Source organism: Amblyomma mixtum, chromosome 9 (assembly GCF_055824585.1).
Source record: "Amblyomma mixtum isolate Tamu chromosome 9, ASM5582458v1, whole genome shotgun sequence".
NCBI classification, from domain to species: Eukaryota; Metazoa; Arthropoda; class Arachnida; order Ixodida; family Ixodidae; genus Amblyomma; species Amblyomma mixtum.
Window position 1 is genome coordinate 26993053 of NC_143020.1, and position 57812 is coordinate 27050864.

General features: G+C 44.7%; 1 protein-coding gene across 3 annotated transcripts; it reads right to left on the reverse strand.

Annotated features, from left to right (window-relative positions):
* Positions 1-10972: 10972 nt before the first annotated feature.
* LOC149328575 (venom metalloproteinase BumaMPs1-like) lies at positions 10973-35730 on the reverse strand. 3 transcript variants are annotated; one of them, XM_089560852.1, is made up of 15 exons: positions 35604-35730; positions 31373-31545; positions 26849-26941; positions 25492-25521; positions 25276-25402; positions 24331-24378; positions 24110-24228; positions 23921-23992; positions 23659-23801; positions 21435-21484; positions 20841-20949; positions 19385-19555; positions 16401-16551; positions 15783-15929; positions 10973-11046 (listed from the first exon to the last, which is right to left on the reverse strand). In XM_089560852.1, the coding sequence occupies exons 1-15, from the start codon at positions 35665-35667 to the stop codon at positions 10981-10983; spliced, it is 1563 nt and encodes a 520-aa protein (XP_089416978.1). In that variant the 5' UTR covers positions 35668-35730; the 3' UTR covers positions 10973-10980. The 3 variants fall into 3 exon arrangements, with proteins under 3 accessions (XP_089416978.1, XP_089416979.1, XP_089416980.1); XM_089560853.1 differs by lacking the exon at positions 25492-25521; XM_089560854.1 differs by lacking the exon at positions 16401-16551.
* Between the last annotated feature and the right edge of the window lie 22082 nt (positions 35731-57812).

The following is a 57812-nucleotide window of genomic DNA, read 5'->3' on the forward strand; positions in this document are numbered from 1 at the left end:
GTGCAATCACGCTTTCTTCATTGGTAGTGAAAAAGTGTTGTTTGTCTACAGAAAAGCCCACCAACCTCCTCTACCAGCATGCGCCTACCACTGCTGAAAATTTCAATTTGGTGACGCGTCAAAATTATTCGAAGACAGTTGCCTGCTCCGTTTACTTTTCTCCGCGCCTGTACGAAATTTTAGTCCAAGGTTTCACTGCCCAGCGACGCTGCTCAGCAAGCACGCGGAACTCAAGGAGTGGTTCAGTGCCGCGCCGCGTTATCTTTATATTCTGAATGCTGATGGCGCCACATGTTTAACTTCTCAACATACTCACTCGCACACACATACAATTTTACGAATTTGTGTGCGATTTTTTCGAAGCGCATAATGCCTAAACACACATTAGGGTGACGAGAAAAAGACAGGTGAAATCTTCAACTAGATTTCGCATATTTATAAGCGCCTAGGTCTCTTCACGGTATGGTGCTGATGCCCGTGGGGCAAAGCGGCCTACATTATGCGAAGGCGTTTTGCATGCTTTCTTGTTTATTTGTTCGTTTTCTTGTTTGGGTTTGTCAGGCGGCGAATGTCGCTATTTTTAGCACTTAATGGCGCTTTGAACGTCCTGTTTGTGTTTCGTCATTTCTCAATCTACGAAGGCTTCTGAAAACAGTTTTACAAGGTTAATTGCATTATCAGTTCGCCTAACGGTAATGAAGCTTCTGCGGTAGAATTGTTTTCGGCAAAGTTCTGCTAGAGCACAAACTTCTTTGCGGCGTGCTGTATTCGGCCATCAGAAACTGTCAGAACATTGCTTGGAGCGCTGCCAGGAGCGCCACGCCCCCCCCCCCCCTTACGTTGTTGTGAAAACAAACAACTAGTCCACTACTGCTCTATATTTTGATCTCCAAAGCAGATGAGTATAAATTTTTAAAGGAGCCCTTTTCTCGCCAGTCTGAAAAGTATAGTGCTGCAAATATTAGCGGATTCTTAGTTTAAAGATATTGTCGAGCGTAATAACTATATTTTGGACAAGTGACACCCATTTTGTAAACCCCCAATTTTTTTTCATCCGCACTTCGCATAAGGACGCCAAAGAACAATGCCTCTCATCATCAGTTTTATTATGATTCATACTGCTCACATTGCATTTTTCCACTGTGTGGTTCTTTGTTTCAGTTTATTGCAGCCAAGCTGTATATCCTGGCATATCTGTCTTATTTACATGTATAAAAACTATGCCACATAAAATAATCATTCATTTATTTATTGATGAGGACTTATGAATTGAAGTAAGCAGGATTTGTGAATCAGATGTCCGGTAGCCCTTCAGCCCCGACGCCCTCCTCATCCCAGGCCATCCGCCTCTTGAGCGGCAAAGTTAGAGCTGCGTATCAGTGCCTCACACTACTCCGAGATGTGGATGCAACAGCGTAAGGTTGATATTCGCGGGGATGCCCACAGAATGCAGTTTAGGTTTGCGGGTTCCTTCCAAAGCTTATTCGAAATGGAGTAGTGTCGGGATAGATGCGGACGAGTGGAGTGGGCGGAGGGTATGTGTCGCGTGTCCCGCCTTGCGTCCGCCGGGTACCTGCGGCGGGCGGGTGGGTAGGCTTGTGTTATTTCGTTTTAGTTGGTAAGCGTATCCCTGAGGGTCCCCTCCACATCCCCTCCTGCCTCTGCCCTTATCGTGGTTTGGTTTATTTAGGTTTAACGTCCCAAAGCGACTCAGGCTATGAGGGACGCCGCTGTGAAGGCTCCGAAAATTTCGACCACCTGGAGTTTCAACGTTCACTGACATCGCACAGTACACGGGCGTCTAGAATTTCGCATCCATCTAAATTCGGCAGCCGCGGCCGTGATCGAACCCGCGTCTTTCGGGCCAGCAGCCGAGCGCCGTAACCACTGAGCCACCGCGCCGGTATCTGCCCTAATCTATCAGATCTAATGAGGCATAGGGTGCACAGAGGCGGAGGTAGAGAGAGGGTGCGCTAAAACTGATTTCACCTAAGTGTTAGAGGGATTTAGCACACCGGAACTTTTGAAGCGAAGACGTTTAATGGTGTACCGCATAGCGGGTGTGAATTCGCAGTAGCCCACACGGTGCGTGGTATTAAGGAGGAAGCCTTTAATGCCTCATCGTTGTAAGCAGCAGTTGTCGACAGAGGTGTCACGCTTTTCAATTGGTCGAAATGGTCGTGACGTCAGAGTGCGCGAATTTCAAACTGGCCAATTGTACTTTGGCTAGTAACCATGCACCCCATTAAAGGGAAGGTATAGTGATGCTCTAAGGAAGTGGGACTGAGGTCAGTTAATTGCTTAATTGACCAAGTAGCCTAGTTAACCTTTCTAGTCAGACCAGAGAAATAAATAAACCCGAGTAGAAAATTGGTCGAGTTGGGGAATCGAACCAGGGCCTCCGGAGTGCGAGACGAGCACGCTACCACTCCGCCATGCCAGCTAGATGGTTTGGAATAAACAAAGGCTCGTCTAGTAAATACGGTGTCTTCGTTCACTCCCATCTTCCTCCCTTCCCGTTACGGCGAGGTTCAGGTGTCCACCGGATATGCGCGAGACATACATTTCCTTTCCTGAAAAACCAACTTACGGACGAGCAATGTGTAGAGCCGAACGGACGGTGGCGTTCTGTGGACTCTCTGGCAGCGTTGAAAGACGCTGTCGCGTTCTACTCTTAGAGGCGAAGCTTAACACCGTAACCACACATCAGTGACACAAGCAGCAACACCGCGCTTAAGGCTAACGACTCAACGCACCTTAGGTCAACAAAGCGCCCCCCCCCCCCCCCTGAATTTTTTGCCTCGCGATTCCCAATGAGCGTGCACAGGAGGCATCCCGTCACTGGATATACGCGTATACGATGGTACGTATGTGCTATGCTAAATTTCTCTCTCATCAACCGTGAGAAAGAGTCGCTTCACGCACAGAGTTGTAACTGAACTGAGCCCTGCCGAACCGTACGAATAATCAGGGCCCAAAACGTTGGAAGCACGATGTGAGAACGGTGAGCTGCGAGAAGGTTTGGCTTGCCCAGAAAGCAGCGGTGCCAGGATATTCCTTTGAAGCGCTTGCTTGAAGGCTCAGGTCCAAGAAGGCAGTACCTATAACTCGGTTACAGATATTACTCTCCAAATTATAGAGGTACCAGTGCTCCAGATACGCGTATGTGGTACACTGTTGCTCAAGAACTGGATATCTAACTCTCAAAATGTTCCACACCTTTACTGGTTTCAATTGTTGCGTTGCGCAATACGTACCGCTTAACGATAATGGATTAGAAAGAATAAGAACAAACAGGCCCATGCCGATGGAGGTGTCCGAACCAAAGACCACTAAATTTTGCGTCCGATACTCTACGAACTAAGATACGGCGGCGGTTGTCCTATCTGTGTTCGCTCTTATTTGTGTTGAGTGTAACCTAACGTCGGGTGAATGGATTAAAGACAGAAGCGTCCTCTTTCAAGTGGCATGGTGGCAGTTGCCGCCATTATCAACTTTTTTTTCTTTATTTGTGTTTAACTGTGCAGTATATTATTATTAAAATTCGCTATTTTCTTTCAATGCGGTTTTCTACACTTCTAACCATATGCCACCTGTTTGCTTGTCAGCCACTAATCTTCCAGCCACGTTTTGCTTACTTGCACCGCAGATTTATTTACACGACCATATTTATCTCTTAACCCTAGGGCTTCGGGAAGAATGACTGTGCCTGCGTCGACTTCCGGATGGGTACCATCACATTTGAGTATCACGTGCTCAAATATTGCAACAAATTTACCAGACACAGGACACGTGTCGTCATCTCCGTCAAATTTCTTTTTGTAGCTGCGCGTTCTAAGGCACCCTGATCTAGCTTCAAAGAGTAGGGCACTGCCTCTTGAGTTATCATAGAACAATTCCTTCCTGACCTGCCACTTCCAGTATCGATATAGTTCTACACTATGCTTCTTTTTTTTATTATTTATTACAGTACCCACAGCGCCGTGAGGCATTACAGTGGGGGGGAAGACGACTCAAACACAGTCGAAAAAGCAGGAAATGCAGATAAAAAGAAGATAGGCAAGCAACTGAATTTACAATCAAACAAGCAGACAGGTAACACTTTCACAATCATTGAAGAAACAATGGCTCAATTACAATGCATATTTCGCAGTGAGGAAAAAAAAACATCAGTGGAGGTAATGGTAGCAATATCATGGGGGAGTTTATTCCATTCTCGAATTGTTTGGGGGAAGAAGGACATCTTAAAGAAGTTCGTTTTACACCTGATCTCTTTAATTTTAAAGGCATGATCAAGACGCGGTGAGACATAATCGGGATGTCGCAAATAATGCTCCCTGTTAATACCAGTCTTATTGTGAAAGACACTGTGGAGAAATTTTAGTCTAAGAAGTTTCCTTCGCTGCTGGAGTGATTCCCATCCAAGGTCATTCTTTGCAGCGGAGACGCTAAAATTTCTGGAGTAGTTGGCATTAACAAATCGCACGGCCAAGTTCTGGATCCTTTCAATCTTGTGAATATCTACCAGCAGCCAAGGGTCCCAGACACAACAAGCATATTCAAGTACTGGTCTAATGTTAGTTTTATACAGGAGCTCTTTGGCTTTAGGCGGTAAATTCTTCGCATTTCTGCGAAGAAAACCCAGCACTTTGGAAGCCTTGCTAGTAATGTAATCTATATGGTCACGCCAGGATAAATTTGCAGTAAAGAAAATACCAAGATATTTATGTTTGAACACTTTTGACAATGTTTCCGCGTTAATACTGTATGAAAAGTCATGACATTTTTTTTCCTAGTAAAACACATGTACACAGATTTTTTCACGTTAATATCCATGCGCCAAGTATTGCACCAGTTAGTAATCAAGGACAAATCATTCTGTAGGGCACTGCAATCGTTGGAAGTATGGATGACCCTGTATAGAACGCAGTCGTCTGCAAACAGACGCATTTTTGAAGAAATACCACAACATATGTCATTCATATAGATTAAAAAGAGGAGTGGTCCCAGAACCGACCCCTGAGGTACACCAGACGATACGTCTGCCTGATCAGACTGCGCTCCATTTAACACTACTATCTGACGTCTCAAATGTAAATATTCTTTAATCCAGGCAATAACTGAACAATTTATGTTGTACCACGATAGTTTCTCAAGCAGTAAAGAATGGGGGACTAAGTCGAAGGCTTTTCTGAAATCCAAATATAAACAGTCAATAGTGAATCCGTCGTCCAAGGCACCAGCCAGATCATATGTAAATTCGCTCAATTGCGTGACACAAGAAAATCCACTACGGAAACCATGTTTTTGGGGGGATAGTAACGAAAAAGCGTTCAAATGATTTATTATGCTAGTAAAGAAGATATGTTCAAGCACCTTACAGCTAATACTCGTCAGCGAGATTGGACGGTAATTTGAAACGATACTGCGGGGCCCCGACTTGTGCACGGGCACGACGTGAGCAAATTTCCAGTCATCTGGCAAAGCAGTTTCTTGAAGCGATTTCGTGAAAATAACAAACAAGTATTTTGATACCGGGCCTGCGCACGAAGAAAGTAATGCAGCCGGTAAGCCGTCTGGCCCCGTGGCTTTTGAAGCATTCAATTTTTCTAACAATGTTTGAATTCCTCGCAAATCAAAATCAATGTCTTCCATGTGTTCTGCGCCCACATCGGTTGTCTGCGCGTTATAGTCATGGCTGCTAAGGCGTCCAGCAAACACAGAGCTAAAGTATTCGTTGAAACGTTTTGCTTTTATATGGTCGATATGGATCAAATTGCCGTTATCTTCGAGCGGCGGAACTGATACTGCATCTTTGGCGTTCAATTTGATAAGTTGCCAAAGTTGCTTTGGGCGCCTCTGCATCCTTGAAGGAAAAGACTCAAAGAACTTATCTGTTTCTATTTTCAAGACACGTTTCATGTCCTTAGTTATTTGCTTCAGTTTTTGGCCCAAGCTGAACGAAGGCGATTTCTTATACGCAGCATAAGTAGTCGCCCTTTTTCTGGCGATCCTGCGCACCTCCCGATTACACCAAGGCTTTGATCTACTGCGTCGAGGCGTCATTATCCATGATGGCACATATTGATCGCGCAACTCCAGAAGTTTATTTTTGAATATGTTCCACAACGTTTGCACATTTTCGGTTTCCGCTAAAGTTTCGAAGACGTCGTAATACGCATCTAAGGAAAGTGCTATATCATTTGTACGGGCTTTCTGATAGCTGTAAATGCGTCGCCGAGGACAATTAGCAACTTTTGCGTAGTGCAGATTTGTCTCACAGCAAACAACATCATGGTCACTAATACCAGGGAGTATAACTGGAAGTCTTGCAGCCGTGGGAACGTTCGTGAATATCAGATCTAAAATATTAGCTCCACGCGTAGGCTGATGGACCAACTGAGTCAGAGCATAAGAGCAGCAAATTTCAATGATTGCGTTAGTTGACGCGCTCTGTACTCTCGAAGTAGGCCCTTGATCCCCCCAGACAACTTCTGGGAGATTGAAGTCACCTCCTATTACCATGTAGTCCGTTTGCACAGCCTCAATTGCATCATTCAGCTCATGCAAAGCATTTCCCGGATCACTCGGCGGGCGGTAAAATGAACACAAAGGAACAGTTTTGCCATTTTCAAGTCTAAGAATAGCCCAGATGGCCTCACTTCGGCCAACTTCTATTTCAAGTACCCTAGAGCTAATCGCTTCATCAATTAGTATGAATACACCTCCTCCACGACAGTTTCGGTCCTTCCGGTAGCAAACATGATTTCCGGGGAAAATTTCTGTATCGCTAACAGTTTCATCAAGCCAGGATTCGGATCCGAGCACCACAGAGGGCCGAGTCATGTCAAGGAGGGCAGCGAATTCATTTGTTTAATTCTTAATGCTCCTACAGTTCACAATCAAGACCGAAAGAAGAGACCGATTTGCCGACTTTTGTCAATGAACAGGAACTACCTGGTCAAGCGATTCATCAAATATATACTTGACACCGTTTAGGTACATGGTATCGTACTTTAAATGCATTTTGTCACTTTCTTTTTTAACCTCCTTGCTATATTCTAACAACCGCTTCCTTTTCATTCTAACGGTCGCAGAAAAATCTTCCGATATGCTTATCTTGGATCCTTTAAGCTCCTTCGCGTTTGACAAAACCGCTTGCTTATCTTTGTACGAACTGAAGTTAGCGATAATCGGTCGAGGTCGATCTTCTGAAAACTTCCCTAAGCGATGTGCCCTTTCAATTGCAATGTTGTCGCATTTCAGCGTGGAAGAGCATAGGTCTTTCACTTTCTTTTCTACTGTGTGGTGTGATTCTCGTTCGTCTTTATCTTCAATACCAAAGAACAACAAGTTGCATCGCCTACCGCGGTTTTCAATGTCATCCAGTTTACGTTCCAGAGTGCGCAGCCTTGTATCCCGAGCTTCACAACTTTTTTTACACTGTAACACGGTGTACTGCATTTCATCTATCTTAGCTATTACCGATTCTAGTTTTGTTATGCGGGTATTTAGGCTGGCCATTGCAGACTTATTTTCAGCCTGGTATTGTTCAATGTCAGACAGTTTGTTTTTTATCTCCTGCTGACCACTTAGCAGCTGTTGCCGGACTGTGTCATCGCCAGGGCCCGGGTTTAGCTCAACGTCTCCGCACAGAAGCAACAGAAGGAAATAAAATGCAAAACGGCGATATAGCATGAAGTGGTGCCGTTTTCGGCGCAAGCAACTATGGCGGAACGAATGCGAAATGAGACTCGAAAAAAGCACAGGGGGTGGAACCGGCAGAGCATATACAGAATGCCTACTATGAAAATCGATGCCACTAACCTGCAGCAAGAAGAGCGCGTGCGTGAATGGTACAGCCATGTCCGTACCGGTTCCACGCCCCAACTGCTGAGTGATGTTCCGCGCCTTTTGTAGTCTGTAGCCGACTGGATTATCGGTCCAGGGTTCGTTGGGCAGAAGCAGGCAGCTGCCAAATTCAGCGTTGAAGCACATTTCCTCATCCCTTTCGTTGCGGTCAAAGTTGGTGGTTGTCCATGGCGGGCAGGTGAGCGACGATTCCCCGTCCGGTGACCGGTGTGCAGATAAGCCAGTAAGTTGATTTCCCAGGAAAGGTTGGCTTGCAGTCACTGAATTACTCTAATTTTTAACTTGCGCGTTTTGAAGCTGTCATTAAATGCCTTTTCTTTCTCCGTCCTCGTGTCCGGCATGCTTACTGGTTAGTTTTCTAGTTCTTTTCCGCCACTGGGAGTCAACACTCTTTCTGTATAAGTATTTAAATATCTTAGCTGCCCACATGTTATTGTACCATTTCGTCAGGCGTTCTTCATATAGTATTTTACTCTTAGCTTCCCGTGCTTCGAACGATGCCCAGCCCATATTCCCCCATATTGCCTCGTTTGGGGTTTTTCCGTGGCCACCTAGTGCTATTCTTCCAATAGCTCTCTAATTTATTTCTAATCTCGACTGAACTTCTGCCCTTAAGCAAAGAACCGTATTCCCGAAAGCAAGCCCCGGCACCATTATTCCTTTCCAATTACCTCTCAGTACTTCATATTTGTTGTGCCCCCATAATGCCCTCTGTTTTATTGTCGCGGTATCTAGTCGCCGTTTCGCCCTAAAAGACTGTTCGCGCTTTTCTGCGTATCTTTGCCCCTCGTTTGCCCGTATCCCGTTATATGTGTCTTCGGCTACGTTGAGTATCTTGGGTATCTTTGGTACTCGACCGTCACGGCCAAGATCGAACCCTCGTTTTTCAGGTCATCAGCCGAGGGTCGTAACCACTGCTCCATCACAGAGGCTGTCAAATCGTTTGTGTAAATTCAATTCTTCCTCCTGTCTTCAAAAATAGAATGAGGTGCTTTATTTCTCCATTAGTTCCCATATTATGGGAAGATGACTGCAGCCTAATAGTTAACATCTTACCGGTCACTAAGACACTTTCGCTCAATAATTTTTATAACATTAAAATGGAGCGGTAGTCAAACACGTGCTATTTGGCGCTATGCAATTTACATTGTTCTCGATGTATGCGGAGGCACCAAAGCATGAAATTTATTAAGGTGGCATTAAGGTTCACAACACTGGATACCTTCGACTAAGCGATAAAAAAATACCATTTCTCCATAGTTTACTTTTTATGGAATTGGGACGGCATACAGTTTTTTTAACTTGCAACCTAGAAAGTAATGAAAACTTCCGTAAGACTAGTCAATTAGGCCAAAACACGAAGCTGAGAAATTCGCACTTGCAGTGCGCGCGCCACCCTTTCGGAGGTCATTGTAGACACCCCAGAAAACGGCAGAACGCAGATATTTAAAAAAGATTTCACAATACTGAGCAGTACCCAGATGCAGACAAGAACGCCATCTTTCGAACAAAAGCAAGATGCCGACTTAGGAGACGCAGTCGCAGGAAGCGACGGTGGCGACGTTCTGGCGCATTTTGCAACGAAATTGCCATTTCCGCACTTCGTGAAATATATCGATTTTTTAGTAGTTGGAGGTCTCTTTTAACCTTAAAACTCTGAAGGCAAGCAGTTTAGAGTGCATTGCACCCGAATAAGTTCTTCTTGCAAAATCAATTTTTTTTTTCATTTTTTGAACATTTCAATACCCGCGTCTCCCATAAACATTTGTTCACACACCAAAAACCGGAATTAAGAGTTTCATATTCACCTAGCCTACAGAATGCACCTCTAGGAAAACTCATGGCACACAAAATTTTCCCACCCTTCTGGGTGCCGTAACACGCATAAGGTGCGTTGTTTTGATTTGCATGGTACACTATTGAAAGTTTCCATATGACGAGTTTCACACTTCCCTACGTTTCCATAACAAGTTTTATGGAGCCCGTACGGCTCACATGAAGTAGGCATAGACTATATGGAAGCACGTATGCAAACTTACGGACTCAGTGTGACATCATATACACAGTAAAAAAATCGCATAGAAATTACGTGGAAATAATATGCATGGTGAATACAAGGGGGGTACTGCGCACAAAAAGACAAGGACAAGAAGATAACACAACAAGCGCAGACTCGCGACGGTCGCAGGTCGCGAGTCTGCGCTTGTTGTGTTATCTTCTTGTCCTTGTCTTTTTGTGCGCAGTACCCCCCTTGTATTCACCATGATTGACCGACTAGCCCAACAACGTACGCTCTTAAATAATATGCACTTCGTACAGGCAAGATATGGATTTCCATATATTGCACGTATCATTGTGGTGTCCGTTCATTCGCGCTGAAGGCCGCAGGAACGGGGCGTTATCGTTTTTGTTCGTGACACGAGAAGCGACCGGACTAATCTCGATTGATCACAGCCATGAAGGACTGCATCTACGTATTTCCACATTACTGTAGTTGATTTTGACCTGTTCTCTCGAAGTTTTCTTGTCGGCTTCAAATTGAGAGCTGCAGCGAGCCGTGGGCATTCTTAATTCGACGACTGGTGAGCACGTTTGTTGCTTACGCCGCTGCCATGCTGTTTATTTCTTTTGAGGGCGCAAGTCAGCCCAAATAAAGAGCTTCGTTTCCAAGTCCTGTTGCTGTCTTCCTGACCGCTGGACTGCCGTCACTACAGCGTGAGAATACGTTTATATCTTTTGTACTGCAACCTTCTATAATTCCTTACTAGCGCCTCATGTCGAATGTTCTCATCGGTTATTTTTTCAATCACTTTCGTTTTACACAAAATAAGTCATCCTTTATTTCCTCATAAGTTCTTGTGTACACAGTGCTTTTGTACAGATTATGTAAGCTTATTTATTGACGTTCCCTTTTTGCTGCCGCAGAGGATTACTCGGAGTGTAAAGTCTCTCCACAGTTCCTGTAATACCTGTACTATTGAAATCATCTGAGTTGCCGCCGTGCTGCTATGTTCACGAAGGTATTTTCGCTGTAAACTGAACTGAACAAAATGGCATCAATAAAATTTGAAACAAGCAAAGGGGAGCATTTTCTGGCGTGCTTTATTTTTATCGACCAACTGATCGGGCTGGGTACCATGGCCGCTTGGGAACGCAGTCTCCATTTATGCAGACCTATGTGAAACAAAGTGCAAAATCTTAACAAGGCAGCTCAATAAAATTTCAGTAGGAAAGCAGAAAATAGACGCTAGCAAAACACGTTTCACATGTACCTATTATTCTGACACGAAATTTTCCCTGCTGCATAAGGAGCGTGCAAAAATGAGTTTAAAATATAAACTGCAATAAATGTCTTTTTCAGAAGGATTCCTACTGCTCCTTCTTACAGCGTTTCACAGCAGAGAGCAGAGCAGTATAGATGGGGGCAGGTACAAGTTAAGACAGTTTTTGTCAGAACCCAGCACTCGACATGAAGAAGTCAACATTCAGTAGTCAACACAAGCTAACATGCATAATGCATGGCTTGGAGTTTGGTCGACACAATTCATTATTGTGTTCGGATGTTTCTTCACAATTTCTTTTCGTTCCCTATTTTTTTTAAGCTCCCAGTGTCTCCTTTTTGTTTCTCTATTGAAAACGAAAGCTAAAAAAGCTTGTCGGCGAGCAAAACATTTGCCAGAGTTTTCGGTTACGCTCTAGTTATTACCATCAGCTTCTTGACAACGAACACTGCAGCAAAAAGGCCTCTCCCAAAACTACCCAATAACCTGATCCTGTGCCTTCGGCGCCCATCAGATTCCCGCCAGCTTCCTAATCACATCCGCCTGCCAAACTTTTTCCTAACCCCTGCTTCGCTTGCCTACAGTTGGTATCCAGTCCCTTTGATGGATACCCTTAACGAACATCAATTACCTTCCCTTCGCGTTAGATGCCCTGCCCATGCAAATTTCTACTTGATTTCGACTAGGATGTCATTAACCCGCATTTCTTCCTTCACCCACTGTGCCCTATCCCTGTCTCTTAACAGTACACCTATGTTTATTCTTTGCACAGCTTTCTGCGTTCTCCTCAATCTAATCTGAACGATTTTTGTTAGCCTCCACGGTTCTGCCCCATAGGTGAGTACCGGTAAGATACAGCTGAGGAATACAGCTGAGCTGAGGATCTTGAGGAATACTAGTAAACTGCTGTTCATAATCTTAGAATACTTGCCAAATTCGCTGCAACCCATACTTATTAATCTAGCTATTTTACTCCCCTGGGGAGAATCTACGGTGACTACCTGCCTTAGCCGATACGTTCTCTCACCACTTTCAGCGCCTGGCTGCGTATCGTAAACTGCTATTCCATTATGCATGATGTTTTATATGAAAGCTCTTATTTCGTCACCAAACCTGCAAAACCTTATTTATCACTGAATCCTGACCTTAAATTGACCTTGTGAGTAAACAAATAACCTTTGCTGGTTTCTGCATGAGAGCGTATTCCTATTGCAGCATGCGGCCACTGCTCGTTTTAAACTGCAACACGCACTCGCGATGTCCATTGCGCTCCGTCGTCTACATTAACTAATACTGCTAGCGAGCTAATATCGCCACCTGACGTGCTCTCGGCCCAGTAAAGCAAAACCATGAGCCAACCAGGCTAAACACATGTTTTCGCGCGTCTACTCGGTTTAACTACGTTGAGAACCTACCACTTTTTTAGAGCTACCGTTCTGCTTTTCCAGTCTAAATCATTGATCAAGCTTTTCAATTCCTCTCCAGAGAGTTACAAACAAAGATAACGTAATCATTGAATCGCAGATTTCTGAGTTGCTACCCATTAACTCTTAACCCCAAGTGTTTCGAATTAAGATCTCTAGTTACCTCCTGCAAATATGCGGTGAGTAGCAATAGAAAAAATCACGTTTTCCTCTCTGAAACTCTTTATTAGTAGAAGACGGCAAGTACTAAGCTTTCAATAGCGGGGCGGGTGGACGCGATGGGTCCGGTACAGAGTGGCATCCGCATATTAATCAAAAACGTTTGTGGCAGGCCCTCGTATAATCTTTGATAAGTAATTATAACACTGTCGTATAACAAAAGGTGTAAACACGATCTATGTTCATATAAAGCTGCCATACTGAATGCCACGTTTTCTTGCCCGTATTTAAATCTTTGTTCGCGTATCTACTTCCTTTTCTACCAGTATAAAGAAGCTCAATGCAGCCTCCCGAAAGCCTTTCCCAGCTGCGAATTCCTAAATCTTAGCCATTCATCCTACTTCAGGAAAAGTATAATTGAATTGGAACATCATTTTATTCTTGATTCATACATTGTAACCATTCATTCGTCGTTTAGTTTACTTCTTAGGAATGAGTTTGCAATGGATAAATGTCATCTGCTCTTCATTTTGTCTTTATACAGTAGAAAATATATAACCGATTTCAAATCATTTCATCGTCCTGATCCGTTTTTGCTTCGCTATCAGATGGTACTAAGCGGCATGCTAAATTAAAAAAAAATGTGGTTATTCAAATAGAGAAACCAAATCACGAAAGCGTTTGTTCTCTCTTCCCTGATATCCGCCCAGCGCATGGGCTCAATCTCGAATGCTTTATTCCACCAAAAGCATCAAATTCATCGGCACCAATGCGTCATTGACGTTGTACAACCGTCCAGTAGGTTCTTCTTATTCACTGCACCCCAATTTGTGTCACTGCATAGAGAGTCAGCGTTTCTCTCAAAGAAACATTAGTGTAGTGAATGCAGGTGCTTTCTCTGCTCCCACGCCAATTATGTCACCTATATTTTAATGAAAGTGATTTGTAACAACAAAATTTTGGTTACCGGTGCTGTAAACACTCGAATTAGAAATCTGCGAAAATGGTACCAACACTTTCACTGCAATATTCTTATTAGAAACGGTAATAGCAGCAAGATTGTGGAAGAAAAATTCAGCAATCATTAAGCAAAACCCTGAAAATGCTACATGAGTGGCAGCTGCATTTTGTATGCGTCTTGTATTTTGTCTGAATCTTCTTACTGTTGTGCCCGTAGCTTTTTAATCACATGTTTGAAGGCGTAATTTTCTGTGAACAGAGGCAATCAGCGCATTCCCTGAGAAGGAAGTATAATTTTATCTCATATTTCGAAAGGCTATAATAATCGGTTTGTACAGCTGCCACAGTCCTCCATAAAGCCAGCAATAAATTTCCAATAAGGAAACGTATCAGGCCGAAAGTCAAGATCTCGCCAACGTTATTCACCGCCGGTTTACAGGAGGTATTCCGGGGCTTGAAATGAGAACAGTTGGGGATAAGAGTTAATGAAGAATACCTCAGAAATTTTCGATTCGCTGACGACATTGCCTTGCTAAGTCACTGAGGATAAGAACTGCGAAACATGATCAATGAGTTAGACAGGAAGAGCAGAACGGTGGGGTTAACAATTCACATGCAGAAAACCAAATAATGTTCAGCAGTCTAGAGAGCTAACAGCAGTTCGCAGTTGGTAACGAGCTGCTGGAAGCAGTAAGAGAATATGTCGACTAGGGCAGGTAGTGACCGCTGATCAGGATCGTGAGAGGGAAATAACTTGAAGAATAAGAATTCGGCGCAGCGCATATGGCAGGTTCTCTCAGTTCATGAATGGCAGTTTGCCAATATCCCTCAAGATAAAACTCTATAACAGCAGTATGTTACCGGTACTCACCTATGGGGCAGAAACGTGGAAACTAACAAAGAGGGTTCAGCTTAAGTTAAGGACAACGCAGCGAGCTATGGAAAGAAAAATGATGGGTGTAACGTTAAGAGATCGAAAGTGGGCGGAGTGGGTGAGGGAACAAACGCGGGTTAATGATATCCTAGTCAAAATCAAGAGGAAGAAATGGGCTTGGGCTTGGTATGTAATGCGAAGGAAAGATAACCGGTGGTCCTTAAGGGTAACGGAGTGGATTCCAAGAGAAGGTAAATGTAGCAGGTGGCGGGAGAATGTTAGGTGGGCGGATGAGGTTAAGAAGTTTGCGGTGGTACAGTGGCCGCAACTTACGAAGAAGAAGGTTAATTGGAGAGACATTAGAGAGGCCTTTGCCCTGCAGTGGGCGTAGTCAGGCTGATGATGATGATGAATCGGTTTAGTGGCCCCATTATGAGCTTCTAGCTTCATAAGCATGGGCCGATACGCATCTACACATATTTCTCTCTTATTCAGTTTAGTAGAAGCGATAAATGGCGAGAAGTTACTAATCACGGAAAAAAACTTTTTTCTTCCGAAATATCTCACTAAAAGTTTCCCAACCGCACTGATATTCTGCGCCAGTTAATGTAGCACGCAATATTAAGGCAACAAAGCACTGCTGGTCAAGTCAACAGAATGCAAGAATGTATTCTTCTGTTTTAGCGCGTTTTTCCGTCTAATATTCTAGACTTGCAAAAAAAATATCGCACGATTTGGCTCCCTGGTGTTTTCAAAACATGGCCAGAAATATTGCCAAGCTTGATAGTAAAGAGTTTCTTTGACACATTTTGCGGGAGCAGTCAGTCTCATGCCTTATTCTCTTTCCTGGTTTCTTTGCATTTGTTTAGTTCAAAGCAGTACTGCCTCCAGTAGCTTGCCGATTTAACACGTGAAGCCTACTTTATTAACTCAGAGGCCTTTGCAAATGTTCCCGTGCCAACAAAGTGTTGGCACGGTCTGGCTAGACAATCTATCGGCCGCCATTAGCGACAATCTCGCAAGCCAAAGGGAATATTATCACTTGTAATTCCGAGAAAACTATAGTGCGATGAATTTGTACGCGTGCGCGATGATTCTGCTGATTCTCAGTGCGTTTTCTTGATACAGCCTGCAAAAAAGAAACTTATGCGACACTTCTTGGGCTCACACAGACTAGTTACGGTAGCCGCTTTATAAATCACTCGGGCTTACCCAACGTTTGTACTTCCCGCTGGCCACCCGGCCAGGATAGCTGCATTTGCTGCCGTCAATGAGTAGCATAGGCCAGAAGTGATCGGCCGCGTTATATTGATCTCCGGGCACGAAACACCAGGCTTTGCAGTTTCGAATTCCTTTTTCCTGTGGGCACCCATATAAAAAGAAATTTTTGATGAGCTTATAACTGACCACTCCTCGGAGTTCTTTTTCACGGCTGAAATAATTCCTTCTTGATAATCTAATCGTTTAACCTTCTTGATCATCCTATTCCCAGTCTCTTATATTCTTCTATATTTGGTCATCGTCAGCAATACAGTACACGGAAAAAAAGAAGGAACTAGTTATGCGCCACTTGTGTCTTTTAGGGACATTATATAGGTTGTTGACTCAATGGTAGAATGAAATAATCACCTTTGGCATCACATTACCATTCCTCTGGTTCTTAAGAGAGGTGTTATAGCTGCCCTAAAGAAATTTAGCTTGGAAAGAGTTTTAAATAGGCCTTATATAAATTCTTAGAAAAAAACGCATTTCATGCTCAAAACTTGTTTGCAGCCAAACGCGCTTTCATAAAACAGGTTAACCTCACGCCTCTAGACCTTTGATACGCACCTTCATAAAATGCGTCCTTTTTAGGGTTGGATAGGTCATTCTGCACTGCTTGTTTTTAGAGAGAAATTCACCAGGAATCTTTGACGTATTGTAGCGACTCTTAATCGTTTTCTTTGAGTTCATCTCACGCAAACACGTTATTCGTGCGGACCTGCAACAAAGCACAAAGCGTAGAACACAATTTCATTTTTTAGGTCACGTGTGTTCCCGCCAGCTCACAAAAGCAAACGAACAGCACCTAAATACTTAAATTTTCTACCACATCATACCCCGCCATCGTTCAGAGGCAGCTGATCTGAAACCAGAAAAATAATGTAGATTCCACGCAGGAAAAGAAGTAGCAAAGAGTACACGTTATCTGATTTCATGAGGGTTAAATGTTGGGCTAGTTGGTGTTCAGACTTCACAGGCATATTTTAGCACCCCGTCGTCCGTCTTTTGTGCTAAAATATGCCTGTGAAGTTATTTGATTTAGCGGAGGATCTTCTCTACTCAACGAGAAACTGGCTTAGACAATTTCGGTGCATTTTCTTGCGTGAGAATTAACAGCGACAATAGAAAAGACACCCGCTCATTCTACGGTGCCGGAGTTCAACTATAAGCCTACTTTGTATGGCGCTATTTTTCAGTGACTTCCAGACCTATTGCATAAAAGGCTTGCATCCAGTGACAATGTTTCTTATCATATTCTACCTATCGACTCTATCGACAATGTTTCTTATCATATCCTACCTCTCGACTCTTTTCCTCAGCTCTCGGAAAATCTTTGGAGTTCACGAGCACAAAACGTAATGATGAAAATTCAATGTATTCTGCTAATGCCATATGAACTCTCATTTAAGCCTGCTTCGACAGTAATGCTCTTTTGCTTTAATGCGCTGAGTAATGACAAGGACCAAAAAAGACAACTACTCAATGTGGCGCAACTATCAATTGAAATTTTATGTGAAAAAATTAGCAGCATATTAAGGGAAGTTAGAGCCATCACTGAGCATGTGTGTCGCTTTTTTCATTAAAACTGCGTGGGTTGTTTACCAAGAAACGCCATCTCATATGTTGACAGTGACAAAAGAAAATCGCGGCAGCCAGGGAACGAAAAAAAATTGTATATAAAGTGGCAAAAAAAGTTTCAGCAAAATCGAGACGATATGTTTAGTGGGCCATGGAACTATTTCCGATCACAACGGCTGAATGCTTATTAGCCATCGGCGCTACATTTTCCATCTTCGCTTATCTTCTCATCCCACAATTAAATGTCTTCGAGACAATGCAACTCCGCAACCTCAGCTTCTAAAACATAAAGGCGGTGGTCTCGCGGTAGTTCGCGCGGTCTCGCGCTTATCTCGTGCCATCGCATTATATAAAAAGCCCGCTACCAGAATACTGCTACGTAGCAAACCAACGCCGCCTGAAAGACGTCATAGCGACGTTGTTCGGAAAGGCATCCCCTTGAACCAGCGCTGACCTGTTAGCTTTGAAGCAAGAGTATTTTAAAAAGGATGGCCTAGATTAGTGCGAATTCATTAATGGAAGCCTGTAATATCTCATATGGCATATATAGCATACGGCTGTAGGCACTACCTGCTATATTTTTATTTAATCCCTCTAAAAGGCACCGAGAAGACAGGATGACGACCGTCGCGCTTAGCTACCCCACGTGCTTGATAAGGTGCCCACATCTCTAACAACTAGCTCCAAACGTTGTGCTTGATTATACGTGGCGATCTAAGCTCTTTCGAGGTCTCGCTCACTTAAGCGCGGCAACATCTTTTTGCACCAGTGTGAGGAAGCGCATGAATTATGTCCAACTCAATGCTACAAAATGCATTTCTCACCTCACCAACGCGGTAGATTTGCGAAATTGTCTAAAGTGACGCTGTTGAAAAAAAAACACCTCCGAGAAGGCAAAAAACAAGAGAGAGAGACCAACATTCTTTCACGCGCATTTCTCTACCGATAAGGTGCCAAAGGGGAAATATAGGAGAAACCGGGCGAGTGATGATTTATGTCTATGTGCGTCGGAGGCGACCTTATCAACCGTCTTGTTTCAGAGGAACTAGCTAAACCCGTATGGAAGTTACCGCACGCTTTGTTGCAATTTCATCGTCTTTAAAACTATTGATCACAAAAGCATTGGTCTTAGAGTCGTTCTGCAGTAGTCAAGATAAGACCAACAGTCATAGATAGGTGCCCAATAAAGTTTCAAAATAACTTTTGCCTACACTCTGATCAGAAAAGTTAAATGAGCTGTTATTATGATTGAAATGTTGAAATTATGACGGACATAGTATCCTAGAGGACCACGGGAAACTGCTTCTTGCTCAATTATGAGACAACTGCTCGCTTTCGGGAAACCGGCTTCATCGTAAATCTCTCCACCAGGTGACTGTCCTCTGCGGCCTGTACTGGAGAATCTGTGAATACTTTGTTTTTAGGTTCGTTAAAGTAATTTCGAAAAATGTATGGTAAACTCAGCCACCGAAAGCTTCTACACCACATGGTTTCGCAAGACATCTGCATATTACCCCACTATCTCTTTATCAAAAACGGCCGGACAAAATTTTGTTTCCACTGCAGGTTATTTTGTAGGAGGGTAAAATCAAGCTAAAAATGACTGGTTTATAACAAAAAATGGACTAAACAAGCTAGTAAAACAACCGGCGTGAGCCGGCGGCTACTTCACGCTGACGCTTCTGACGTTACACATCTGGCGCGACAATCCTCACGGGGTCTTGCGCGGCCGATGACTTTGCAAGGAATCAAAATCGACATCGTTACAGGATTTTGGCAATACACCTTTTTTGAGGTGTTTTACTCTCTCCTGGGGGACGAATTTTCAAGAATATTTTAATTCCATCATTTCTACTACTCATGATACTTTTTCTGTAATGTAATTTAAATAGTTAGACTCTTGGTGCCCATATATATTAAATATTTTTCACATAGCCCCTTCAGAATGAGCAGCACAAAATAAATTTACTTACCACGCAACTAGCGACATGGAGTAGTCGCAACATGTCGAGAATTTCATGCTATTCGCAGTTTCTTCAATGTAGCTCATCAAGTAGCCTTGCTCCCAGGGGCAGTTATTTGAGTTTGCAGTAAATTCTGGGATGTGACCTTGAACTGAAGTCCCGTCATGGGAGCAACCTAACCTGCAAATGCAAGTTGGTGTTTTTAAGCACAAGCCGTGGAACAAATGCGATATGCGGCAGCGGCGATGGTGATCACTGCGACTGCAAAAACGTCGTGGACAACGCACCAAACGTGCGGGCACAAGGCGCCTTCACTGCTGCCGAAGGATGGCTAAAAGGTGTTGGGCGCCAGGCTCTGGGCGTCTCAATTGCAATGCCGGGCCAACTGTCGTCGCAGGAGCAGTACGCCATGGGCAGTGCGCGAGTTCCGCAAACAGCCCCGCCTTCACAGCACGCTTGAGGTGGCGAAGTTTCTTCTCCTGTGTCTTGTGGATATTTATTCGCTTGAGCTGACGGGCGGTGATTTCGAACTACATGCGCACATTTTTCTTCGTTTGCCAGTTCCCAGAGTATAGTGGAGCTTCACGTTTTCCCGGCAATCGGCGTTGCGAACGATGGCCTGAAGATTGAAACAACACGCCTCTTATAAGATATGGATGACCTGATCGTTTTCGTGCCATGCTCGAGCTGACTCTTCAAGCACAAAGTAGAGTTTTTTGAGCTTGCGTTCTTCGCTACTGGCTTTGTAGCGGGGAACTTGCTCGCAGGCCTCCGTAAGTCTTCAGCGCCTTCAAAAACATCGCTGTGAAAACATCTGGGTGTTTTAGGCGGTTATCATAGGACAGGCGCCGGTAGCCTCTTATTATCCACGTGCGCTGGACGCGACGTGGGAAGGTTGCCGAATTCAGGCGACTCTTCGGGCATGCTGTGGCAGGTTCTTTAATCGACCAGCGTGACATCTTTATGAATGGTGGACTCTGTACGTGTTTAGATAAGCGTGGCGCGTGCCTTCATCAGACCGAACTTTACAGGATGAAGCAAGAGTGCTAGGAGACAAGTATACTTCGTTGGCCCGTGAGGCGCGAGTAGGAGAGAGCAAACGTGTACTCTTCAATTTGAATGCATCAATATCGACCCGTAATTCGCCACTACGTCGCGCATTATGGTTAATACTTTATTTTTATGGTTTGAAATTGTTTAGTTTGAATCTTTTGGCTTCCCACGAGGCTTACACATGCTCATACAGTGCTGTGTTAACTTAAGAGCACCATTGCAATGAGAATCTGCACGGCAAGCTGCGCTTGTTTTCTGCTTTTATTCAATCCTGTTACGGGCCACTTAAGTGCTCAGCTTATTTTAATACATCCGTGCCAATTTATTACTTCGCGCCCATTCTGTGTTAAAATTACATCATGAATCCAGAAATTCAGAGGAAAAAACTTCAAAATTCTGGATCAAAACTTACGTGTGTCCTATTTCGTGGGCAATAATCCGAATGCCGATATACGTGTAGGCGACGTCTTCACCAAGTCCTACTCTTGTTCTCAGGCACGCCGATCCAACGAAGGCATAGCCTTGAGTACATTTCCGAAGAAGCAGAAAAATTGAAAAAAAGTGTTTAAGAAATTAGGCATTGACATGATCCTGTAAACTCTTATAGACCTCTGAATCAGACTTCTGGTTAAACGTATCACTACTTTTTTCCTTAGATGTTACATGGAAAGACTAAATATGAGTGTAATTTCCGTTTTCCTTACATCAACACCTACCGTGATAAACTAATGGAACATAACTTCGGGAAAGAAATTTGATTTTTTTTAATCAAATATATTGCCTTAGATTTATTGGTACACATTCTTAACCCCAAACCTAAGGCAATGCTGAATACGTTTTATTCCTCATAAAAAAAATGGCGCTAACATTCTCATTTTGGTATTACTACATTTAACAAGCTCCTGTCTGCGGGTTAGTGCATTGATAAAGAACGGTATACCGTTACTGAGCCACATTTTCAGAAGGAAATCCTTCTGTAATTGACCAAAACTGAATTGATCTTCACCTTGCAGAGTTTGCTCCACTCTAGGACCTTGAACAGCCGCCATATCGTGCCTGCGAGAGCAATAGCATGGCAGAAATCCAGTAGAAATTTTTTTGAGACAATGTGGCAATTTTATTATTAGTTACGCAGCAAAAATCACTCTTATCTATTGACCAAATATCTGACGACATTTCATGACATGGAATTTCTCTCATTTTAAAGCCTCATTTAAGCAAAGCTAGTATGAGCATGGAGTGAGTCATCCTAGAAAAGTCATCTTCATTCTTCCAGGTCTGCCAGTTTTCATGTAATATAAAATTATCGACAGATCGCACTGAGCAAGCACGCCTGCTTTTGAAATTTTCATTTTTCTTTAGGATTACTGAAGAGTTTCCTACCAAATCGGTTATTGAAGTAGGTAGTCCTAGCTGATATAATTTCATTGTTCAAACAATAGCGCAAAGCTTTAAATTGAGCCAAAAGTGTGGTATCCTTAGTGGTATTGAATTTAGCGAACATTCTGTGTTTCTTTTTTGCGAGTCGTATCAGTCGTGCGGACATCCAAGGTTTGCGAGCAGTTTTTATCGTTCTTACTTCAGTGACAGGAAAACATTCTTGATAGACAGGTAAGAAAAGCCACAAGAAAGTACTATAAGTAGCATCCAGTCAACGGTAACGAAAACAGGACCCCAATCCACTAGTTGTATACGACCTCTAAACGTTTCGAGGTTCTTTTGTGAAATAAACTGCCCGCTATAATTGGGGGTACTTGTTGGAAGCTGTTGTTTGTCAATGCGCAAGAAAATAGGGAGGTGGTCACCAATGTGTGCCGCAAGACGTCCCTCAGTAAAAGGTACACTATAATTCATGATGAAAAGTCGATAGTGGAAGAAGATTTAGGAGTTTTGCGTGTAGGTCTATTAATGACATTTTGAAATCCCACGGCTTGCATTATAGTCGTGAATATTTGTTGTACAGAATTTTTAGTGCTCATGTCTATATTAAAATGGCCTCCTATACAGGATAGGTAATGATTAGAAAAAAATGTTATTTCCCTATCAAAAATGCGAAAGAATTCGATTAAAATGGCTTGTGGTGGTCGATAGACTACGGTAATAGTTTGTCGGGCAGATTGGACTATAAGCATCTCGATACTCTTGTTGTTCACACAGTGGTCTGATAAGAACTGGCACGAGTAGTTTTCCTTTGCTAGAAGGGCAACGCTTTCACCACCCTTCGAGCTGCGATTAAAAAAGAATGTATCGTATCCGGGAATCCGAATAACATCGCTATCGAAGCGATACCGTGTTTCAGAGAGCATGATTATGTCGAATGAACATGCGAGACTTGTAAAAAGATTAGTCAGTTCATCTGTCTTATTTAGGCAAGACTGCATGTCCAAATGTAGGATTTGCAAACATTTACCGCGGGCGTTTTTTCTTAGATAGCAGTTAAATTCACATGGTGTGAGGAGTGGCGTCTCTTCCATTCAAGTGAGAGAATACCTAGAGGCTAGTCTAAATTTCGCACCTCATCTCTCTCTTGAATATGCATTGTCGTTCAATGAGTGGTTTTTCAGTTTTCAGCTTTGCCTCAAAACTGGCCTTCAAAAGCTTTCTCACGCTTCTTTGAAAGATTAAGGTAAAGCAGGGCACATCAGAGGTCAAGGTCCAGATAAACGGCAGTTCGGTTGTGAAATACAGTGATCACGCTTTCCTTAATTCCTGCATTGTTTTTTGTTTCCCATTTCTCTGGGGTTAAAACATTTTGAAACGCGCAATAAGTGCTTGCCAAAGTACTTAGGCAAACTGCAGTCGATAGTTTTTCTTCCCGTCCATGTTTCTCCAGCGGAGCTCCAAAATATGATGCTCGGCTGCACTCTTAGACTCTGCAGGGCTCTCTTTAAGACACTGTAGATCTGTGCGGGATTTCCATCACTCCTTGGTAACCCATTCATTGACACCCTGCTACCGCCTCTCTCCCTCTCTGATACAAAACTTCTGAGGTACGCTTCATTCCCTCAATGCCAATTACATTTAGTTGCCGATAAAGATATCACGTTCGATGATTATTCCAACTCGAGGTTGGAGGGCTCCCTAGCCAGAGATAGTTGGAGATTGCTTGAAAGTGCTAAGGATCCATGCGTACATCCGTATACGATATTCGAGCAGAAAGCTTCAATCTTCAGCGAACATAGAGTTGGATATATACTCAAAGGACCGGTTCGTTCGTGCGTTTTACATACCCTGTGATGAAGAATATGATGTCATATTTTTTATAATCCTTCGGATTTTCATCAGTGAAGTTAACCAAGGCATACAGAGAGTCCAGGCCATTGATCACGTTGTGCCCTGGCCAAACGAACTTGTAGTACTTCTCCTTCTCGCTCTGAGATGAAGGAAATGTGGATTGTCAAACAGGAGACACTCTCTCAGTGACTCGCCCAGTTTAAAAGCAATATTATTTTACCTTGTGTAAATAGAAAATTTAGAAAAAGCTATACTCACCTTTGTAATTTTGACACTGCGAAATATTAACCTGATTTCTGGCCGGGATACGGTGCGATAGCGAAGGTTGATCTGAAAAACAAAGAAGCATCTCAGCGCATGAAGCATTACTTTGTTTTCTTATGTTTACGAGTGTTGTTTTACAAAACGTTCGGACGTTATGTCTACACAGACAAAGGCGTCACTTACACAGTTGAATTCAATTATTAGGTAGCGCATCATTTTCGTTTTGGTCTTGAAGCCGGAACGAAACTTATCGTCCACAACCACTTTTACTTCAGGGTATATGATCGGAATATCGTATACACCTAAAATTGGAAATAGGTTTGATTCCCAACACAGCATGTCATAAAAGCTGGTATTTAGCAAGCATTCAGTATTTTTAAAGATGCTCATGTACGATCGCTTACTTCCTGTCCTTTCTGAAGGCGCTGCTTTTGGTTGCTCAATCCATTCCCCTGGGGAAAAAAAGAAGCTGAATTATAACCATGTTTCGACAAGACGATCAAACCACCTTCCAGCCACCCGAGCTTCGCCTAGAAGATTTATCTTTTGAGATATATTCTATGTGCCTACGCTCCTGTATTGATTCCGAAGAAATCTGTCACTTTTCTGAAGTGATTATGTTATATGCCATTTGGAAATGCTATTATTTAATTTGTGTTTAGTTGTGAGCGTGATTGAGCAAGCAGAAAACGAGCCAAGCCTCATTTGCTTCAGTCTGCGGCCTTCACATGAGTAAACGAAGTGTTCGGTGCAAATGTTGGAATGTAGAGATAGTCATTTTTTGTTTTTCTCAACATTAGATGCATATCTTGGATATACGTACACGCACTGAACTCATAGTCACTGCTTGTACTCTTTGAACACACAGAGTGGTATTCAGTGCGTTCATAACATTTGGCGCGTTCAGAAGCTCGGGTCCTCTGTGAAGTTGTTTGCTTCACACCGTAGGCTATCTTTGCAGCCATGGCCGCAGCTAGTTTCGCAGTGAATACTACACCGCCTCTAGAAACACACCCCACATCCTGCCTTCTTTAACTAATCATCGGGATAAGTATCAAGCGATTGAAAAACAATTTCGATTGGCTTCTGCTAGGAAACAAAGAATATCTACTCGACATGTTCCACAGATTCAACTATCTCTTTGAGTTGTGTGCCAGCCAACAAAAACAGGGCGAAATCTAGAGTGATTTCCGTGCTGAAGTACGGTGTTTAATGCGAGCCCCTACTCTTGCGTTCGCGTTAACGGGTTTAAAATGAAAAGCAGTACAGGTTGCCGAAAAACAACACAGTTCCTGTTCCAATTAGATATACCACTGTCCGTGGTAGTGAGAGTTAAAGCACAGCCTTACCAAGTACGGTTGGTGTATCAGACAACTCCTTCTCAATGGGTTCCAAAAGGTGAGCGTAATGACCTTCGCTGGAGCGTCCCATTTCCTCCATTGGCCTAATCTTCAAGTTCGGTCCAACCACGCCTTCCTTAACAGTAAAAGGATTTTGAAAAAGTAGAATGTAAAGAAAACAAAACGCTTTGACTTGGCCGCAATCTTTCAGTAAACACATGTCACCTGAGTGCCAGTAACACTTCTGCTGCACACCTGTTTCAAAAATGAAATCAAAATGAAACAACTCACTTCACAATACATAACTCATTCGATTTGATCATAACGCGAACATAACGCAAGAACAATTTTTAAAACGCCCTCAGCACTAGGGGAAACGGTAGCCCTATGGCATCAAGCTCATCCTCAAGTAACTTGGATTTCCATTTCGTTTGTTCTGTTGTATAAACCAAATAAAGCCTTTATCTTTCTTTATGCATGATTTTATTATTGCTTGAATTCATATGGATATATGTATATTTACTTTCTGTCAGGCCGCAACAAACACGTCCCTTGAGTAAGAAATTCCGTGAAGATTCCTTTAAACTGATCTGATCGTTAGTGTGGTTTGCATACTGATACTTCTTTTGGGCAGAATAGTATGTGCATGGCTTTGCTGTTGCACACAAAGGCAGGCTTCTAAGTATCTTGATACGTAAAATGTGCCTGTGTGAAAGTTGAGGTATTGGAGTATTGATCGCTGATTTTTGAAATTACACTGGAAGTAGTAGTCTCCGAATGCGAGGAGCTACTAGAGGCTATGTTGCGTCTAAGCATTCTGACATAATCAAAACTTCCATTTCTTCTCCAACTATTCTAAAGATACATTCTGAGCTTCTTCCTTCATATTGATGCGACATTAAAGTAAGCGTTCGTATAGCCGCGATAGTCCCCCAAGTTGGCTGCCGGAGAAATGCTTGTTTTCTTACCGCCCCTTACAGCTGTCATGAACAAGATTCAGCATTGTGTCCCAGAAAATTTGTTTAGCATGCCGCTGTACATAACTCTCTGCCCCTCCCTTTCAACAGCGTGTTTCTTTTCTTGATATCAGCTCTGTCCGTCACTATACCACAAATTTCAGTTTACTCTGTGATTGACGGCTCAAGCATCGCTCCACTCGCTCTTAAATGACCCTAGTTTTGCTTTTATTCTTCTCTACAGGAATGAATCACCCACACTTCCTTGGAGTGACTAAAAAGCATCTAGTTTTCATTTAGTTTTCTATGACCAAGTCAACCCGGTCGCAGAATTCTTATTAGCCTTTGGTTCTTTCAGCATTGGATAAATGGCTGTAATTTAGACACAGAAAAGGTGGATTACAGTTAGCCATCATTGATTTGGCCACGCGCCCGAATGCCTACAAAAATGCACTCTACTGCTTTTGTACAGTGTTTCTGTTTTCCTCTCGAGAATATATGTAAAGTAATGGATAAAACTACGAGAAGGTTAGTTACCGCACTCTGTACAAAAATCAAGTTATTTCTTGAGCTGGCCGGATTATTGCTCCTTTATACATACCATAGGAAACGCGAAGTTCACTTACAACTTTCCACGAGCCGTCTTCTTCGGAAACCATGACTGATGCAAAATGTTTTTCGTCATGGTACAAGTCCTCTTCTAAGGCATCCACATTAAACTATGACAACGTAATTGGGATAAAAAGAAGGCTCAGAGTAATTAAGCATGCTCAATATTTTTTTCCGCGAAATACGCGATGCCAACGTTGAAGATAATTGTCGATATAGAGTGATTTATTCGCCATGGAACAAAAGCTTCTAGACCCCTCGCAATATAAACACCGCCATTATAATCCCGTAGAAATTAGAGTTATTACATCTTTCGAGAATATCGCTATCTCAGTAAAATTTTCAAGTACTTTCATATCTAGTTTTCTTAATTCCACCAGAAAAAAAAAGATTTCTTTTCCCCACATCAAGCTCCGACTTCCTTCTGCAATGGTGACGGTCACATGTTGCGGAGAAAATTGAAGGCTGCTAATTCCTTATTGCGCGCATATTACTACATTAATGAACTGTATCGGTTTTCCAAATTTTGTAATCGCTAGTTGTGTAAACGTTTGAATTCAGAAGCTCAAAGAAGCATCCTTGATTGCAGTGTTACCTGTGTGGAAATCACCGGCGCCAGGGAGAAAAGGCTCATGCGTTTTGTAGTTGAAAACCGCTTATAAGCAAAATATATTCTGGGCAACAAAAACGTTATAGTTATCTGAGTACGGCAGGCATGCTGTCCTTTGCGATAATGTATTAAATTCTGAACGCCAGAGAATATTACGCGCCCGCATTTCACTTTCCTAAGAATCATACAACTCTGCAGTTTGGTTTTCTCAATGCAGAGGTGGGGTGATGTTTCTGGAGGACAACAGAGAATATTACGCGCCCGCATTTCACTTTCCTAAGAATCATACAACTCTGCAGTTTGGTTTTCTCAATGCAGAGGTGGGGTGATGTTTCTGGAGGACAGCAGAGAAATTAACGCGCATTATAATGCACTGTGTGTAATACACGGAGTATCTTTACTTACGCGCAGAAATCTTTCTACATACCGTAGAGCGTTTTATTGTCATGGTTTTCCTAAATGACTATTGCGAAATTGACAGTCATCTTTACACTCCTTTCCAAGGGCTACCACTGTGCTAGCTGAGTTCACCAAACGCTGAAGGTTCATGCCCCAAATGACGTCGCGAACCCTTCGACACGCTCCGACTTCTAAGGCTGTCGAACATGTCGAGCTTGACTACAAGCTATAGCACTTCCCTACTAGCAGTCAGCCCCGAGAGCTCAGGAATCCTCTGATCTTCACGCTCTTCAGCTCATACAGCCCGCAGAAAATACTGCATATGGGCTAGTCTTGAATCGGTTCGGGGTGCTTGTTCAGCAGCCATTTATGGGGGAATTTCAAGAGTGAAATTCTTTCAACTCCCACTTATACTCTACAAACTCACGCTAACATAGCCCCGGAACTATTGCGCGCCTATAGCCGAACAGGTCGCCGAACCTGAAGCAATCTTAACGAAACTGCATTAATAGCGTACAATGAGAGTAAGCATCCGGAGAGAGCAATCCAATCCTCTGCTAAGAAGGCGGAGACCGCGTCTCTCTGTGTTACACCTATCTCATCCGGTAATCTTTAGGACACGGAGCGTCCATAACAAAACTGAAGGCGGCGGTAGAGGATGTTCCAGAAGCCGCGCATTCTTGGCTTCAAGCGGTGTCGCGGATATTAAGGTTGTGTTTTGCTACACGCCGGTGCCGTTGACATATACATGGTCTGTTCTGAAAGTAGTAGGACTCATTTGTTTAAACAAAATTTATTAAAGAGAATAGTAGAAACGATTACAATTTTTCAAGGTAGCACCCTTCCGCACCTGCACGCTGCTGTCAATGAGTTTTACAGTTTTCGTACGCCTCCAGGAACGCCTGGACCGGAATGCTGTTTAGCTCCCTCGTCACGGCCTGTTGAACCACCTCTGCCGATCCGTGATGTTCCCCCTTGAGCGCAGATTTTATTTTCGGGAATAGAAAAAAGTCTGGCGGGGCCAAGTCGAGGCTGTAGGGGGTCTGAGGCAGCGTTGCCGCCTTGTGCTGGGCAAAAAGTCGGGGTCCTCGTTCACATGATGAGGAAGGTCCTACCGGTTGGCCTTTTCCTCCTGTGACAACACTCCCGGCACCAACTTCGCGCACGCCTTCCTCATGGATAAGTTTTCTGTCACGATTTCAAAAACTTGCGTTTGAGGAATGCTCAAGTCATCAGCAATCATTCTGATACTCATTCTACGATCACTGTTAAGTAAATGTTTCACTCACTACATATTTTCCTTCGTCTTGCTGTTCGAAGGGCGTCTGGAGTGGTTGTCTTCCTCCACTCTTTCCTTACCTTCTCGGAACCGCACGTGCCACTCAAAAAACACTTGATCTACCTATGGAAGTGTCACCGTAAGCCTCCTTAATCATGTTGTGAGTCTCTTTGCCCGTTTTACCAAGATTTACTCAAAATTTGGTCGCGTATCGCAGATCCAGTAAACGCGCGATGATTCTGCGTGACGAGACGTTTCGAGAGGGGTTCACAGTAGAAGCGACCTCCTCTCTTCAACGGCCGAGAGCCGACTGCCGATTTTCCCCAGCATTCCCAACATCCCCCTTCAATGATCCTGCACGCGCAGACCACCTCTCGCCCGCCCGTTCACCCAGGAAAAAACCAGTCCTACTACTTTCAGAACAGACCCTGTATAAGCGCTTGTGTTTCTCTTTTGCTCTGCGCTGCCACGAGTTTGACAGTAGAAATGGTGCTTAAGGGTGTGGGGACAAGTTGAATGGAATGGACATGACCCATTTGATGAATGCGGTCTGCACCATCTATAACTAATCCCAGACAGTGGTACGTCACACTCCAATATCATTCCATGTTTATATCTACCTTTAACGACAAAAGACGCTGCAAATTTGAGGCAACCTTTTAACCACGTCGCACTACTCTCTCCATTCTCGTCCCTCGTGCTTTGCATAGCGCACACAAGCGCGCACACTCCACTAGCTACGATAAATAGGGGATGCTACGAGAACTGCACCTCGGGGCATAAAGTGCCCTGTCATAACAATGCCTACACCCCCCCCCCCCCTCCCTCCTACCATTTTTTTGATTTTGCGTCTACTAAATAGAGTTATCTTAGCTCGGGGCTTTCTATCGCAATACCTATGCTTGTCCTGATAGCGACGAAACAACGGCCAATTTCTTTTTAGCAGCGTGACGTTCTTTCTCGAAACTCCTTCTCTGGCTGAACTGTGGAGTTTTTGTATTGTTTTGTCTGCCTCCTGATCCTCAGTAAACTACTCCTTGCTTACTGAGAGCAATCGCTCGAAATGGTTGGACGACGGTGGTAACAACGAACTACGTTCCGCCGCCACTCTCCCTGTTTCCAACTCTCTCTCCGACTCAACCGTGGTGCCATCGTCACCGTCTAGGCCGTCAGAGCCCCTCTCCAATTGCTTTTCCACAACATGCCCCGTTGTTTGATCTGCGTCTGTTCCAAGGGGCACGTCGCACCTTAGCTGGCTTGCTAACTCTCTCGCTCAATAGCGGGTTAGTGCACAAACGCCTCCTTGCTCAGAGGTAGTTCCCTTCTCCCTGAGCAACATCTCAGACTTGTTAGAGAACAAATAAGGATACTCCTTGGACAGATTCGCGGAAACAGCCGCTTCCGTAGCAAGGATACGTTTGCGCACTAACCCGCTCTAGAGCGAGAAAATTAGCAAGCGACCTAAAGTAGCTTCTTCATACGAGCCTCCCTACCACTCGCTCTTCGATACGTTTCCGCTGTTGAAATGGTCACCACTGAATTATCGTAACCTGCTCCTTTCTTTCGCTTTTTCGACACCTTGCAATCTTCCTATCTTCTTCAGTGTATTTACATTGCCCTTCCCAACCTTCGCTGTCTTTCACAAGCGCAAGCGGAGTGCTCTGTACAAACTATGAAGTGGTCCAACGTCTCGGCTCTGAACGGGGCCCATACTAGCTAAAGCCAGTGGAGGTATACTCAAATAGAGTTTGATTACTAAAGTGGTCATTTCTTAGACGCCTCCAGCACTGAAATATTTTTTCATCATTCAATCGGTTTATTATTAGGTTAAAGTATGTCTTTCTCTTCGTCAAATTTTCTACACACATTACCATTCTAGCTCGGATTTCTTCGCTGACTGCCGTGATTCCTACAAACGAAAGGGTTAGAGCGCTGGTACCCTGCACAAGTTTCCAGGTTTCAACCTTTTATCCCTTATTCCAAACACTATTTCCCCGCAGCAAAATAAGCTCAATACATAAACCATTGAAAAAGCACAGACAAACTGGCTATCTAATTTTCAGGCGCCGTCTTGTAGAAATCAGTAAACCTTCTATTCTCTCCTCTAACCCCTACAGTTTTTGGACTTAACATGAGCAATAACCGCTCGTCTTAACTTCAATGCGCCAATAATCAATATATTCGAACGTTGCTTGCTACGGCAAAATTTGATTTCACTCGAGGCTTATAAATGCAAAATTTTGCAACACTTACATATGTATGCCGCGGCACGCCTTCCCAGTCCTCTATTAATACAAAATCGTCGGGCAGTACGGCGCTCTTCTTGAGGTTGAGAGTAATTTTGTCGTTTACTCTTAGCACCCTTGTTCCGAGGTCATCCCGAACATCGAAAAGCTGCGGGTACACGACGGCCGCATGTTCTGGCACTGCGAAATAGGCATGTAATGAAAATAACATTTTGAATAATTCCATCGGCAGGCCGGATATTTGTGTTCAACGACAGCTATAGAAAATGGCAAGGTAAAATATGCCTCTCGTTTCCAATGATACTTTTACAATGATATTTCGAATATTAATCAGCTCAAGTCAAGGCCAACGGTACTATCAGTGATCAGCGTGAATCCGTACAGGCAATAATTAACGCAAGTATGAGTACCTCTTTCACGCGACGTCGTTGTGAGTACGTTAAAATGAGTGATTTATGGTCTGAGAAATTATTTCGCTTGAACTGGTGCATCTTATCGCGTAGTGCGTTCGTGAGCTAGCTTGCAAGCTCTGGCCTCCAGCTAACGTGACACGTAACAGGGACAATGTGTTTTTTTGAAAAGCTGTGCGCTAAATAGACGTTCACAGGAAAACGTCTATTTAGCGCTCAGCTTTTTATAAAAGATAAAGTTCCAACAAGCCTGCCAGAAAGTCTTGCATCACACACAATATGCCGCCTCATTTTCGGCTGAGTCCCCGTACCTCCTCGTAATGTAACCGATGCGCCACGTCACCACTCGCAGCTAGAGCCCTGGGGCGGCTGCTGGTAAGCAGGCGCGCCCACAGCTGCTTAGCGTACATGTGGAAACCCGATTACACAATCAAAGGAAAGCGAGCGCATCTAGGGAAAAACCATGCGCCGAAAACCTGACCAGCCTCTTACGCGCCTCCAATTGTCCTTGCACGTCAGCATTTCCGCTGTTCGCTTATTATTACTGTTTTTAGGCGCGAGGTCAACTGGACTCAAATAGAGCAACATGCACCCAAGTCCAGGAGTCGTGGACGGAAAATTTTAATATTCTAATATGGTAAGCTACTGTCGAAGAAACATCGAAGACATTCGTCCATTCATCCAAATGCGTGGCAAAATTTTCTTTTAAAGTTTGTCCATCGGTCGCATCGGATAAAAGCAGCAATAAAAACCAATGGAGGTCACTTTTAGTTTAAATATTTTTGTTTATTTTTACCTCAAAGGCCCCATTGAAAGGGTATTACATGAGGGGGTGGAATATTCAGCAGTACACTTCTTCGATGGATGATTTGAACGACGGTGAGTCGGTCTGATCCACGGTAGCGTTTGGCAGGTCATTCCAGTCTTGATATAAAAAATGTTAGTAGCAGAAAATTTATGCCTACCTTAAGTGCCCTCAGGGTAAATGTCGTTAGTTCAGCAGTTTGGTTTATTGGTTTATTGTGGTTCAATGTCCCAAAGCGACTCAGGCTATGAGGGACGCCGTAGTGAAGGCCTCCGAAATTTCGACCACCTGGGGTTCTTTAACGGCACTGAAATCACACAGTACACAGGCCTCTATAATTTCGCATGCATCGAAATTCGGCCGCAGCGGCAGGGATCAAAACCGCATCTTTCGGGTCTGCAGCCGAACGCCGTAACCACTGAGCCACCGCAGCGGGGCCTTTTGACGATTATGACTACGGATAAGCAGAGGCAGAGATTGTCGGTCATATGACTTCTACTCCTCATCATATCTAGACTTTTTCAAGAGTTCCGAGTCAGCACTTAAGTTTTTTGCTTTTTTAGTATATTTCTGTCGTGTCTTTCTTTTGTTTCTTAGTAACTCTCGGTGTTTCATTTCTTTCGAATAGCAACTCCTGTCGCATGCTTACAACGATGAATTGTATCACTCAAGTGCCCGAACAGTTAAGAGCAAATACGTCAGCTTGTTTGTAATTTTTTTCTGTTAATAATTTTCAAGGCCCTCATCATAGAAATCAGCGATCAGCGTCGTGTACCACTGCATGGTACAATTATCTCGTAAACACCGATGAGAGAACCTTGGAAGCCGCACTTTCGCGTGCCAAAAAGCGAACCGGCAATCGTAACCCATGTACAGTCGCTTCGTTCTGCTTAGCTTCAGTTTAATTCGTGCAAATTCTTCGTTACTAAATTCCAACAAATAAAAGAAAGCAAGAGAGTTTTGTAGCAGGAGTGCTATAGTGAACCCTCCCTACTTGCCGAATACACAAGTTTTTTAAAGTTAGCTTTGAGAGTCCAAAGCGCGCTGTGACGCTGCAAGGAGCCTTTATATCCCAGCTTCACAGCGCACCAAAAAACATTAATGGGCTGGGTGGGCCACCATTTTTATGCCCGCTCAAACTTTAACACAGTAGGCGAAAAACTTTTGACAATCGACGCTGGTGCTATTAAGACCCTTACAAAAATGACTTTTGAGCTTCAGTTGACGGCTTGTTGAGCTCCTGATGAATCAACTGGAAACCAACATGAACTCTATGTATGTTGAGCCTACTCAACACCTGCTAGACAGAATTTTTGTTGGGCGTAGTCAAGAGATTAACTGGTGAGCAATTTCTGTTGAATTTAGGTTGAATCATCTCAAGGCAGCCGTTTCTAAGCCTAACTAAATGAAATAATTTGACATCCATCGTATAAACAGAACCTGATCACATTACACATATTAAGAACGCATGTAGCACTCCTTAAAACTCTCATAAAGCGCTCAAAGTCATTTTCTTGCATACAAAAAAGTGCTAGTAGTGCAATATGCTCATTCAGGCATACCTACTTTGGAGGATTCGTATGTGCTCTCATAAAAAAGGACGCTTAATTAGTGCTTTATTTATGTTATTTATGAATGAATCGAGGTCGTCAAATAATAGATGGGAACTTGATTACTTCTACTACACATAAAATAAATAAACATTAATAGTAATGACTGTCATAACTTAGCTGATCGGCAGGCCACAACCTACGCAGGTCCGGACACCGCTGAGTAGGGCTATATAAGGGCGAAGCCGAGGTTGCACTTAACCTCTCGTAAGATGAACTGTTAGTCAGTTCATGCTATAGCCTCGTGTGCAGTAGTGTTCCATGCTCTTTATCTGATGGATGTGTAAGGCCATAGTGTATGTGTGTGTGGAGCACTACGCCACAGTGGATGACAGCTTCACGTTAACGAGAAATTGCGGCAATAAATATGAATATAACGCCGAAAATTGCATTGGTAGTCGGTCCATCTGGCGCAATACGAATGTATTCCCAGGATGTTTTGTTTTTTTACCCCAGCCAAGATTCAGAATGACGTGTAGATTCACTCTCGTAATTTCGACATGTATTCAACATGAACGCAATCCAGAAATTTTATTGAGAATGCTGAACTCTAGCACGATGGCCACTTTTCCAATGAATTTCAACTCGGCCTCAATAATTCACCACCACTAGCCTATCCTGGTCACAACAAAAATTCAACATGACGTGTTGAGTCTGCTCATGAGAACTTCAACACTGTCTCAAGAAGCAGTTTTGTAAGGGGAATACGCCAAGTGCCTAAAAAGCGCAGGAAAAATTAAAACATGCGCTTCAAAAACAAATTATGGGCGCAATCATACTTTTAGTGTTGATTAACGCAGACAATCTGTGAATTTTTGTGAGTTTCCTTCATTTTTGTTCTGGGCTACTTCACCTGGCGGTGGTTCTAGAACACTGCGACAGCTTAGTCTAAATGTTAGTTGATATTATTATGCTTAACAATTTTGCGATTGAAGTCAGTATTTATTTTTTTCCGGAACCTTCCAGCTTTACGTAGTTTTTCCTTTAGGTAATCTGCGAATTTTATTTTTGCAGGTGTACCAACAATTACATTCTTGTTACCGCTCATAACCATAATAAATAGAATAATGAAGATGATCCCGCCTTGTCCTGCACTCTAATCAAGCTCTTCTTCTTCGCCTCACATAAAAATGCCTCCATTGACCCTCTACAACAGCTCGCACCAGTCTGCTCGGCCCGTTTGCTAAGAATAGAGCTTAAGAATGCGCCATGAAAAAATTCGGTGACTCGTGGCGTTTTCGTGCCACGTTTTTTTTAGATTTGGTCTCACCGTCTTCAACGGTAATTTATACTGTGCAAATTTTCTTCCCACAAGAGGTAACAATGTGTACAGTTGGGGATCTTAGCATTACTGGTAGGTTTTAAAGAAATAAATACTCAAAGTGAAATAGGTAAAGCAAAAAGAACACTTACCAATGGCAGCATGCAGTGATTGCAGTGAGAGCAAGGACAAAAAGAGTATTATTTTGAGGAACATTGCTAGCAGCCCACTTACAACCGCTACAGGCACATCAAAGCGGAGTGGCTGCTTCTAGCGCTGTCCATGTGAGGTTTGTGATTTTATTCTATAAAAAGAAATTATTTATTTGTTTTTACATAGGCCAGTTCCAAATGCCCCAGTGCCATTTCTTCCATGCACTTGACATTTTATGATCTACGTCAGTATCTCAATTTTTGTTATGGAGATTAGCTGCTCGTACAAAGTGCGGAGGGGGACCTTTATGAACACCATGATATGACTTTATAAAATTTTCCAGGACTTTTCGTCTGTAACATTCATTCGACTCTTTTTGTATGCCGTGCTTCCGCATATACACTTCTGGCTTCTGCACTTCTGGATGTAGAAAACATCCTTTCGACATCAAAAATGACGCCCTGATATACGACGTAGTTTATGGTAGTTTTCTCGATCGACAGAGATTTCAGTATTAAAACAGTTATAATATTTTTAGAATCAGGTCGTGCAAATTTTCCAGCAGTAGAGAAAACGATATACCAGAAGTGTGTGCATGTTTTGTTTTGTTTTTCACTCGGAGCACATTCCTTTCCAATACTCATTCAACACTAACGCTGTACAATTGGCCTCGTCATATAAGGACAGAACATCATTACTAGCTAGTTAGCGTATGTTTGGTCTTTCAAAGTGTTCAAATATGATGTTTAGGGGGCATAACTAATTTTTTGTAGAAGAATACGACATTCGTGCAAACAATCATAGCTAATGTCGCATTTACCCAACTCTTCGAACCGAAATTTGTGGCAGCTTCCACCGATAATTTGTGCTTCCCGGACTCCGCCGCATTCGTCAAATTGTATTCCACCAGCGGCTCCAACTGCCGCCTCGATTTAGCTTCTTATCGTTGTGTGGCCGGGCGCAGGCCGGCCAAACTCATCCCAGCCAGACGTCACTCACCCCTCACCCCAGCCAGATGTCAACTGTCATTGCACTCTTACTTGCCGCTAAGACTTGCAGCACGGCTTTTCGCGTTTATCGATACGAAGCTATCAGGCGCACTTCTTCGTTTTTTGACTTCATGACTCAGAGCGCGAGCAGCTGTCGGTAGGCAGCCAACTGCGGCTGCATATACTTATGCAAGTATTGCGGCGTGTAGTCCACAACAAGCAATAAAGAAAGTGCATAGAAGCCCACTTTCTTGTCACTCTGCGCAGAGGGTGTCGTAATTATACGCACACGTAACTCATAGGTAGCCTCGGCAATTAAGCATTTACGGTTAGTAAAAACGTTCGTCAACTGCGCGAGTTGCAACAAGTTTGACTTTGATGTGCCGCAGATTCTGAAATGAGCGAGTGATGAATGCGTCGAAGGCGGAAAAATACAAATCATTGGGGCAATTTCACACAAGTTTCGGTTTGAAGGAGATGATGCAACTACGGTTGAAAATGGGGCAAACGGAACGAGACACACAATTGGGCTGACTAGCAACCAAATGATTTATTTCAACTTTTCAGAGAGCATATGCACGAAACATAACGAGCAGGAATAACGAGGAAAAACGTACAAACGCACAGCCAGGAGGAATTATTCATTGTCACAGATTAAGAAATGTCTATTCTTGTTTGAAGAGAGCTATCGGTGGACTGTTGATGCATATGTCATTAGTTTTGTGCATAGTGTAGGCCCCGGAAATCAGCCACGAGGTCTCATCTTTATATCCGGAGTTGATGCGGCCTGACGCAAAACCGCTTCAGAATTTTCGCACTCCACACAGTGTAAGGCTACACTTTTTTAAGCGTGACTGGTCTACATATCGTTGGCTTGCTGATGTCGTCGATTGTTGATGCAGCGTCTAGTCAGACCAGAGTAAAATTGGCCGCATGACATCGGAATCATTTATCAACCAAGACGTCAGTTAACGAACTACTTCTGGTGGTTTTTCTGACAGCCGTTTTTCCTTTCTTCTTCATTTACTCGTTTGCGCAGTCCACCTTGTTCAATCCAGGTGGCAAAGAGCAATCTTACGCCCACTTGGCTTACAATCTTTTCAGCTTGTGTGAGGCTTAACGCACGTGAGGGATGCACGTTGTTTTCTTCTTAACTGGTCGGTCAACATTAGTGCGCTTGCTTCTTTGAATTCTGCATTCGGCAAGCAGGGACTGCACTACGCTCGACACAACCTTCAGTGCATCCTGCAGGGGTTAGCCTCTTCAGTAGAGCATGCACTTGAAGCGCCGCGAATGTCGTAATCAGCATGTCGAATGCGACGGAGGCGAAGAAATACAAGTCACCGACGTGAGGTGCCACAAATCTCGGTTTGAAGGGCTGAATCAAGCTATTCAATCTTAAAGCCGCGTTCCGTATAACTGCACTGAGTGGCTAATTCCGTTCGGATTGATTTTACGAGTCTGCGCTTCCTCTTCTCCAAACAATTTTGACCCGTAAAAGCAATATTTTAGAAAGCTGTGAATTAATCTGATTGAATAACTGTTCACTTCGCGATGTTTGTCTGCTTGTTAGACAGGGAGTGAAGGCGAAAGTCAACAGCAAGTCAGCCACCATAAAAATGCTGACACGTAGTGCTTGCGCTGTACTAACGAGGCTATCGCGCCACATTTTGTTCTGCGTAGATATTGCACCATGTTTGATATGACGTTTCTGCGGGCACCATGCCTTCTTTCCGTTCCTTGGCCAGGTGGGAAGCTCGCAGGCAGGTCATTCGGTTGTCTTTCGAAACAATGGCTTACAAGAATTGTTGGTTTCCCGGGAAACTGCGGAGGGTCAAAATTTATTCCCAGCACTGCACAAGTGTCGCAGATTTTGCATACACTCGTATAGAACGCACACGGCGTCAACACACGAATCCAAACTAGTCAGAAAACCTCAATGCCACACTTCAGCTCCGCCATGAGGGCACGCGACGACAGCGTTAAAGGGTCAATGCACATACCGGGTGTTTTTTTTTGGAAGGTCCAAAATTAAAAAAAAGGCAAATTTCTTTGGATTTATTTTAACCCTGGGGCTATACTGAGGGCTACGGCGGACGCCAGGTAAGAGACAAACCACTTTAATTAGTTCGCTGATTAACTGAATACGTTAATTAACGTTTATAATTTTTATTTTAGGGGATATGTTGTATTAGCAAAATTGCAGATTGTCTTCCAACAGTCCAGAGAAGAAAAAAAAATTTCATGAAAAATTTTTTGCGCGCGTTACGAAGCGAGAAAAAGTCACCCTGGTAGGCAGCTTCACACTGTAGCACAGCGTCTGTGAGCGCCTGTGACGTAGTTCGCTCCGCCCTGCGCTTTGTGTCAATGCGTTTTTGTTCCAACGCGGCATTCCGTGAGGCCGCGGAGCGAAGCGAAACAAGCAGCGGTAGCGCAGGCCGCCCGTCCGGGCTTCAGGTGATATGAGCCGTGTGACGCAAAGCGCCGCTGAGTTACGGTGTGAAGATGCCTACCAGGGTGACTTTTTCGCGCCTCGTAACTTGCGTGAAAAATTTTTAATTGAAGTTATTTTTTCTCGGTTGGACTGTTTGGAGAATGATCTCCAATTCTGCGAATACAACATAACCCCTAAAATAAAAATTAGAAAAGTTTATTAACATATTTAGTTAATCAGCGAACTAATTACAGCAGTTTTCCTCTTGCCTGGCGCTCACCGTAACCTCCAGTATAGCCCCAGTGCTAAAATAAATCTAAAGCAATTTACCTTTTTTTTTAATTTTGGACCTTCTAAAAAAAAACACCCGGTATATTTACTTGACGATTCTCTCTTTTACAGTCATAGATTACTCGTAGTCTTCACACCAGTCCTTGCGCAGTAAGGCTGCTGTTAAGCGATGCGCCACCGCCCTGCGATGGCAACTGCTGTCATATATGGCAACTTCTCGCGAGCAGTCAGTAATTTAATGGCCACCTGCCATGATGGGTAGTTCGCTCACAGGCCGATTGGCACGCTGTGATGATGCCACAAAATCAAGTGACCTAACTGGCCTACCTGCTACCTAGGCGGCCCACCTAAGTTCCTTCTCTGGGAATTTTCCACTCATGCCGCTGACAACAACGTCGGGTTTCAACTCGACAGCGTTAAGTGTCTAGTTCAGGGGAAAACCTGGATTTGTCGTCGACGGCGGCGTGGTCGCGAGAGGAAAATCCCCACTGAAGCAGAACGCGCACTTAGTGATCTTGTGTAAAGTAGTGAAGGACAAATTCCGCATCTAAGGTCATTTAGCCATTGACGCTGTCGCGTGATACTTTAAAGTGGAGCTTAAGGCCCCCTACAGTTTATCCGCTGAACGGTGTCCCTAATGCTATTGCGTTAACGCGTTTCTTGATTGGAGGGATGAGTTTTTCTGCAGCGGCTCTGGCAACAACGCTGCTGCCCGAGCTCCTCGGAGAAGGAAGAAGAGAATGCACCCGCCCATAAGCCCTCTTTCCGGTGTTACCTTTTCCGCGATACAAGTGCGTTTGAGCCACCACTGGCTGGGGGTACGAGGCAAGACCCCAGACTTTAGAAAGAAATGAAAAGATAACTCTCAGAAATATTTTTTTTCGTTTCACAGTGTACACAACAGCAGATGTTCGGTAAGATTTGCCCAGTACTTTGACGGAGGGTGTGACAAGCGTACTATGTCATTTCGAAGCTACCTTGATAAAACTTGATAAAACGACATAATAAAACTGTGTTATCAAGCTGAGAATACCTTCAAAAACAGACTATCCTCTGGGTGTTGCTCCGATTGGCGCAAGCTCTCTTGGAGTCGGACTTGCTTCCATGCGCGCTGCAATTACACGCCAACACAATGGCTCAAACTAAACAGCCGATACAGCCCTGCATGCAAATCAGCTTCCAAGCGGCACAATGAGCCTTCGAAAATTTTTAATAGATAGTAGTCTTAACGGCTCCATTCTGCCGCGGAAGCAATGAAAGACACCCCCTTTACAAATATATAAAAGAGTGCCATCGCAAGCTGCACTGCGCGGTTCGCTGTTATGGCAACATAAGGTTCTTAGTTTCAAAACCGCATTTATACTATTTTGTGGTATGCAGCCCGCTTTTATTCAAAAAGGGGCGACGTTGAAGGTGCACTGTGAAACTAGAAAACTACTTTGAAAATTTCTCTTTCCAACTAGTATTACGGGCAACAAACCGAGCTTTTAGCCCCACCAGGCAAGAGCTGTACAACGGCATCCTGATTACGTCATAAATCTGAGTTCGCTACACCGAAGCTACTTTCTGAGCACTCCTCGATTGCATGCACTCGAGTTTCTCGGGGCAGGCTGCGGACCTCGTTTCACGCTCGCGGTTGAAAGGTTGAAAGGTACACCTCCTTTATCCATCAGTTCTCCTCACCTAGGAGAACCATAACAGCGGCCTACACGAAGGCGACTTCGGCTGTTGAATCCCTAATATCTGCCGCTTTTAAAAAAATCCATCCCGCACTGGTGAATGCTTGCGGGGTAAATTGTGCGCCATCTCGTTCGCGCCAAAATTCGAATTATTTGTTTCACTTCTGCCTATTTCACAGTCATGTGAACAATATTACCTCCTCTAACAAATGTACAATTAGACGATCCCTAAGCTAGCCGCTCGAAACAAATTCCAACTTGTTTACCTAGTCTCGTCACCTCGGCCGTCACGCATGGTACGTGACAATTATCAAATTATCTCCGATTTGGGGCCCACGTTGATGCTGCACGAAAGTCGATTTTTTCCTGCCGATTTCATTAGTAATAATAGATCAGGCTTATTCTCTTCATGCTACTCTCTTTATATGTCTACACGTTACTTTGACTATGTTCCTCTCCACACGTCGATGCTTTTACTTTAGCCAGCAGTTTTTACAGTTTCGGCGGAATTATCTGCCATTCTTTACCAGTTCTTGATTGTATAGTGAGCGGCCTAATGACGCAGGTTGCTACGAGGCTTACTGAAATTGGATTTTGGCCTAAAGTCATGGCTTGACAGGTTCGCGGAGCTCAAAGCGCAGTACCCTTCTGATTTGTTTTTTAAAACAAGGAAAGATGAAAACTGCGTAAGGCTATTCTAATGAACTTCTACAACGGCGCCTGACTGACTCCATTTTACATTCAATTCTGCATTTCACTTAAAATACGGGTTCTATGCAGTGAATGCATACGGCTTAAAATCGGAAAATTTCATCGCGCAGCACTGATTTGACTTTCAGTTTCGAAAAATGCGCCGTCCACCGTCGATCTAGACAAAAAGCGATTTTTGGCGCGATGCATTAAAAATGCGTAAAGCTCAATGCTTTTCTGGGTTTACTTTTTTCACCAGCCGCCGCCGACATGGTCCCTATGGTCGAACACATGCTCAGTAGGCAGAGCATATAACCGCTACTGCTGCAATATATAAGGTCTCAATAAGCTCAAAGTGTCGCCTTTCTGTTTAAATACGCGCAAATCTCTGTTCTTTTTTCCTTAACTGAAACGTGCCAAGAAAAAAATCTCTGCCTCTCCCGTAAACGAGAGTAGAGTAAGCATGAAATGTTTACGGGCCTAATGTCATCTCGGTGGACACCCGAACCGCATCGTACAGGAAGAGAGGAACGCCACCACCCGTTCAGCGCGATGCCTTGCCATTTGAACGCAAGCTTTTTTTGAGGAAAGGAAATGGCGCAGTATTTCTCTGCCATCTCGGTGGACACCCGAACCGCACCGTAAAGGAAGGGAGGAACGCCACCACCCGTTCGGCGCGATGTCTTGCCCTTTGAACGCAGCGCTTCTCCCTCGGGCCCCTGTGCGCCTGCGCGGCTTTGCTTCGATGCGCGAAGCCCCTAAGAGATCACGTATGAGAACGAAGTGTAACGTGGCATTTATGTGCTTTTTGCACGCGTTATTAGAAATCGGAAATTATAATTCCGTGCATTATCAAACCCACAGCTCCACTGATATCTTGATAAACATTGAGAAGGCACTGGCAGCAGTTATTTTTTGTGACTCCTTTGGAGACCAACCGGCGCTTGCATGCCGGTCGCGTAGGAGGGCTTAGAGAGTCTCGTTAAATCTCGTTAAGTCTCGTACGGTGCCCGGATGTTCTCCTTTCAGAGCCCGGATGAGTGGATTTCAGTGCCCGTATGATGGCTCTCGGTCTCGGCGTGACGTCACCACACTGCCGACAACGGGAGCTAAAAGCATTTCATGCTTAAAAAAATTACCGACGATTACGTTACTTCCTAATGCGAAATTTGAGCGCAGCAAATAAGCTGTTTCACCTTTTTGATAGATTGAGGCAAAGAAATCGAGCAACACATGTATGCGCTATCACATAATTTTTTTTTATTTTTCACACGTATTCGCAATTTCGGCTCGGGCGGTGCACATATACAGATCCGCCGCCACCGATCTGGCTCTCTGATTGCCACCGCACAGGGGTTGCATTGGAGGAGGAGCGAAGAAAGGAATTAAGTTCGAGCCGGCGCTTTGACAACCGGAGACTCGCAGGAAGAGGGGGGAGGGGGGCGGCGTGTACACCCAGCGGCAAACGATGGGGGCAGAAGCGCGCGCAGCAAGCGGACAACACGATAAAGGGAGGAGGGAAGAGATAGCAGCGACTGACTGATGCCGCTGACGCCGATAGCGCTGGGGGGATGAAAGGGGGGCGGAGCTGGTTACGAGGCCGACGACAACGCCGACGCCGACGACGACGCGAAACCCAGGAACGAACGCCAAAGAGCTGCGCTCTAAAAGTGTCACTTGTAACCGCGTCTGCGTGGGTGTTCCAAAGTATGAGGCTCCAGGCTTTCAACTACGCTTTCGTTAAAATGAGGGGCGTGCGAATAGTACATTTAGTGCGAAAGCAATACGTCTTGCACTTTCAGCCCGTCGCGTAGCGAGGCCGGTAGCTACCAAGCGCGGCCTAACTCCTGCTCCTGCCACGCGCGGCGCGCTTAGCGGTCTGACGTCACAGCTGCAAAAGCGGGGCTCCAAATTGCGCCGTCGCGTAGCGAGGCCGCAGCTACCAAGCGCGGCCTCACTCCCGCTCCGGCCGCGCGAGGCGCGCTTAGCGGTCGGTTCGGGTGTCCACCGAGATGACAGGGAATTACTGCGCCATTTTCTTTCCTCAAAAAGCAATGCGTTCAAAGGGCAAGGCATGTCGCAGTAATTCTGTCATCTCGGTGGACACCCGAACCACAGGAAGGGAGGAACGCCGCCACCCGTTCGGCACGATGCCTTGCCCTTTGAACGCAAAGCTTTTTGAGGAAAGGAAATTCTCTGTCATCTCGGTGGACCCCCGAACCGCACCCTACAGGAAGGGAGGAAGTGGGAGTGAAAGAAGAGGGAAGCTTCTAGACAATCATCCGTTTGCGTCAGCCGCTCGTTTTGACGACCGAGGCACGCATAAATCTCCCAGCACGTGGGGGCTCTCGTGTGGTGAGTATAATGCCATGTAAAACAAATGGGCAAAACTTTCATAAATAAGCTTTACTAAGAGCACTACCAAGACACACCACCGGGCAAATCAGGCGCAGCCAAGCTTAACCAAGCTAAGCCTCTGCCAATTTTTTTTTCCAAACCGAATCGAATACGAATAGTTCACTCTTTCAATCAAATCAAATACGAGTAATGTCGCTGAAAAGCGAATCGAATAGGAATCGAATGGTGAAAGCAGCGAACAGAATACGAATCGAGTACTCTGCAAGTTAAGTTCATATCATTTGTACATTAATTACAAAACATGAAAAAGTGTCTGAAAGTCAACTTTATTCAAAATGCTGTTTGATATATAGTTCACAACAATGCACAGCTTCATAAACCTTGACTATAGTTGAGATCAAGTCTAAATCTTTGAAAACAAAAATTTACAAACAGCCATGAGCAAAAGAAAATAGCACTCAGTAAGGTCAAGTGGAGTTGGCAGGGTCTAATAAAATTACTAGATGCATCTTGGCTACAAGTACAACCTGGCACCACTAGAACGCACAAACTAGAAAGAAAAGATTTTCTCAGACTAGCCATCAAAAATTTTAAAAATGCTTCACTATATTAATGCACTAACACTACTAGGATATCCCACAGAAAATGTAGATACAAGTTTGGATTAACCAGCAGTTATTACTTAAGCCTTTAATGACTAGCAATGAAACTTGTTGCAACAGTTATGAGAAACGACCATTCACAAAGATAAAATTTGGTATCCCAAAAGATGGAACATTAGAAGTAGTGCAGATGCACTGAAACAAAGCGCATTTAGAGAGATTTAAATGAGTGCATGAAAAACTGGGCATGTTCTAATGGCAGCACTGTACATAAAAAGAGTGTTTTAACTATGGGAACAAAGCAAAGACAGCCTTGGGCCTCATAATGTAACTAGGGATATTCCCCAACAAATGGTTCTGGGCTGCAAAATTGCACAGCACGTCTGTTGGGAAATGTTTTGGAGGCTTCGACCGCACTGAGTTTCCGTGCAAGAAAACAAGGTGCTCCACACCGTCCGATGAAAGTGATTCCCGCTGATAGGTTACTGTGTTGGAGCAAGTTGAGAAGAGTCTCTTGCTTGCCACATGAGTAGCCGGAATGCAAGGTACTTTCTGGCCATGGTTGCAAGAGCTCCACACTTTATTTTTTCTTCTGTTTGTCACCATTGAAATGGACTGCTATCACGGGGTAATACTGGAGACTGAAGATAGTCGGACATTTCTTGCATCAAAGAACAAGGGTTTACTTTGTGTTTTAATGATACGAAAGTATTAAACACTCCCCAAACGGATGAATGCTCTCCTCTCGAATCCGTCTGTCCCTGTGTAGAAGTTTCGTGTGAGCCGAACTGTAACAGCCTTGACTCTTCCTGTTTCTGAAGTACTGAATGCAAGAGGGACCGCTGGTGCCCCTTTTCTTGCTGGTCGCTGCAGTCATCGCTAAAACTAGGGTCGAGAAGAGTGGCAACAGCATGGGGCATGTGTGTGCTTATACCGTGAAATCTTGCTTTCACAGAACTCAGGAGGTTCCCTGAAAACTCTTGCTCCTCAGCTCCACTGGCCTCTTTAGAAGTCAGAACCTTACTGCAGTGAACAAGGGGAATAACAAGAGACAATGTTGGGTAGGACACGGAACAAGCAGCGGTAGTGGTTTCCTCTATCGGTTGCAGCACTGGCACGAACGCTGCTACTTGACGCCATTCACGAGTGCTGAGGTTGTCAACAATATCTATTTTTGCCAAGTCTACTGTCACAGCTCATTTCAGCTTCTGCAAGCGCGCTAGCATAGCGTATTCACTATACCATTTTTAGGCACATCTTATAACACCTCCAGTGGCTCCTCTATGCCCATTCTTCTTTGTATTTCTTGCAGTCTTGTTCTCGCGGTGCTGCTTCGTTTGTAGAGCCCAACGATAGCCCGTGCTTTCGCACACACGCTTGCTAATACGTCGCTTTCTTTCTTCGCGGCCTGAACACAATGTTGTAGGGTGCGCGCGAAACAAGCAACATGCACTCAGGGCGTTGTCCCAATCACGGACACGAAGTTCCGAGCATTTTCAGTCACTGCATAGCAAGGAAGGTCCTCAGGTATGTCCCACTCTTTCAAAACGTCCATGAGTAAACAACGCAGGTTCTCTGCAGTATGGTTTGCACACAGGTGACGGCACACAAGAACAAAACTGTCAGGCACGAAGTCGTCGCTCAACACGTGGCACGCCACAGACACGTAATTGTCCCTAGCTCGCGACGTCCAGCCGTCAGTTGTGATAGCGACAGAGCCTACATCTGTGCTGATGACGCCCGGCAGCTTCTCATAGAGGGAGCGTTTGACAGCGTTGTATATTTCAGGCACGACGGTCCTCGAGAATGTCGTACGATAGGGGACATTGTATTCGGCCACCATGTACCGCATCAGGTCTTGAAACCCTGGCTGTTCCACAATAGAATAGCTATGCAGGCCAGTTACAATGAAAGAGGCAATTTTCTCCGTAAGTGCCTTGGCGCGGGGGCTCTGATGGCTCACCTGTGGTTTGAAAAACGAACTAGCACCTGCCCGTCTTGTCTTTGATGTAGAGCGTTGCTGAGCAGCAGATGCTCCGCTCTCATACTCTTTGCGGGCTCCTGGATGCCGTGTGAGGTGGTTGATCAAAGCCGTCGTTGTGTTAGCTGGTGTTTTGAGAACCGCCCTTTAAGGTCGGCATTATGAATGTTTCCATACGAATGGACCGTGTCGCGGCCACGCTGAAGCCTGTAGGCTTCCTAAAACGGTGATCTCTGCTTCTCGCGTGGGTTTATTGCGGCAGCAAACTGTGCGTGCTCGGAGCAGACGCTGCCTTGGAGAGAATATTCGGAGGTAACCGAGGCGTTCTTTTGTAGCAGTTATTCAAAAAGTATTCGAAAATTATTCGAAAATTTGCGTATATATTCGAACAGTTTCGAATCATTTTCAATTTCCACTTTTTGATTAGTTTAACGAATCGAATGTGAGGATATTCGATTCGATACTTGACAATTTCGAATATTCGTACACCCCTAATCATAATGCGTGGTATCTCCGGTCAACGACCATTTCAGTGCCGTCGAAATGAAAACCTGTTACAGTTCTGGCAGAAGAGTAAGCGGCGCTGCTCTCCCACATCACCTCCATCAGTCGTATATGTAACTTCTCTGTTGCGTTTCCTTGGTTTGATGAGATACGTGGGGGCCCGCATTGTTTCTTCGGTCCATGCATATCGCGTTATTAAGCAATGAATTCCGCTCAGCTACAGCATTTTCGGCGGCATGAACTCTGAAATATCACGGCACGTAGACCACCCTTTCCAGGAGTTAATTCTGAATTAACGCCGTAGGAGATGCAAGCTCTTTTGCAGCATGAAAATGCGAAAAGTCCGAGGGCATTTTTCTGCATTCGTAACTTCAATTGTCTGGCTGCGCAGAAGATAAAGTGTGCAAATTTTGAAGACATGGCCGCTTGAATATCACAACATAAAGGCAAGATCATTATTTTCATTCATCAGTGAAATTGCCAATGAGGCGTGTCTTTGTAAAATATTGGCAGAGGCTGTGGGGTTACTGGCACGGTTCGGACCCTGAACTCAGGGCCAACGCCACTCCGCTAGCTCGACCACACCTGTGGCCGCGAAGAACACACCTCCGAGGAATAAGCCCGCAGGCAAAACCTTTAATTGGGATCTCCCAATGTCTTTCCTCGGTCGCGCGCAGGCAGCAGCGGCAGGCAACAGGCACAGGACACAGGCACATGAGACAGGCACAGAGCAGTTCAGGTCACCTGGGCCGCCGGTGGTGTCGCGTCCGGTCTCTCTGACGTCTCGGTGTCAACTCTCGCTCCGTCTCTCTGTCCCGCCTCCTGTGCGCGCGGCCCGCGCGGCCGCCGGAACCGAGGGGAGCGGGAGAGGAGGAGCGCCCGCACACGAGATGAAGGGGGTCTCTCCTCCCCCTCTCCTCCATCGTTGTCGCTCCGGGGTAAGTTGAGGTAGGAGGTGGGAAGGCCAGCGGCGGGCCCCGAGCGAGAGAAGGGAGGCGCTGGGCGAGGGTTAAGCGGTTTTCCACAAGGCTTAGCTTGGTTAAGCCCGGTAAGTTGCGAAAGCAATAGCCCTGGCTCCGCCTGGTTTGGCTTGTCACGTAGAGCGAACGCCTCCCCCACCGCAGCGGCGCGTGGAGGATTCGCTGGGACGATCGCGACGAGCCGAGTTGGGGGGGCCGCTTTTCCACAGCTGGCATGACGTCACGTAGAGCAAGCGCCCCTCGCGGCAGCGGCGCGCAGCTGCGGCATGGAGAATTCGCTGGGACGATCGCGACGAGCCGAGTTGGGGCCCCGCTTTTCCACAGCTGGTATGACGTCACACATAGATCACACATAGATCACCTCAAGCAGTATTGCTTTTGCAATAAAAATTAGAAAAGTTTTCTTCTGAGTGAAAAACAAGAAATACTTTATGCTAGATGCACTGGTTTACTAGAGTTGCTATGACATAATCGTTCTGTTGAAGTAAGAAGGCAGGGACCACATTTTTTTTAAATATAAGATAAGAATTTATTGTGTACAAATCGGTTATATAAATTCAGTATACAAGCGAGGGTCCGAAAGTCAAGCGACTGTCACGGGACCCCCGGTAGATTAATACTAACTTGATTAAAAAACAAGCAACATCACAGACAGGTACAATTAGCAGTAATAATAATGGTATTTTGAATAAGTAGCATTTTTATAATGAGAATGAAATAGATTAGCAGGGAAAAAACAAACATGTATGATGAAATTAAAGCTCAGGTTAACGATGCAATTCTTTTAGTGATGATATCATTTACGGGTACGGCCTTCCTGGTCGCCAGGCATTAAGCAGGAATTTCGCTTTTGAAAAGTCAAACAAAAACAACAAACAGGGTGCCAGCTGCTAAACCAGGTAGTGCTATGAAGCGACAACATACACGTCTCTCAAATTATTGATGTCCTCATGATTTGATGAGAGGAAGCAGGACAGAAGCTTTGCATATTATGCGCAAGTGCCCGTAGCACTGATGAATCCGCTGGCTAATCAATATTTTTTCCCGGGAAATGTGTTTCATCCGGGAACCATGCGAGGAAAACAAGAATCAGTAAATATGGTAGTCCCGCGCGAGCATTAAAAACCTACAGGAATAGCACTAGCATGTGCGGCGTTTGTTAGCTGGAAGATTATATACAAGTTATATCTGCTCACACTTTACTTCTACGGTGTAAATACGCGAAGTTCAGTTCTACCAAGTAATGTCGTGTTGCAAGATTTTCGAGTCGTTTTCTTTTATTCTCTTTGGTTCTATTCTTTTCATCCAGGGACCTCAATGACTTGTTCCAGCGATGAGGAGTTCCTGATTTTGCCTCACAGTCAAAGCAGCCGCCGTTCATTGCCAGTCTGCGTTGTTAAGCTGATAATGGTGAGGATGAGCTGCACTTTCAAGAAACAGAAAAAAAGAGCAACGCCCTGGGAGCTGCTCTAATTCTTATTTTGTTCCTTCCTTTCTTCAGCCTAACCCTCACGCGTATGCAAAATCACTGATCGAATAAATGTTCTGAAGCTCAGACAATTATACAAATACACTCGATAGCTACCGTTCGCAATGCAAATGTACTTTCTTCTATCATTTTTTTCTGATCACTGAGATGAAATCAATATTGGCTTGAATGAGTAGATTTCCACGGAAAAGACTACCTATACTGTCAACTCTGCTTTGGTGACATTGGCTACCAAATGAAATAAACGTAACACTGGCACTGACTGTTTTAGCAAATTACCATGGATCTGTGAGTTCAACCTTTCGTCCATGACTGCCGAACTCTAGACCATATCGTCACTCATTCCAAACAGCGTTCACTGAGTTATTATCCCTCTCACATCGCAAGTTTCAATCAAGTGGTGACGGCCACAGGTATCAGCAGTGATAAGTGGTGCGAAAGAAAGTATTCTGCTTTTCAGTTCGTCTTTGCGAGCCATAAATGCCGCCTTTCGCTGTTGATCAGACATAAAAAGGCCAGAAACAGGCATACAATACATTCTTGTTAAGAAATAAGGTTTGTTAAAGTTGCCCTGAGTGTATATTTTAGACTTCTTCACGTTTATATAGGTTATTTGAGGTTCGGAAATTAATATTTCGTTCAAGCTGACTGGATAATTACCCATAACTGCGCAGAGCTTTTGCGCATACGCGCAAAAAGAAAGATATATCCTTCCGAGAAACCAATGCTGTCGTTTTATTGACAGAAGCTTTGTCCAGCCTACACTATAGTCTCGTACAATACAGGGCTCCTGAAAGAATGGCTTCAATGTTTTAGTATTACAGGTGTTGCTTTTCGCCTCCGTCGTGTGGGAAAACCAGTGCGGTTGCAGCGGACTGCCGATGACTCACTGAAGGCATGTGGGGTCAACTCCCGGATTGGCCACGGAAGCGACGACAATAATCCACCCCGAAACTAGCCCCCGCAGCTCTGCAGTGCACCCTCTTCTACAGAACGAAGTTAGCGGCCAAGGCCGACAGTACCTGACATTCCGAGGGGCCCCGAGGTCAGCTAGGTCCAGTCATCAAGTTTGACAGCAGCATCCGCCTGCCAGTAATAAGCGAGTGTCTCCGCTACACCGCGTGGACATGCACGTAGCCTGGACCCTGCACGTGCGACCACATGAAAAGAGTGGGAACGCTGCTCTCCGACATTCCAGCGTCTGCGCGACGTAGATGGCATCCTTCTATCAATCCCAACACGTGACGGGGGCGTGTTCCTTAAGGAGAGAGTGTTGGATGAGCACCGCAGTGAACTTTTCAGGACACTCCTTCCTCGGCAGGCCCGGCCCCCATCTAGGGAGCCCAGGGAAAGAAACGCTATAAAACTCGGCGCCGAGTACGGCCGAGTAGCTCCTCGTCATCGAGCTCCTTAGCATCGAGACTCTTTTTACTGAGCCACAGACTCAGTTGCTGTATGTATATAATGTAAATTTACTTGTATAAAGTTTCTTCCTCCTTGTCTTTCCCGAAACCTCGTTTCCGACCTCCCTCATTCCCTCTCCGGCCCGACCATGCTACCTGAGTCGCAACACAGGCCATTGCACAAGTTATAAACCCTGATGATGGCCGATTTATAACATCATTCGGTGGAGTTCAGCGACTAACTTACATGAAAAACTGGCTTTCGCGTGTCTAACGTACGAATTGAGATGCTTTGTTTACGGTAAATTACAAGCGCCCCGGTCACCCCCGACCGATGAAAATATTTTTGGTCCGATGCTATTGGCGTCCGACGATCATCGAGCACACCGCCGCCATGAAAGAAAAGTTACAGACGATCAATTCGATCTCATGTGCCTGTGTATGCGGTAGCACTAATCTCCCTACATGCAGTCTCTTCGCATTCGGTAAGAAAGTAGTGCTGAAGATGGAATAAATGACACCACTTACAAATCAGTACGAGCTATGAGGCTCGAGCTGACAGAGAGCGCTCTCACAAGTCCATTTGGCTCATTCTGAGCCGTACATCAGCAATACCTGGTTCATTATTTATTTGTGCTATAACTTACGCGCAGGTTTTCGAAGCCTAACGGTTTCGCTCTTGATCTCATCGGCTTTCTAAACTAATAAATATAAATTTCCTTTCCACTGCTCTATAATTAAGTGCTTATATGCACTGCATATTTTCCTGCACGCAAACCGTTGATTAAAAATTTCAAACTGTGAATAACTTTGTGTGTTTCATTTAACTACCTTTTTATATTCTCCTATAACTGGTGTGTAATAACGTTCATGTCCTGAAGTCTAAAATTTATACACGTCGATCTGAATGGAGTACTTGAAAGTAATAAGCATGATGCTCATGCCGGTGGGGCAAAGCGGTCAACGTTCGGCGAAGGCTTTCTGCTTGCTTTTTTATTTTATTTTTTGTTTTTTTTTTGCTTGTTTGCTCGGGCTCCCCTGTAGCAATCTGCATCAAATTTTTGTAGCTCACTTTTGACACTAGCAAATTCGTCAGTATATAAGCCAGGTGCTTCGTATTCCAATTCATACAGGTTGTACAAATTTTTCCTTAGTGTGTGCTCGTGATATTTCCTGTAAAACGACAGCACGGAACCAATTTCTATAGCTGTAGCACGCATGTCCTGCTTAAACATTTCCCAGGCGGCGAACAACGGCGTATAGCTCGAAAAAGAGGATTCCAGTTGCTAGCGGACACGAATGACAAATTCTTCATCATTAATTACTGCTGAGTTCCGCTTCCAAAGCGCCCATTTCGACCTAAATTTTGAACAATCAGTGCCTCCGAGGCGAGCAACCACCATACAGTTATCAGAGAATGAAACGGGTACAGTGTCACAGACCAATCCTCGGGAGACAAGTGCGAAAGATTCGTAAATTCGATCTAGGCCAGCGTTAGAATGACCCTGAATGCGTGTGAATAAGCGACAACCAAGACATAAAGCTCCAGTACCAATGAACCCTGGATTCTCTATAAGAAATGTAAAAACTTCACCGCTCCTATTGTTGGGTGTATCAGGATCGGCACGATCAAGTTAGTCGCACACACAACTAAAGTCACCCATTAGAACAACGTGCCGGTCACATTCCAGTAAACAAGCTATGCTTTCTTGAATACTGTTGCGCTGCGTTACAGTATTCAATGCATAGACATTAATTCTTCGCCACGGCTTTTCATAGAGCAGAAAATCGCATCATATCAACCGGCCCTCATTATTGAAATTATAGGTCAAGCCCGAACAAGGACATGTCTTGCGTACAAACAAATAAGCAGCCCTCCGACAAGCCCACAGCATGCGTGACGAGGACATTATGTTATGATAAAAAGGACTACAGGACCACCTCGGTATCCTCCTCACTTTCAATTTCCGTCTCCTGGACGGTGACAACATCAAGGTGTCTGCTGCAGAAGAGTCGGTGGAGTTGCGCCTGCCTCTGGCGAGACTTAAGGCCGCGTACTCTGCAGAACAGCCGTAATGACTGTAAAAAATTATGCCTACAGTGACATGCGCCTGTCGGTAGACGACGAAGCCGCCTGAGAACTACCGCCAGGCCTCCTCGACCGCGAACGTCGGCACTTTCTCTTGTGCCTCGATGCTCGACGCCGACGGCAATGCGTGCTGCCTCCTGGGTCCTCATCGTCACTCGTTTCGGAAGCGCAGTACGCACGGCACTTCTGAAGCGGCTCGTCTGCGGAATCAGGTTCATCGTACTTGCACTGGACGTACACATGGAAGGCGATGTCATCTTCGATCGTAGATTGATCAAAGCAACATGAGGCAAGGGCAAAAAACTGTATAACACAAATTCAATGAGGACGAACGAGTGCCAGCGTGTTTACGCAGCTCCCTTCATCACCTCACACTCAACTCAACCGCAGAAGAGAAGAAAAAACCTTTTCCAAAGGAACGTATTACAGAAGGCCCGGATCCTAAAGCTGCTGGCCAGCAATGACAGGAGGAGGCAAAATGTCCGCCGTGGTATCCGTAGGGGCTTCAAGGACGGCGTCTGATTGCCCACCAGCAGCACAACTCGGCGCCTCACACCGAGGAGAGGCTGCGTGGTCATCCGCTGGTTCTTTACACTCTGGGGGAGCACTTTGGGGAGCAACCGCTGCACTTACACTGGAAGGCTCAGCCACAGAGGCGGCTGGTAAGTCCCCAGTCACGTCGAGAACTTCTGTAGCGTCCATGATGTGCTCCTGTAGAGCGTCGTCAGGGGGACGCACGTGGTGCCGCAGCTTGTCGGCATGCGTCACGACCCACTCCACCGTTGTGTGGCCGAAACGCCGGCAGTAATCACACCGCGGTAAAAGAGAGTGCCGACAAATGTGTCCAACGCGATTGCAACGAAGACACACAGGTGGTCTGCCCGGAATCAGAACAAGGCTCTGATGCCGCACACAGTCAACTGATATGGAACGTCCCTAACCCCGACTCATTCAGCAAGAGACAGGACGACATCATGGCGTATAGTTCTCATCTACTCCATGTCTCAAACTTTCCAATTTTGTGCCGAAATACATGTCAGCTTCCCGTACGCCTGTAGTGCCTCATGGATGAAGCAGTCTTCTAACCGCTCGGGAAGCTTTCAACTTCCCCTCCTTCGGTTCCGGGTCAACAACAAAGCGGCGGCTCCTCACCAAGAGGTCGCCGCTTGACACGAGCTTTCCTTTTAATGGCGCCGATTTGCAAGTAGCCATCCAGATGTGAGACATCTCGAATTTTCCGATAGAGCGAATTTCTTTAAGGTCCATGACGTTTCGCAGGGAGTCTCTGAAATCTTGTGCCCTGTACGGGCGCCCAGAAAGGTCCGCATGCAGGAAAACGGAGTCGGTCACCAGCTTAACGGTTGGGAATTGGGGCAGAACGATAGGGTATTCGATTTGATTTGATTTGATTTATTTGTGTTTAATGTCCCAAACCGACTCAGGCTATGAGGGACGCCGCGGTGAAGAGCTCCGGAAATTTCGACCACCTGGGGTTCCTTAACGTGCACTGACATCGCACAGTAGACGGGCCCCTAGTATTTCGCCTCCAAAGAAATTCAGCCGCCGCGCCCGGGATCAAACCCGCGTCTTTCGGGCCAGCAGCCGAGCGCCGTAAACACTGAGCCACCGCGGCGGTTCAAATTCATTACAGCCTGCACAATCCTGAGCAGTACCTCCGCCAGAGGCCGATTGAACCTTTTGTGCGGAGAACATCGAGGAACGCGTCAGTTTCTTCTTCTTCATCCTCTTTATAATGGCACATACACACGTGGGGGATTGGCTAAGGTATAGTGGTATAAATAACGAAATTTTCATATCCTTATCCACAAATTATCGGAGCCAAACGTGAATTTTGAAAAATGTATTCATGAAAAACGACAGCAGAATATTTGAAGTGAAATAACAAAGAACATTTTGGCGAAAAAAAAAGTAAACTCTAAGTCAGTTAAAGGTTGGTTGGTTTATGGGGTTTAACGTCCCAAAGCGACTGAGGCTATGAGAGACGCCGTAGTGGAGGGCTCCGGAAATTTCGACCACCTGGGGTTCTTTAACGCGCACTGACATCACACAGCACACGGGCCTCGAATTTCTCCTCCAAAAAAATTCAAGGAGTTAGCAAATTATGCAATTATGTAATCATGGAGATTCCCACAAATTGAACCCAATGCATATCCTTTGGCGCTCGCACCGAACGATAACAACACTGGCAGAGATAAGGGGAGCCCTAACCTGGAGAGAGGGACCTCCAGGTAAATCTTTCTTTGAAGTGCGAACTTTGGACAGTAGAGAACGAAATGGTCCACAGATTCAACGTCCCCGCATGAGACACATAGGTTGGTCGGTGACCACCCACATCTGTATAGGTATAAATTTAAACTGGGAATCCTGCACCGCAGTCTCGTCATTGATACCTCACAATGCCTGGTTTTACACGAACGGACGTTACATTTGTAAGGTAAGTGCTGATAATCAGTAGTATTTAGTAAGGGATCGCGTAACCTGGCTGATATGTGTTGAAACCGCTGAAACCTGGAGATCACCAGTAGACTGAAATTCGGGACGGGATGCGTTACTGACACGTCAAGAGCTGACCTTGCTCGAACAACGTCTTCGCCTTTCTCCTTCGCCACGCCAGCTCGATGGTTTGAAATGATCAAACGCGCGTCCAGTGAATACGGTGTTGTCTTAGAAGGGCGCTTTAGAGACATGTACAGAGCGCAACACGCATGTCTAGAACGAGCGAACTATTTGTTACGCACCTCCCAAAGGTGCTGCGACCATGACAACGAAATATGACAACGAAATCCTATAAGTCCAACCGCACATGCTCACATCCATGTCATTTTTAGCCAAGTGTTATTAATAGATATCGCGTGTTCAGCCCGAAACGCACCCAGAACGTGTTCGAGACAAGCGTTTCGCCCTCTGTACTGTGGTCTATATTAGTAATTGTGAGCATGGAATTTACACAAGTCGCTGTTAAGCGGGTAGCAAGGTACGTTTCCGCTCCTTTTCCTCTTGACTTGGCGCGCACACAGCGCCAGCAGGCGGCGCCCACTAAAACAACTTCCTTTTCCTCCTCCTCCTCGAAATGCACGCCACTGCCCCAACAGATAGCGCGCGACGGCAGCGCCTCCCGCTCGTCTCGTTAGGGCTCAGTGGGGCCGTGCGGGACGCATGAATCACGCGGTGAGCGGCGAACAACGCGGTGCACATCGAAGGCGCGCTCACCACAATGCTTGCGGCTTCCTGCCCTTTCGTTCGGCGACGAAGCTGGGCAAGCGTTCGTGGCATCGGGTTTGTCGAGAACATTTGCCAACGAACTACGACTGCAACTTCAGTTTAGGTGAGAAGCGAGAAAGAAAAGGAATGAGAAGAGGAAAAAGGAGGAGAAAGCGCTATAGCGTCTGCTCATAAGGCGAAGGTTAAGAGTGCTCCTAATTTTTTTCATATAAATTCCTGCATTAAACTACTGCATCTACCACTGCCATGCTAACTAATAAGCTTCTCTTGTGCAGCGCAAAGCAGTGTGTGTTTAACCCTCTAATGCATGAATGATTGCACTTACGGCTAGAAAACAAATTTTAGCAAAAATTTCTGCACAATTGCTTGAATGATCACAAAAACTAATTACAAACGGCAGTAATTGTAGATATTTCAAATCTGAGACATCCTCACATGGGCACATCATGTTGGAAATTAACGTAACTATACCATATGTACAGAAAGAGATAGATCAGTAGCATGTTTATTGTTGAACAGACAACAAAAAGTAAAGGCAATATGCATAGCTATAATTGCCTCCCACAATTTACTAGCGTTGTGGAAGGAGGCCATGCCCTCAGGGGTACACCGTAGCTGCTGCAGCTGCGTCTGGTCTTCATGTGAAACGTAGCAATCTGAAAGCGCCTGGCGTAGTTAATATGATCGTTCTTCTTTGCAAACTATCCGCCCTCGTCATGCTTCTTTTCAAAAGAATATATTCTACAGGCTTGTCTTACAACGCTTGCAACTTTGCGTTGTTTCAGAGCCCTACCTTAGTGCTGGGGCGAATCTACTTCGTAATTCGAATAGGCCCGCAGTACGTTCCGCACACTGTCACCCCTTCCACAGGATTCATGCGTTAACCTCGGCGATGTTCAGCACGTGATAAGATATTCTCAGCTAACCTCTTTTGTTGGCGATGTCGTTTCATTTCCGCACAACCATACATTTCCGTGCGACTATGCCCTGTTAGTTCAATGAAACTACAAAAATACCTGGCTACATCACATCGAAGACATTTCTCGTTACAAAATTTATTTTAGGAAAAGGCCACTCACTGAGTTAATAAAAAGATTCTTATTTTTAATAAAGTGCGTGACTGTCCGGGCGAAAAGCTACAGTGTGATTGAAGTTTTTTGAACTGAAGAAGTGACGCCAGCTATCAATTATGTGGGGAGGTTTCTTGTTCCCTACACGCATATGGAGCACCCTAACATTTCTATGATGTATTTTAAAGCGCAAGCCTTTAATGTCTCATTGTTGTAAGCAGAAGTTGTCGACAGAATATGCCGCACTTTTCAATTGGTCGAAACGGTCGTGACGTCACAGTGCGCGAATTTGAAACGGGGCCAATTGTACTTTGCCTAGTAACCATGCAACCAATTGAAGGGATCGTATAGTGATGCTCCAAGTAAGTGGGACTGAGATTAGTTAATTTCTTAATTACCCAATTAG

Coding starts and splice junctions, on each gene's coding strand:
- LOC149328575 (XM_089560852.1), bottom strand. CDS start 35,667: ATGTTCCTCAAAATAATACTCTTTTTGTCCTTGCTCTCACTGCAATCA. Junction 23,993..24,109: donor TAATAATTGAATTCAACTGT/GTAAGTGACGCC, acceptor TTTGTTTTTCAG/ATCAACCTTCGCTATCGCAC. Junction 20,950..21,434: donor AGTGGAGCAAACTCTGCAAG/GTGAAGATCAAT, acceptor AATGTACTCAAG/GCTATGCCTTCGTTGGATCG.